This window comes from Oncorhynchus mykiss, chromosome 19 (assembly GCF_057628025.1).
Source record: "Oncorhynchus mykiss isolate SJ-2025 chromosome 19, ASM5762802v1, whole genome shotgun sequence".
In the NCBI taxonomy this organism is placed as follows: domain Eukaryota; kingdom Metazoa; phylum Chordata; class Actinopteri; order Salmoniformes; family Salmonidae; genus Oncorhynchus; species Oncorhynchus mykiss.
This window is the reverse complement of record NC_143040.1, coordinates 51,292,387-51,364,475: the sequence shown is the minus strand read 5'-3', so window position 1 is coordinate 51,364,475 and position 72,089 is coordinate 51,292,387. Positions and strand designations below refer to the sequence as shown.

Genomic DNA, 72,089 nt, shown 5'->3' with positions numbered 1-72,089 from the left:
CACCACTACTTTCACTTTTTGTTTTAAGTTTCACCGTAATAAAGATGTGGAACTTCAATCACGCTGCGCCTTGGTCCGCTCATTACGAAGATCGTGACATAGATCTAGGATATCACTCCCAATCCATTATGAGCTATTGATTAACAGAATAAACCCCTTCAATTCCCTTATTACATTTGCAGAGATTTCATTAATCCACAGTGCAGAGCTGAGGGATCCGATGTTGAGCTCTTTTCTTTGGCAGTGAGAGGTCCCTGTGAGGTTCCTGCATCATCAGCCTGCTGTTATGTACAACTGAGCCATATTCTCTGTAAATGCAGAACATCTCAGATCAATATTACAAATCATGAACTCCTTCAGACAGCCTCAGCAAGTCTGAGAGAAACAGGGAGAGAGAGAGAGAGAGAATCACAAGCACAAGTTGTGGTGAGTGTTGACATCTCATCACTGTCTGTGCAACCTGCTGTCACTATGCCAAGAGAGAACCTGGGGTTGATTAAAGCTAAGCACGGGCTGTGTTTGACACTCCCTGCAGAGAGAGAGAGTGACAGGCTGGCTTGGGGCACGAGTATGTGTTTTGGGGGCAGTCAGAGTCTTGGGAAGTGGTGAGGGGTGATATGCTGGGGACAGGGTGAGTGGATGGCACTGAAAAGACACAAGCCACAGCCCGCACACCACCCACCTCCTCGAACTCTTCCACGAGGAGTGTGTGAGAGAGTGAAAATAAGTAGTGCTAATCAGGAGAAAATTAACAGAGCAGTACCCCTGGGCATCGTGGGAACAGGAGAGGGTTTAGGCCAAGTCAAGCAGAGTCAATGTGCCACACATGTTGAATGGTACATATGGCCACCTACCATATCACACTGTCAGCCCATTTATTTATCAATTCACTGACCTGGATTGTATCCAGGGACGCATAGACAAAGATAATACAATAAAGAACTTCACAATTCAAGTTGCATAGACAAGGCAGAAGTCCAATAAAATAATGAATGGTGTGATGAAGTAATAGAAAATCGAAATCAACCAAAACTGGTTTAGAAGTTGGGGTGTGAAAAGCATAATAAGGCTTTAGAAAGGTGTAGTGTAGGGATGTCTGATAGATATCTCCGTAATTGATTGGTTATGTGTGTCATCATCATAACCGGATATGACTAATCTAGCAATGAGGACTAGCAGATAGTTGCTCGGTGGACTGCATGTTAATTGTCTGATTTAAGATTTCTTAAACATATCTAAACTGGATAATTTACTGTCTGGTCTCCATCAGGACAGCTAGAGATGTTACATTCAGGCAACAGACAAAGCAATAAAGGGTATGCCGCCACTGTGCTTGCTGTCCCCAAAGTTCAACTCACAATTAGAGCTCACAATCAGCCAATACCTTTGTACATTATACATAAGTGTCATTTTCTCTCCCACACAGTGTCTATCCTAGGCTAGGGTTCCGTTCATGCTGGTGGAGGGGGTCACGATGGAACTGAGCCAACAAGGCCTGAGGGAGCACGCTTATGATGTCCGAGCCTCAGAGGAGCCAGGCTGCTCTATCTGAGGGACTCCAGCCTAATCTCCAGGATCAGGGGAATTTTCCCATTGAGATGAAAAGCAGATGTGTGTGTGTGTCTCTCTCCCTCTCTTTCCCTCTCTCTTTCCTCGTAGCTGAACCTACTCTATCCTACTCCAACCCCCCTCCGTCCCCCCAGGCCCCAGGAGGGACATGGGAGGAACATGAGCACCATGGGAAGGCTGGTTGTCCCCAGGCCCCGCCACATGACGGAGGAGCATTTCTGTGGGAGGCATGGACCTTTTAGGTAGCTGTGAGCGCGTGGAGCCGGGCCAAGAGCTCCCTGCTTTCTCAAGGAAAACGCAAACAAAGCTGTTATACTAAACGTCATGTTTCGCACATTCCCACTTAAGATGAATAAACTCTGGCTGGCTCTAGGTAGACAGGGTCTCCTAAATGCATCCTAGACTTATTCTCTTTCCAGTGTTGATCTAGCACGAGAACTTTGACCTCTGGTGGGATGAAGATGTATGGAGATCAGAGGGCTAGTGGCTTGGCCGCTGCCGTACCAGTCCCCTCACCCCCAACTCCCCATCCCCAGGGCCTGTACCACCACCACCCACTTCTAGAGTCTGTGCCCCTCCTCCTGCACCTGCAGCCCCCCTGGGTCACGCCCCCTGCTCCCCTAGAGTCCAGCCCTGGCTCCGGCCCCTGTGTGACTCAGCAGTGACATGCATAGCCTGGCTCACAGCGTAAACAGACAGAGACAGGGCTGCTGTGGAGTCGTCCTCTGTGCAGTGGTCACAGGGTGTTCAACCAGGGTTTGTAAACAGAGCTGGAGGAGGAACAGAATATCCCTGTGGAGTACAGACTCACAGACAGACAGAGAGATAGAAGTGATGGAGGGAACGTTGAGGGATGAGATACATGCCTATGATCATAGCTGCTTAATCTCCAAAATGCCATGTGTAGTTAGGATAAGGAGTTTCCCTTATGAAAATACTGCTCACAGATTACATGGGATTGTTTGCGGTAGTGTTCTGTATACGCAAAATTAAGTAGTAATCTCTTTTCCAATGATTCAGTTGTACCCTATCATTACCAAAACAACATTTTATATATAAGGAACCGTTAGTTCACATAGAACCATTACAAAAAAACTGCTGAAATGGTTTTCACAGGATGAGCTTAAGTTTCATGTGAAACCATATTTTACCATCTATTCAATTTAGAGCTCACATGTTAACACCATCTTCTCACGTGAGGAGAATAACTTTACACCTAATGTGAATTTAGCATTTTTCACATGTGAAAATCAGACATGCAGTTTCACCAACTTTCACATGTGAAAAACATTCACGTGTAAGAACACTGGTTTTCACATATGATTGTTTTTCACAATCAAATTAGTAGTTTTACATGTGAATAACTTTCACATGTGAATATCTAACTCTTGTAGAATTGCATTTTTTTTTTTTTACATATGTAAGAAACATTCACGTGAAAATCGACCTTTCACATGTGGAATTGCAAGTTCACGTGGGGGGTGAAATAGTGTTATTCTCCTCACATGTAAAAAGGTGGTGTTAACATTTTGCACTAGCAATGTTTACACATGTGGAATTGCAAATTATGGAATTCCATTCTGTAACAAGGTAACTTAGCCTACCTGAGTATAATAATTCAAGTGCGTTCATTAAAAATAATGATTTCCTATTTCTGAAATGTCCTCCATGTACAGTAGTCCTCCATGGCGTTTCATTGATATACATGTATACTTAGCCATACCACTAGGGGAAGAGATTCAAAGTGTTACTGCTGCAGGCCTCTTTTCTTCGTACGTTTGTCTTTGACTGTTGGAAGAAGCCCAGTGAAAAGAACAGAGAAGCTAGCACTCCGTGCCTCCTTATTCTTTTTTCTGGTTTACATGGTGTTGAGTTGTCTGGTAATTTTTATGTATCATTTCATTGCTTTGAACAAGTGAGATTTTCCCATTTACATAAGTGTAGCTAAGCTAAGTAACTAGCTAGCTCACTTTTGTATGCAAGTCAATAGGAACAAGATGGCGTTTCCATTATAAACTCAGGAAAAAAAAGAAACGTCCCTTTTTCAGGACCCTGTCTTTCAAAGATAATTTGTAAAAATCCAAATAACTTCACAGATCTTCATTGTAAAGGGTTTAAACACTGTTTCCCATGCTCGTTCAATGAACCATAAACAATTAATGAACATGCACCTGTGGAACGGTCGTTAAGACACTAACAGCTTACAGATGGTAGGCAGTTAAGGTCACAGTTATGAAAACTTAGGACACTAAAGTGGCCTTTCTGCTGACTCTGAAAAATACCAAAAGAAAGATGCCCAGGGTCCCTGCTCATCTGTGTGAACGTGCCTTAGGCATGCTGCAAGGAGGCATGAGGACTGGAGATGAGGCCAGGGCAATAAATTGCAATGTCCGTACTGTGAGACGCCTATGACAGCGCTACAGGGAGACAGGACGGACAGCTGATCGTCCTCGCAGTGGCAGACCATGTGTAACAACACCTGCACAGGATCTCTACATCCGAACATCACACCTGCGGGACAGGTACAAGATGGCAACAACAACTGCCCGAGTTACACCAGGAATGCACAATCCCTCATCAGTGCTCAGACTGTCCGCAATAGGCTGAGAAAGGCTGGACTGAGGGCTTGTAGGCCTGTTGTAAGGCAGGTCCTCACCAGACATCACCGACAACAACGTCGCCTATGGGCACAAACCCACCGTCGCTGGACCAGACAGGACTGGCAAAAAGTGCTCTTTACTAACGAGTTGCGGTTTTGTCTCACCAGGGCTGATGGTTGGATTCGCGTTTATCGTCGAAGGAATGAGCGTTACACCGAGGCCTGTACTCTGGAGTGGGATCGATTTGGAGGTGGAGGGTCCGTCATGGTCTAGGGCGGTGTGTCACAGCATCATCGGACTGAGCTTGTTGTCATTGCAGGCAATCTCAACGCTGTGCGTTACAGGGAAGACATCCTCCTCCCTCATGTGGTACCTTTCCTGCAGGCTCATCCTGACATGACCCTCCAGCATGACAATGCCACCAGCTATACTGCTCGTTCTGTGCGTGATTTCCTGCAAGACAGGAATGTCAGTGTTCTGCTATGGCCAGCGAAGAGCCCGGATCTCAATCCTATTGAGCACGTCTGGGACCTGTTGGATCGGAGGGTGAGGGCTAGGGCCATTCCCCCCAGACATTTCCAGGAACTTGCAGGTGTCTTGGTAGAAGATTGGGGTAACATCTCACAGCAAGTACTGGCAAATCTTATGCAGTCCATGAGGAGGAGATGCACTGCAGTACTTAATGCAGCTGGTGGCCACACCAGATACTGACTGTTACTTTTGATTTTGACCCCCCTTTGTTCATGGACACATTATTTCATTTCTTTTAGTCACATGTCTGTGGAACTTTTTTCAGTTTATGTCTCAGTTGTTGAATCTTTCTATGTTCATACAAATGTTTACACATGTTAAGTTTGCTGAAAATAAACGCAGTTGACAGTGAGAGGACATTTCTTTTTTTGCTGAGTTTAGATATTTTGGCTCTTAAATGGTTTTACTTTTATAAACGAGGGCTCGTATTAAGTGCATTTACATGTCTACATACGACCCATGCTAATCATATGTACTGTATTTTAGAAGGTTATAAAACATTTAAAAAATGGTATGTAATGGTCGCATGCTAATTGCTAACCGCTAGCAAGCTTAGTGCGATAGCTAACCTGCCACTTCATCCTAGCTAGCTATGTTATTAGCTTTTTCTGTTGCTAACTGTCTGTTGGTTTTTGTTACGTTTCATACTCAGGCCTAAAAATTCATTTTAATGTATTTGAAAATGTGTGAATGTGTTTGCTATTGGAATGAATGTAAACACATACTTTTATAGAAAGAGATGGTTTATAATTAGGGCTGTCTGAGTTAATCAGTTAACTTTAATTGACTTTTTGTAATTTTAGTGCATAACAATTGCACACGTGTCTGACACTTTCATGTGTTTTTCTCATTTTTTTTCACATGATTCTTTCACATGACATTTTTCATGCAGTTTTTTTGTAAGGCAAGGCACAGTGAAAGAGGTCAGAGGGTATTGGCCAGCTCAGTTAGTTTATATGGCCAGAGTTCTCACTGGCGCATCAGGAAACAGATCAAACATCTGGCCTACATCTGTGCAACCACCCAACTTTAGGAAGCTCGAGAATGTACTGTAATCCCTGGCCACGTTCACTGTCGGAACAAGTGGAACATCAGGGAAGTCATATTTATTTCAATTCCAGACAATCAGGACAGGATTGAAAGTATTTAAAATAAATTTAAAATATCTAATTACATATTGACTAACATTCTATAGCAGATTATTTGACAAATGAAAAGTTAATAAATTAATCTGTTATCCAACAGGTCATAACTTAATCCACTGTTGGTGTGAAATATTGATGGTGAGAATTAAACCAAATACACTCAACACTCCAAGTAATGTTGGCCAACTTCCTCTGCTCACTGGCCCCTCTATCCAGTTGGCATTTCCATGTAAAAGGACCCATGAGCAGCAACATGTGAAGTTCATAGGAACACATCAAATTGGGTGTCAAATAAAAGCTAAGAGTCTATATGTTTGGGAAATGAGGGCATCAACCATTTTCCATCTTTAAAATTAAGCATAAATAAAAACTTTAATTTCTGGATAAACAGATGGAAAAGGGGTCTTAGAAAAGATCTACCAGAAAAAGTCTTAAACGGTATCAGAAATACATCAACACACAATAACGTTGATGTAAAGACACCTGTCAACTAATTTCAACACTTATATTTACACTGAACAAAATATAAACGCAACATGCACCAATGTCAAAGATTTCACTGAGTTACAGTTCATAAAAGGAAATCAGTCAATTCAAGTAAATTCATTAGGCCCAAATCTATGGATTTCACATGACTGGGAAAAGGAACTCCTCATGTTTCAAGCAGACCACCATAGTCCCTGTGCCCACGAATGCCAAGGTAACCTGCCTAAATGATTACCGCCTGATAGCACTTACATCTGTAGATGTCACACCTTGATCTGGTTCACCTGTTTCCACCCCCTCCAGATGTAGCTTATTATCCCCGGTATATATATCCCTGTGTTTCCTCTCTGTGCCAGTTCGTCTTGTTTGCCAAGTCAACCAGTATTTTTCCTTGCTCCTATTTTTCCCAGTCTCTGTTTCTAGTGCTCCTGGTTTCGACCCTTGCCTGTCCTGACTCCGTACCCACCTGCCTGACCACTCTGCCTGTTCTGACCAACAGCCTTCCTATCCCCTTGTACTGTTTTGGACTCAGATCTGGTTTCTGACCCTTGCTGGCCTGACCTCGAGACTGCCTATCGTCTGGTACTGTTTGGACTCTGACCTGGTTTATGAACTCACCCCTGTCCCTGACCTGTCTTTGCATACTCCCTTTGTTATAATAAATATCGGAGCTCTACCATCTGCCTCCTGTGTCTGCATTTGGGTCTCGCCTTGTGCCCTTATAGTAGCCATGAAATGCTTTGAAAGGCTGGCCATGGCTCACATCAACACCATCATTCCCAGAAACACTGGACACACTCCAATCCGCATACCACCCCAACAGATTAACAGATGACACAATTTCTAATGCACTTCACACTGCCCTTTCCCACCTGGACAAGAGAAACACCTATGTGAGAATGCTGTTCATTGACTACAGCTCAGCGTTCAACACCTTAGTTCCCTCCAAGCTCATCATTAAGCTAAGGACCCTGGGACTGAACACCTCCCTCCGCAACTGGATCCTGGATTTCCTGACGGGCCGCCCCCAGGTGGTGAGGGTAGGCAACAACACATCTGCCACGCTGACCCTCAACAGGGGTAGCATTCTCACGTAGGTGTTCCTTTTATCCAGGTGGGAAAGGGCAGTGTGGAGTGCGATTGAGATTGCGTCATCTGTGTATATGTTGGGGAGGTAAGCAAATTGGAGTGTGTCTAGGGCAGGTATTTTCCACACTGGGGTAAGTGCAATGCCGGCGGAGGTATGCCAAATTAAATGTGTCATTTTAAAACAGTACATTTATATTTTCCAACGGGTTAAACATTTGGATGAGATTTTTTCTCTCGTCTGAGTAGCCTCGTTTCACTGCCAGAAATAAAATTAAACCATCTAGTGTTCAGTGAAATCACAACACAATGTCAAATACAGGTAGCCTAGTCAAATAATTAACCATTACTCTCTCGCAGGAAACCTTCACTCTTGTGTAGTCATTTAGAAACGAAACATGCCAATTTAAAAAATAAGCCACAGGAGTTTGTTGAGTGAGAATAAAGAGGACTTTTGAGTAGTAAGACATGTATAAAAGCAACAGATACCATTAACAAGACGGGGCTAGAAGCGTCTTATATGGTGAGCTACCAAGTGGCTAGGACAGGCAAGCCCCAAACTATTGTAGAGGACTTAATTCTTCCTGCTGCCGCGGATGTAGCTGGGACAATGCTGGGGGGAAAGGCCCAAAAAACTATACAGACAATGTCTTTATCAAACAACATTGTTTCACGACGCATCAGTGACATGGCAGGAGATGTTTTGAAACAATTACTGCATCGCATACAAGCCAGTGAATTATATGCGTTACAGCTGGATGAGTCAACAGACATGGCGGGCCTGGCACAGCTCCTGGTATATGTCCGTTACATTTATGGGGGGTCTATTAAGGAAGACATCATCTTCTGCAAACCATTGGAAACCAGGACAACATGAGAGTATATTTTTTTAAAGTACTGAACAGCTTAGTGACATCAAATGGACTTTGGTGGTCAAGATGTGTTGGTATCTGTACTGATGGTGCAAAAGCCATGACAGGGAGACATAGTGGAGTGGTAACGTACATGCAAGCAGTTGCTCCCGACACCACTTGGGTACACTGCAGCATCCACCGAGAGGCTCTTGCCGCAAAGGGAATGCCTGACAGCTTGAAAGATGTTTTGGACACTACAGTGAAAATGGTTAACTTTGTTAAAGCAAGGCCGCTGAACTCTTGTGTATTTTCTGCATTATGCAATGATATGGACAGCGACCACGGCTTTTACAACATACAGAAGTGCACTGGTTATCAAGGGGCAAAGTATTGACACGTTTTTTGTATTGAGAGACGAGCTTAAAGTTTTCTTTACTGACCATATTTTCACTTGTCTAACCGTTTGCATGATGACGAGTTTCTCACACAACTGGCCTATCTGGGTGATGTTTTTTCTCGCCTGAATGATCTGAGTCTAGGATTACAGGGACTCTCCGCAGCTATATTCAATGTGCGGGACAAAATTGAGGCTATGATTAAGAAGTTGGATCTCTTTTCTGTCTGCATTAACAAGGACATTAGACAGGTCTTTCCATCATTGTAGGATTTTTGTGTGTGCAAATTTACTCAAGCTTGTGGACAATGTCAAATATGATATAGCGAAGCACCTGAGTGAGCTGGGTGCGCAATTACCCAGGTACTTTCCCGAAACGGATGACACAAACAACTGGATTCGTTATCCCTTTCATGCCCTGCCTCCAGTCCACTTACCAATATCTGAACAAGATAGCCTCATCAAAATTGCAACAAGCGGTTCTGTGAAAATGTTATTTAATCAGAAGCCAATGCCAGATTTCGGGATAGGGCTGCGCTCAGAGTTTGTTGCCTTGGCAAATCGCGCTGTTAAGACACTGATGCCCTTTGCAACCACATACCTATGTGAGAGTGTATTCTCGGCCCTGACTAGCATGAAAACTAAATACAGGCACAGACTGTGTTGAAAATGATTTGAGACTCTGTAACGTCTGCTTCCAACTCACACTCTCAAACACGTAGATCCCCTGAACGCAGCTCACTTTCCAGCCCACTTTCCAGCTCACACTCTCAAACACATAGATCCCACGAATGCAGCTCACTCTCCAGATCCCAATCACATTAATTCTGATCACCTGTTCACAATCCTGTATGTCATCATCACACACTATTTAGTTCAGTTCTTTGCATCCTTTCATTGTGAGGTATTGTTTGTTTTGTGACACACTTATATTCGGAGCTCTGTTTTTCCCGTAATTTAATCCTCCCGTGTATGATAGTTTTGGCCTACCTCACTAATGACGCCTTTTGCTTATTCCCTGCCTGTACTTTAGCCTATCGGATTAGCTGTTATCAACCTATTGCCTGATCTCCCGGACGACGTTACTAGCCTTTTCCCTGCCTGTACTGTTTCCCTTTTGGACCCCCTGTGTATGACCTTCTGCCTGCCCCTGGACACAGCTACTTGCCTCCTCCTGTGGTCCTTTAAAATAAACACCTACTGCACCCTACACTTGATACCAGCTCTCTGTCTCCCATTGTGTTCATTGCAGACTCTTTCTAATACAACCCTACATTGCAGATTTATGTGCATCCTTTCAAGCACACCCTTCTCATTAACCTGTGGTTAAATTGTATTCACAATTTTCTATGAACAAATAATGTACATTTTATATGTAAGATGGCTAAATACAGAGCAAAATGATTTATTATTACTATTTTATTATTTGTATCCTGGTCCAATAAGAGCTCTTTGTCACAACCCGGCTTGTGGGAAGTTACAAACTCATTCTTAAATGCATCGTATAGTGTATGTGGCAGGCTTAAAATGATGGCAAAAAACAACATTTGAGAGTGCTCTGAACCTAGTGCCATAGGAGGTACGCAGCTGGAGGTTGAATGTTTAAAGGGGTACGGGACTATAACAAGTTTGGGAACCACTAGTCTAGGGTATCCTAGACGCTGTTGATGTGAGCCATGACCAGCCTTTCAAAGCACTTCATGGCTAACGACGTGAGCACTACGGCGCGGTAATCATTTAGGCAGGTTACCTTCGCTTCCTTGGGCACAGGGACTATGATGGTCTGCTTGAACCATGTAGGTATTACAGACTCGGTCAAGGAGAGGTTGAAAATGTCAGTGAAGACACTTGCCAGTTGGTCCGCGCATGCTTTGAGTACACCCCCGCGGCCCCCCGGCTTTGTGAATGTTGACCTGTTTACAGGTCTTGCTCACATTGGCTACTGAGAGCGTTGTCACATAGTCATCCGGATCAGCTGGTGCTCTAGTGCATGCTTCAGTGTTGCTTGCCTCGTAGTGAGCATAAAGGCATTTAGCTCGTCTGGTAGGCTTGCGTCACTGGGCAGCTCACGTCTGGGTTTCCCTTTGTAGTTCGTAATAGTTTTCATGCCCTGCCACATAGGAAGAGTGTCAGAGCCGGTTTAGTAGGATCTTAATCCTGTACTGACGCTTTGCTTCTTTGATGGTTCGTCTGAGGGCATAGTGGGATTTCTTATAAGCATATGGATTAGTGTCGCGCTCCTTGAAAGCGGCAGCTCTAGCCTTTAGCTTGATGTGGATTTTGCCTGTTATCTATGACTTCTGGTTGGGATATGTACGTACGGTCACTGTGGGGACGACGTCGTCGATGCACTTATTGATGAAGCCGATGACTGAGGTGGTATACTCCTCAATGCCATTGGACGAATCCCAGAACATATTCCAGTCTGTGCTAGCAAAACTGCCTTGTAGCGTAGCATCCGCGTCATCTGACCACTTCCTTATTGAGCGAGTCACTGGTATTTCCTGCTTTAGTTTTGGCTTGTAAGCAGGAATCAGGAGGATATAATTATGGTCAGATTTGCCAAATGGATGTCTTGGGAGAGCTTTGTATGCATTTCTGTGTGTGGAGTAAAGTTGGTCTTGAGTTTTTTTCCCCTCTGGTTGCACATGTGACATGCTAGTAAAAATTTGGTAAAACTGATTTAAGTTTGCCTGCATTAAAGTCCCCGGCCATTAGGTGCGCCGCTTCTGGATGAGCATTTTCTTGTTTGCTATATGGCCTTATAGCGTTGTTTGATTGCGGTCTTAGTGCCAGCATCGGTCTGTGGTGGTAAATAGACGGCTACGAATAATACAAATGAGAACTCTCTTGGTAGATAGTGTGGTCTACAGCTTATTATAAGGTACTCTACCTCAGGCGAGCAATACCTCGAGACATCTTTAATATTAGACGTTGCGCACCAGCTGTTATTGACAAAAACACACTGTAGTCTACTGTACTCCACTCTACTGTACTGAACTCTACCCTACTCTGCTCTGCTGTATTGTACTGCACTGTACTCTGCTGTGCTCTGCTGTTCTGTGCTGTGATGTCCAAACTTGTGAAACATGAGCAGAATGAGATTCATATCCATAATTATGCATTTCTGTGTAGTACAGATCATGGACCCATGATATAATTATGTTACCGTAACGGGGTGTAAATCCACTTCACTTACTGTAGTTTAATAACCAAAATAGGTGCCATGTCATAGCTGACACCCCAGTATTTCTGCAGACATCTTTGAATCTTAATTTGGAGCAGATATTCAAAAGTGTTCGGAAATGTGGACGCACAAAAACCTGAAGGACATTTGACCATAATTCCCTTTCCAAAGTTTGCATCTGCACAGTTCTGTGACATTTTTTAAAGGTAGTCCTTGTGCATAGAGTTGTATGGTTCTTTAAACTTTGAAATCAATGTTGTTTGTTTGGCACACATTTAAAAGTGATGTCAAAGCCTAATTACTTTACCGTGGAATTGCCCCGGTGCTACACCTTCCCCTCAGAGCAGTAGCTCCAAACGGGACGGGTGGAGCGGGGATAAACCCCACGTCATGGTTGAGAGTTACTGAGGATTCCCATCCAAAGCCTTGCAGTGTGTTAATAAGACTGTGTTGACACTGAGTCGCTCTGTGTTTAGGCAGAGTTGAATGGTTGGGATTAAGGAGAGGCTGGTGGTGTTTTGACAGTCTTGTTAGATGCTTCCCCTCCGCCCCCTCTCCTCCTCCAATCTGATTTCATAGTGGTGCCGATGAGATGAGGGTTTGAAGGCACAAGCCCAGTTATGCCAGCCTGCAGGAAGTGCTCAAGTGCTTTCATGTCAACATAACTGGCCCAGTCGAAATGGCACAATCCATTACAGAGCAGAGCTGTGATTAAATAGGGGCCTGACAGAAGCTTCACAACGTCCACTTCATCAAAGCTCCTGACCTGCATGTATGAATTATGGCCCTTTAGCAGCAAAGAGGCCTAGATTACATTGGATCATATTAAACATTAAGGAACAGGTTGCGAAAATCACATGGCGGTGCTTAGGAACAGGTCTGGGGAGCTAATAGAGAATAAGATAACTTTGTGTACAAACATCACATTTAAGCAAGGTAATTAGCAATTAAACCAACCGTGAAAGAACAAGCTGCAAAACAAGGATAATAATTTAATTCACTGTAATATCAGAAAAATAACAATGCATCCACTGTTCCAAAATGATGAAGGTTAATTGACCCTGCTGCTTGCTGCGAGAAAGTGCATTTAAGTCATCTGAAACCTACACCTAATGACTATTACCACATCTCATCATCTCAATTAGCTTTGCTTACGTCAAACCACTTCAGATACTTATAGGCAGTGTACACTGTACATCTTTACCAAAGCTTCCCATGGTAACAATCTCCATCTCCCCACCACTGATTGCTGGGTACAGTAGTTAAGTATAATTCCGTGTAGTGTAGTAGCCTCCACACCAGGAGCATGCAGCAGATGGAGAATGTCAGGGCCAGCCTGCAGTGTCCATGAGGACCATGTTAATGGGGCCTTAATCACCTTTACAGATGGGTCATAGAGGGACTTCCTCTGGGCTAAACTCCACTCCAGCCTGTGGGCTCAGCACAAATGGTGGCAGAGCACAGCTCTGGGAGAATCTACTACTGTACAGTATATACTGTATCTATTGTTTGTGTAGTAGTACTGTAAAAAAAAATGTATTTACATTTAAACAGGGTAGCAGGACAGATTGTACTATTAGTGCCATTCTTACTGGGGAAACATGGTGTTTTCTGTTTTTATGTCCATACAGAGACATCAGGTGGGATCATAGGAGAGGCACTTCTCTCATGTCCTTAGTTCCTTACATGTGATGTTATATCTCCAGGGAACAAAAGAGGGACACTAGACAGAACTCATCCATCATCGGGACATGTTTTAGAACAAGACAAATGCCACTCTAATCTAATGTTCAGCTGGCCAACAATCTGGGTCTTCCCGGGCCCAGGGTCACTCCTCTACACCTGGCTGTAAAGGAGCCCTAGTCTACTGGTACCTGTACAGTCAGGACAGCTCTAGATGGAAGGATTAGTCATAGGGGATGAATGGGGTATTTATGGGAAACAGTGACAGCATGGTCATAACACACTGACACATATATGTGGGATGGCCCTGGAGGGGACTTAATGGGCCATGATTTGGAATTCAACTCCAAGGATCCCAACTAAGGAGCTTCTCCTTTATGTGGAGGGGCGGCAGGACGAGGGATTTAAGTGGTCCCACATCTGTCCCTTTCAGGGTACAGTACAGTAAGAAAAACAACAATACCTCCTCCTCTTCCTCCTCCTCCAGTGTGTCTGAATGGCAGAGGGGGTGTACAGTACTGTATTCCCAAAGTGAGTCTGATGCTCTTGGCCCTCTCTGTCGTGACTATGTCCACTTCCAACCCAGAGATAACCCAATAGGTTTATGACACTGTAACGGCTGAGGGGGAAGGCTGTCCCAGCGGACCCCCTGTCCCGCTCCTCGCCTCCCTTCTGAACATCGCAATCTAATAGATAAGACATGACAAATGAATTCTGGCAAGTGCATTTGCACACTCACGTGACACATTCTCAGGGAATCACCAATTACGCTGGTGCGTCCCCAGCCTCCCCATCCCACTGGTGCCTCTTATCAATGTGGGAGAAGGCACAAGAGGAAATGCCTCCTTAACTGGAGGAGCCTGCACACTGCTGTTTGTGTTGTCGTGCTCCCTCTCAGTCCACAGTGACAGAGGATGATTGGGGGGGTAGATGATGTCTCGGGAACTATTAGGCAGTGTGCCTGGTGGCCCTCCCCTCAAGGATCTGCATAGTGGAGTCCGATTACAGATTACAGAGCTCTGGGAAGCAACAGGATCCTGCTAAGGGTACATAACATGGAAGCAACAGGATCCTGCTAAGGGTACATAACATGGAAGCAACAGGATCCTGCTAAGGATACATAACATGGAAGCAACAGGATCCTGCTAAGGGTACATAACATGGAAGCAACAGGATCCTGCTATGGGTACATAACATGGAAGCAACAGGATCCTGCTAAGGGTACATAACATGGAAGCAACAGGATCCTGCTAAATGTACATAACATGGAAGCAACAGGATCCTGCTAAGGGTACATAGTAACATGGAAACAACAGGATCCTGCTAAGCACATGATCATGGGATTGACAGGCCCTTTTACTCAGGGCAGGAAATGCACATCTGCAGATGTTCAACAGCTGGGACATATCACAAACTCTGCCATGGGAACTACATTATAAAATACACTATACTGTCTGTCTATATACAGTACTCTACTATATCCACTATTTCATATACTTTAGTCATAGAGATGAATTATTTAATGAAGTGGACTAATACATTAAACAGATACAAATAAATATAGATCTAGTATACAATAGTGATTTTCTTTTAGTTTACACACTTGGTAATTGTTTTATTAATTGCATTTGAATTCATCTGAATAGGAGTTTGATTGAATAGGGCTTCATAACTTTTTGGTCTAATAATATGCCAATTTGAGCAATGCTGAAAAAAGGTTTGTGAAAATTAGACGAAAGCTGAGGGAAGTGGAGAAGAGGAAGAGATGAGAGCACTACATAATTACACAGATGCAGAGAGATAGTAATTGGCATACTACACTCATTGTCCTGTTCAAAGTAGATGGTATCAGAAATAATATGAATACAAGCCAAAGGGAAGTCCCATAAGGAAAGAGAAAACAGTGAAAAAGCTCAAATAAAGATGGACATTCCCATGGACAGACTAAATGATGTTATGCAATTCCGGGATTTTACTGGCAGTTCACTAGCCGTCACTCACAGCAACAAGCTATCTCCCATTAATGCAAATGCATTTAAAGAGTCTCCTGGCATCTACAAACTCTGTTGGATCCTATAAGGAGAGCATGTCAGTAAAGGGAAACTTTATTGGATGAAAATGACTTGTAAAATGTTCATTAAACTGTCTCAATCAAAACTTGTTGGCATATCCTACGGTATAGATCAAAGCGTTGATAAACTATACTTCATATACGGTGAAATGCATTAACAGTGCTAAGTTGTGCAACTCACACAACTTTCACTCTTAGCATGAAACAAAATACCTTTCATGGCTGATAACAGGAAACAACAACATTAAAGCAAAAAACACTCTGAGATTGTGTTCTATCTCTGTGCAACATGATTAGCACCTGCTATCATGTCTGCTGACATGGACCAGGGGTTCTCATGGTCATTGGAGTCTGACTGGGTTCCTGGACGCTGTGCACGCTATGAATCTCAGAGACAATCTGAATCTGTTTTTATTTGTTTTGGCTTCCAATGTTATAGTCTAATGCTTCTGCCTGTGGCCAGTTAGTAAGTACTTGTTTAGCTGGCTCTACAGTACAATACTATTGGACCGATTCTGTAGATTCACCGAGGTTTGTCTTAACTCTGACAAATCTAAAAAGAAAGGTGTGTAAGAATCTTGGTCACAGTCACTATTACCTATTGGATTGAGATTTGTTCAAATCATATTGTTTGTTGCATGACTGATACTTATCCAAAAGAGTAAGGGGAACAGCAGTTGCTGCAGGTGGGCAGGCCTGAGGTGAAGATTATAGGGGTCATTGACAACTAGTGTCCACCTCAGCTCCTATATGACCCCTGACACTTTCTATTCAGATAACTGATCAGGTTAGAAGAGGTCTAATGCTGAAAGCCACAGTCTAAAAGGCCCTGTGATGACAGACAGTCACATTGAGTACCCAAGAAAAGGATTTCAATCCGTACAATGTAAACCATTTAAAAATACATTTAAGTTCACCATCCCTTAAGTGAACACCAAAATATGTTTCAACAGACTCTACTGATTGTAATCTTAATGTTAAGTTTTATGTTTTAGATAGAGAGACGAGAGGAGTTTCTAATATTATCCACTTCTTCATCACATTTCAAAAACATTTTCGAAAAAGATCTTGAGATAGAAACCATCCTTAAAGTCAAGCATAACTTTCAAGCACATAAACCACGGCTGGTCTGTACAACAAACGTTGTGTTTACTTTGGCAGACTGCTGCAGTATGCAAACCTGTTTCTGGCAAAGCTGGAGAAAAAAAATGTATGGAGTTCAATGGGAGTAAGACCCAAACTACAATAATTTGTTCCCACTGTTGAAGCCAGTTCAAGGCTAGCAGTGCATCAAGTTGCTACTGTTTCCACCATGCTGTTTGCAGTTTACACCATCCTAAGATACTTCCAAGCCATTGTATTCAGTCATAAAATAGTTTTTTAGAATCCATCTAACAAGCTGTGAGCAAGCGTTTAGAGTAGAGAGTGCAGGATCAGCACTTCCCAGTGCCAGCATTGAAATGGCCATTTACACTTTTTGACATGTTGAATGTCATACTACAGTACGTGTAGAGGATATCGGAGTTGGCCATCTCCAGACCACGACCCATTTCTGTATATTACTGAAATATCCCAATGGGAGCTAAACAGAGGTAAATTAAACCTGTAGTTATGCTTAGTACAATCTATCCCCAAATGTTCACAATTCATAAACTAACAAGCCATTTCATTTTTTCCCCCAACTTGTACTGCATGTATGCTTCATACCATTAGAACTGATATTGATCATTCAGTACAGATTAGTCTGTCCAGTAAGGCCAAGTAATTGCCGTTGAAGTGACTTTATCTATGACAGATGTGAGCTTTGAGAAAGCTGACAAAGGGGTTGTGTTCTGCAAACTACTAGCGATTTCCAGAAAACGATTGGGCAATATTAGAATTGTATCAGACTCATAGTTCAGTTCCCAGTCAGTCATCATTGGGTAATTCTTTCACATAATGAAGTTAGTTTTTCATAAGATGCCAATGAGATAACATTTGGCAAGGTCTAGCTTGGCCTGTTCTGACAGCACAGGGAGTAACAACAACCAGTGTTCAACATGTGCGTCTGCACTGACATTGATCATATACCAGCAGGTCATGGAATACTGGAGGATACTCAGATGCTTTGTGGAGAAGCCAATAATAAACATAAGGTTAACAGTATGATTGTAATCATCAGGCATGGATTGAGTGAGTCATGATATTCATTTCTTGTTGCATCTTGAGACAAAATGGGAAAGATCGAATTGCACGATTGAAATAACTTCCAAAGAACTATGAGGAAAATCCATGGACATTTAGGTCAAACTAGCCATCTTTAGCTACAGTGAAACTGTGTCATAAGTGCATGATGGTTTTTGCGACTGCACTTGAAGAAACTTTCAAATTAATTTACATTTTCCGAATTGATTGACCTTCAAGTCTTAAAGTAATGGACTGTCATTTCTCTTTGCTTATTTGAGCTGTTCTTGCCATAATATGAACTTGGTCTTTAACCAAATAGGGCTCTCTCCTGTATACCACCCCTACCTTGTCACAACACAACTGATTGGCTCAAACGCATTAAGAAGGAAAGAATTTCCACAAATTAACTTTTAACAAGGCACACCTGTTAATTATCTCTCTCTAGATATACAGTGCTGTGAAAAAGTATTTGCCCCCTTCCTGATTTAAATTTTTTTGCACATTTGTCACACTTAAATGTTTGAGATCATCAAACAAATGTTCATATTACACAAAGATAACCCAAGTAAACACAAAATGCAGTTTTTAAGTGATAATTGTGTTTACTAAGGGAAAAAGGCTATCCGAACCTTCATGGCCCTATGTGAAAAAGTAATTGATCCCCCTTGTTAAATCATGAATTTGCTGTGGTTAATCACATTTTTTGGAAAGCTGAGTTCAATTTCACTAGCCACACCCAGGCCTGATTACTGCCAGACCTGTTGAATCAAGAAATCCCTTAAATAGAACCTGTCTGACAAAGTGAAGTAGGCCAAAAGATCTCAAAAAGCAAGACATCATGCCGCGATCTAAAGAAATTCAGGAACAGATGAGAAACAAAGTAATTGACATCTATCAGCCTGGAAAGGGTTACAAGCCATTTCTAAAGCTTTGGGACTCCAGCGAAACACGGTGAGAGCCATTATCCACAAATGGAGATAATTTGGAACAGTGGTGAACCATCCCAGGAGTGGCCGGCCTACCAAAATTACCCCAAGAGTGCAGCAATGACTCATCCAAGAGGTCACAAAAGAACCCACAACAACATCTAAAGAACTGCAGGCCTCACTTGCCTCAGTTAAGGTCAGTGTTCATGACTCAACCATAAGAAAGAGACTGGGCAAAAATGGCATCCATGGCAGAGTTCCGAAGCGAAATCCACTGCTGACCAAAAATAACATAAAGGCTCGTCTCACTTTTGGAAAAAAAACAACTTGATGATCCCCAAGACTTTTGGGAAAATATTCTGTAGACTGACAAGACAAAAGTTGAACTTTTTGGAAGGTGTGCGTCCCGTTACAACTGGTGTGGAAGTCACACAAGCATTTCAGAAAAAGAACATCATACAAACAGTCAAATATAGTAGTGGTCTGGGGCTGCTTTGCAGCTTCAGGACCTGGACGATTTGCTGTGATTGATGGAACCATGAAATTTGCTCTCTACCCAAAAATCCTGAAGGAGAATGTCCGGCCATCATTTCGTGACCTCAAGCTGAAGTGCATTTGGGTTCTGCAGCAGGACAATGATCCAAAACACACCAGCAAGTCCATGGCTTAAAAAAATAAATTAAGGTTTTTGAGTGGCCTAGTCAAAGTGTTTTTATTTAAATTCTGGTGCCACTCTGCACACACAAGCTTGTTCGCTTGCTAGCTTGCTCTGATCCAACATTAAGCCAACTCTCAGAAGTTGAAAGACATTCAAAGTTCCATCATAGAGGCTGCTCCTCCATAGGTATATTTATGTGGGCCTAATTCAGATAATACACTTCATAACAAGATGCCCAGCACTTCAAGCCAAGCCTCCTCCTCCACTCTCTCTCATTCTCTCCCCACCCTTCAAAATATCTGTTACATTGGACAGGCAAGTGTCGGACACGAAATGTATGTAAACAACTATAGTTTGCTCGCTCCATAGCAAGCTGCTCTAGCCGCACTGATTTTTCAAGTAATTTAATGTCGAGCTAAATGTAAAAAAAAAATGATTTTAGAAGTTTAAAAAGGAACATAAACTAACATTATTTTTGGGAGTTTAACTTAGGAAGTTAAAGCTTGGTCGCAAATGGGTCTTCCAAATGGACAATGACCCCAAGCATACTTCCAAAGTTGTGGCAAAATGGCTTAAGAACAACAAAGTCAAGGTATTGGAGTGGCCATCACAAAGCCCTGACCACAATCCTATAGAAAATCTGTGGGCAGAACTGAAGAAGCATGTGCGAGCAAGGCCTACAAGCCTGACTCAGTTACACCAGCTCTGTCAGGAGGAATGGACCAAAATCCACCCAACTTATTGTGGGAAGCTTGTGGAACGCCGCACACAACTTTTGACCCAAGTTAAACAATTTGAAGGCAATGCTACCAAATACTAATTGAGTGTATTTAAACTTCTGACCCACTGGGAATGTGATTAAAGAAATAGAAGCTGAAATAAAACAATCTCTCTACTATTGTTCTGATATTTCACATTCTTAAAATAAAGTTGTGATCCTAACTGACGTTGGACATGGAATTTTTACTAGGATTAAATGTCAGGAATTGTGAAAAACTGTGTTGTATTTGGCTAAGGTGTATGTAAACTTCCGACTTCAACTGTATAAACAGTGTTTTCGGAAAATATTCAGACACCATTACTTTTTGCACATTTTGTTACATTACAGCCTTATTCTAAAATGTATTCAATCGTTTACCCCCCTCATCAATCTACACACTATACCCCATAATAACAAAGCAAAAATATGTTTTATTTATTTTTTGCTAATTTCTGAACAGAAAACTGAATATTACATTTACATAACTATTCAGACCCTTTACTCAGTACTTTGTTGAAGCATCTTTGGCAGCGATTACAGCCTCAAGTCTTCTTGGGTTTGACGCTACAAGCTTAACACACCTGTATTTGGGGAGTTTTCTCTCTGCATTTGGGGAGTTTCTTCTCTGTAGGTTTTTAAAAAACATTTTAATACATTTGTGACTCACCCCCTGAATTTGGTTTTATGTAGCAAAATTTGAATCTCTGTTTTTTACATTGAATAAAAGTAGACTCAAGAGCTACAAAATGGTATATCATACACAGCATTTTTGAGGAACAACGGGAAAGTAATTCTGCTTTGAAAGTTGATATATTTGTAAATTCACTTTTGAGAAAAGGGCCTTTGAATGTTTTGGTACCTACTCCTTTGTATACATCCATTCAGCATTGTTCACACCCTCTTAAGCCATCCCCACCCATCTCTTTAAGGATTCACATGATGTCATGTGCTAAAGACTAAAAGTGGTAGTAGCCTACAATAAGGAAAAATTCCAGGTAAACAGAGTGTCCAGATAGAAATATTAGATGACGCTTACCCTGATACACTTGTCTAAATTGACGGGTCGTGTGAAAGAAATGCTAGAACCCCCAGCCACACCCAGTGGTGGAAAAAGCACTAAATTGTCATACTTGAATAAAAGTATAAATCATTTCAAATTCCTTATATTGAACCAGGTGGCACAATTGTATTTAAAAAAATATATATCATATTGATGGATAGCCAGAGGCACAATGTATTTAAGTATCAAAAGTAAAAATATAAACCATTTCAACCTCTTTATATTAAGCAAACCAGACAGCAAAATTGAATGATTTTTTATTGATGGATAGCCAGTGGCACACTCCAACATAATTTACAAACGAAGCATGTGTGTTTAGTGAGTCTGCCAGATCAAAGACAGTATGGATGACCAGGGATGTTCTCTTGATAAGTGTTTGAATTGGACAATTTTCCTGTCAACATGTAACAAGTACTTTTGGGCGTCAAGGAAAATGGATGGAGTAAAAAGTACATTATTTTCTTTACAAAATGTAGTAAAGTAAAAGTTGCCAAAAATATAAATAGTAATGTACAGATAGCACAAAAAAAACTACTTAATTAGTACTTTAGGGTATTTTTACTTAAGTACTTTACACCACTGCCCAAATGCCTTCACACCAGTACATTAGCATACTTTATGTACTGTTACACATGCACTTATCACATAGTATACCATACATAAGTTAAGGGCATGCCTGAGTTGAAACCTGAGTGAGGTGCACATGTACAGTATATAAAACAGATGCATGCGCCATATATTTAAGTGGTGGACACGTGATACGAACACATGATATTGTTGTGTTATGTCACAAAATCATGTTACGACCACACATCAATATTCATTTTATATATCAAATATTTTGCTAAGTCTTGCTGAGTGGATGGTCTCTACAGAACGTGTAAATGGTACAGCCAAAGCCAAATGGTTACTTGCATAGTAGTAATATCAGAAATAGATAGTGTCAATATAAATAAAATATACAGTATGGACAAGAACAACATCAATAACAATAGTGATAGACGAGGTTGTTATATGCACACAATCAGGGGTAAAGTGGCTGAGCAGCAGGATAAAGAAAAATATCAGCAACATATGGCGTGAGTGTTAGGAGAGAGTCATGTGAATAGAGGCACTGCTGATGACTGGTCCGTCCAAACCATGCATGAACAGGGGAATATTCGGAGAACCTGTTTCTGTCCTACCCTTGACTTTAGTGTAGAGCATGTGATGTCTATAGCCTCTTCGTCGCACAACTCCCTGATCTTGTCAAAAATATTGTCTAGCTGTGTCCAGTCCAGGTGGTGCTTTTACAGGCAGACCATCTATGGGAGGAAGGATGTCAGCGTTGCGCAGCAGCTGAAACCTGGTCCCGACAGTCCGAACGCTCCAACAACACCAGGCTCCAGAGCATCGAAGCTGTAAAACAGAGAATGACAAAAAAAATCAGAAGACATTACAACCCTGCACAACATCAAGTCACCTCCCAAGTTTAGATAAGAGTAACCTCATGCAAATACATTTTATTTACCTGATGGGCTGGCACTGCTTGATCTGTGGCAGAGGCCTGAAGTAGGGAGTCAGGTGTTGTTGCCAGCCATGGCTTTCCACCAGCACCGTACCATCCTCCAGTCCAACCAGCTGTGGGATGTTGACCCGTCACAGTGCTGTCCTTCACAACCCCAGCAATCTCTAACAAAGTGTACACTCTGGTCTTTCTGAAGCGCTGCTTGATGAGGCCGAAGCAAAGTCAGGGGCAAACTTGGTGTGGCCTGTGATCAGGAAGTGAAGGTCCAGACTGTGGTGGAGCTTGTGCATGGTCCACCAGGCAAAATACCAGAGCACAAACTTGTTCTTGTTTTGGCCACTGCAGTTATTACAATTCAGGTCAGCAGTGTTTTACCAACTCCGTAGTTGGTGAAGAAACGGTGCATGTAGTTGATGGCTGCGCTGCTGCCTTCTTTTGCTTGGGCCAGCTCTCTTTTGATGACTGTATGACTTGTGGATTAGTCAGGCGTGTTCTACTGATTTAATGCTGAAAGACAAATTCCAGATACAAATATTTTAGCATTATTATACAATAGATGCGAAACGGCATTCTGATAACATCACTACACACAGTTCATAAAGGTAATACTAGCTACTGTAGCTAGCCAGCCATCTAACGTCAGCTGGCTAGCTAACAGCAAGCTTTAACTAGCAATACAAACCGATTGTCAGCTAACATTAGGCTGTAACTAGCAATGCGAAATGGCATTCTGAGAAAACATCACTAACGTTACACACACTTAAATTAATGTTAGCTAGCGAGCTAAAAAAGTAACTATAATCCCAATCCATAGAATAACGTTACTAGCAATACAAACCGATTGTCATAGCAAGCTATAGTTAACCAAAAAAGGTATGTTCATTGTTCAATGGCTGGATGGCTAACAGCAAGCTTTAGCTTGCAATGAAAACCATTTTCAGACAAAATTAGAAACGTATAATATCTGAATCTGTAGCTAGATTTTTACCTGTATACATTAATGAAAGCTTAATGGCAGACTGCAACCCCTTTTATAAGACACCCTGTGTTGTTTCTGTTTAGTTTACACAGCTTATTTGGTCCGTTGTGTTCCACTGATTTCAAAACGTGTTATGAAATGAGAGAGTCAGCATTTTGCATGGCACGATCCTTGTCCAGAAAGTTGTCAATCACACCTTTTCCCCATGACCTTTGTCGATAACAGCTGATAAATTCATGCCAGCAATGTTATTGAGAACAGTAACAACATATTTGCAGTTCTCCATAGCTAACATAATATCTTTCTAAAAAACTGCAGTAGAAAGGAGTATTAACGCATTACAAGCAGCTCATTTTAAAGACAAAAGACGCAACACCGCAGACCAATCCAAACTCATCTCTCATCATGTCCCGCCCACTCATCATCTCAGCCAATCTTGGCTAGCGGGAAGGTTGCCGACCTTTTCTGTGGCTAAACCAACTAGGCTCGTAATTTAATAATTGTATTGATATTTACAGATGATATACACGTTTGATATTAAGGTACATGAAAGTTCACATGTTCGAGAAGGCAATTCTGCCAAAAAAACACATTTTGATAAAAATATTATTTTTACATTCAAAAGGCTCTCCTGTGAAGTCGTGACTTGGGACATACGCCTAGTTTCCTGAATCGGGTCACATTTGCAAAAAAAAAGAAAACGGTTTTCTCTTTGTCATTATAGGGTATTGTGTGTGTAGATTGGTAAGACAAAATGTTTTATTTAATCCATTTTAGAATAACGCTGTAATATAACAAAATGTGGAAAAAGTCAAGAGGTCTGAAAACTTTCCAAATGCACTGTACACATTTTTGCATATTCATATATATATATTTTTTTACAGAAATAACTTATTATATAATTATATAAGTATACTTTCCGAAATGCACTGTATAAATCATTGGGTGGAAGCGGACTGGAAGCTTTAAAGTTGTGTAACCTCAGAAGGCTGGTGGGAGTTTTTTTGAGCCCCAGCCGCTGTGACCCGCCATGACGTCATACATACCCAACACACAAACACCTGCTTAGACATAGGAACTAACTAGGCAATGTAGAGTACGAAGCCTTATACAGAGTATTTCCTGTCTAGACATGCTTCCTTTTCAATTGTTCATCTTGTTTCAGTTGTTCAAGGTGGAAACCGTAACATGTTTCAATGCACAGTATGAAATTGTATGACTTGATGTAATCAGCTGTATAATAAAGCTGTGATTTACTATCCTTGCTTGGAACTGGTTTCAACATGATTATTATGTGGTTGCAAAGGAACACCATTATTGATTTCACACGTTTTCCAAGGGATTTACCCTTTCAGCCTACTGTGCCCATTTGTAGTGGCAGGGCCGGAACTGGAGTCGGAGGCCTGGGATGCCTGTCCAACCTGAATATAGTCTGAACACTGCCTGAATTCAACATGACCAGAGTTGTTTGCACTTCCCAACTCCATGGCAACCCTGTGGAAATAGGGGGATAACCGTTCTGCAATCTGGCCTGGTGAGGCAGCTGGGCTTGCCCACTGACTTGGGTGCCTTACACACACTCCAAGAGTGTTTGGTTAATGCTTCCATGGCTCTTGAGGAAAGGTCTTTGTGGGAAAGAATAGGCTTTTGGGGATTATTGAGAGCATACACAGATTTAAAGCTAACCTCACAATTTAATCCTACTGGAACACTCTCTACGAATATTGCAGCTCATCCCTTAACTCCTCAAGTCCATCAATCTATTTGTGTTTTGCAGCTCTATCTACATTGCAATTTACTATAATTGTTAAACTGTCTACACAGTTCTTAAAAGAGTGGTAGTATGATGATTGCAGACTAAGGTACGAACACATGGCCTTGTAAGAAATTGCTGTCTCACTAACACCAGCTTAAGAAAATAAGCGACAAGGCCCGTCTATCCCTGAGTTTGACATGCCCATCTCCATAGACACAATTGTGTCCCCTAGTGCATTTACTGTGTATTACCTCAATAAACAAATACCTCTGTCCTCTACTGTCTTGTTCATGCGTTTATTAAATAGGTCTAACTTGTTTGTTGAAATATTTGATGAAGTAAAGAGATATCTGCACCTGTAAATAAGAAAATACTGTAGATCATATGGATAAATGCAAAGACCTAATCTAACCGCAGTTTGTACTGCACAAATACTGAGATGATGAATGAGAATGATCCTTGTTAAATGTAGTGAGGTTACATTTGTTCTGGGAAGATAATCAGACTAATCTAATTCCCTACAACCTGAGAGTGATTCAGTGTTCTGGAGAGACCATATGGAATTGTCATTCCACTGGATTCTGTGAACTGTTTCTTTCCAGGAGGACATTCACAAGAAACACACCTCCCAATAGAGAACACATCAAGATACATTTTCAAGCATATAATGTTCTGTCAGCCCAAGTTAGGGGTGTGGTGGAAACTGGTTTATCCATTCAATTTGTATGATCTGGAGACAGCATAACCTGTTATATGAAATAAAGAAAACTCAATTCAAAAGGTCTCACAAGGGAAATGTTTTTTTGTTCCTCTGCAGTCAGCAAACCATATATCAGGCACCCTATTATATATGTCAGAATATAAGATCCTTTTCACCATTTTTGCAATAGTGATGCCACTTTGGTGGAATTTCTCTGTAAAAAAAATGTAATGTTTTCTTGTGTAAGGTAATGTTTCAGTTAAGTGATGTTAGTGCATAATATTATTGGTGTAAATGAATGCCATTAAGAGGAACAACACATTAGCAAGAAGCATCAATATTCTCTGATGATCCTTATGAACCACTAAGCACCATTCCCAACAGAGTATGCATCCTGATGAACTGCTCATTTCTGGGACAAGTGCACAAAATACAATGTAAACTTTCAGTGTTTATCAAACAATCCCAAAGTTAATATCTATTTGTACAGCATTTGCTTGTGGAGGAAATCATCTTAATTTAATGATTTCCTCTGTGAGAACAAACTGTTGTAATTGTCCACATTGTGTTGTATACTGGTTGAACACAGGGTGGCAGTCTAGTCATATCCCTAAAATGGATGTCAATAGGCAATGAAAAGAATGCAAAATATATACTACTGTATACTCTCTCTCTATATATACTATACTACAATTAAGACTTAAAATGTGAAATATACTATAGCCTAAGACAGAATGCATTTCTGTCAGATACAGGAGGCTGATGAGGGCACAGTAACAGTTCAGCTCACTCAGACCAACAAAAACAATCAGATCTTGTTGTCTGGGGCAGCGGCATTGTTGAGAGTGGTTCTGTTATAGAAGAAGCCACCTCCAGCTCATGAAACTCATGTTCCTCCCATAAATAGCCCAGAGTCAGTCTGAGGCTCCCTGGGGAGTACCTTGTCTATCTCTGTACTGGAGTAGACAGAGAACAGCCCAACTCCATCCAGACCTCAACAGCAGCAGAGCCCGCTTTTATTTACCTCCACAGAGGTAATCCATCCTATCAGCGCTAATACACCATAATACAGATTCCTTAGCAAATGAATGAATAACACAAAGAGGCTGATGCCATGGACAAGTTGTGTCATGTGTTAAGGTCTGGAAAGCAGTGCATACTGTGTTGAGTTACAGCTCGATCAATGTCCACTAACTCATACTGCGGCCCAGAAGAGATATTATGAATGATCCATCAATAATCCTATCTAGCTGCCAATACCAGGCAGGACTGGTCAGTTGTTGGCCACAGAGGAAATTATCTGGGCCATTTCCACTCTAGGTAACACCCTTGGGGTCGGGAGGCATTTATCAGAAGGTATTGATTCCCTGTTAAGTTGTCCCTGGGTAGACAGTGATCATGGGAGAGAGCTCAGCCTTTTGCCTTAAGCGTCAGCATGGACAAATTGGTTTAATTAGGCTTGCCCTCTTTGGAGGATAGAGGGGCATTGTGGGTTATATACAAGCATAAGTTGTGTCGTTTGTGGTAAGTCGGATCAATATGTGAAACAGGGGAACTGTCAGACTGAGGTGGAGGGTCAGCGTGGTGCTGCAAGCAAGGGTAGGGAGATGGCTGACAGGTTTCTTCAATGGAGTGCTTAGCAGTCATCCTCCGTATTAGTGGATAAATACCAAGCACAAGACAGATTTGGTCTTTGATCATGGGCTGTTAATGATTACACAAGTAAGATATAAGCTTAGAGAATTATAACCCATGGAAATCTCCACAAGTGTTAGGGAATCCCAATAGGGATGTAGTATAACAGCGGCCAGTATGGCAATCTTGAAGATGAGGACTCATGGACCTGGACAGTCTTTGAGGAGTCGAGGGCTCAGTGCTCGGTTCCATTATAAAGACATGAGGCCATACCACACTATGACCTTTTTATTACACAACAACACAGACATTACTTTCTCAGTGACACATGACCGTGGCTTCATTGTGGTCACTTTGAACAGCAGGCCAGAGGAGAGTCATCAAAGCCAATGTAGAAACCTTCCCTCTATGTGTTTTATCTACCATGTGACGTTAACTGTTCTCCCTCTAGTTGCATGATAACAAATGGCTGCTATTGGCATGTTATGTAGACACCATTTAATGAGTGGTCAAGTAGGAGATACTCATGACAACACTTATTCACTTGATCAGGCATTCTACATGCGTGAGGAAATGGGCCAACCATAAATACCCAGAGTTTAATGAGAATGTCGAGCCAGTAGAGGAGGACTGTGAAAGGCTGATTTAAAGCGACATTAGTCCTGACCTGGGAGGGCAACGTGCTCGGCCAACCATCTCCATACTGCTCTGGGCACCAGCTAGGGGAGAAATCCTAGCTCTAAGATTGCCAATCTCCCAAATCATTATTCTCATTAAGGACAAATGACAGCGGCTTTTACAGAGGGCTCCTTTGAGGCTTCCCAAATCCCTCCCCTGATCTCTCACTCTCTGGTGACCTCGACCTTGAATCACCAGAGTGAGTGTGTCATGCCCTGGCCATAGAGAGACTTTTTATTCTCTATTTTGGTTAGGCCAGGGTGTGACTAGGGTGGGCATTCTATGTTCTTTTTTCTATATTTTTGTATTTCTTTGTTTTTGGCCGGTTCTCAATCAGGGACAGCTGTCTGTCGTTGTCTCTGATTGAGAACCATACTTAGGTAGCTCTTGCCCACATGAGTTTTGTGGGTACTTGTTTTCTGTCTCTGTGTCTACACCAGACAGAACTGTTTCGTTTTCGTTCTCTTGTTATTTTGTGGTCAGTTTAAATAAATTATTAACATGGACACGTACCACGCTGCATATTGGTCCGATCCTTTTTATTCCTCATCCGAAGAGGAAGACAATCGTTACAGAGTGTTGCCTTTCCTACCATCAGGGTTCAGTGGGTTTTGGTTGATTTCCCTTCCATAGATCCCCTTTAATGACCCGTGGGGAGAGTGTCTGTAGGCTGCGGGGTCAATGTTGGGCTCAGAAATCTTGCGTGGGAGTAGAGTAGAGACACCTGCCACTATACTGACTCCACAGTAGTGTAGGCCTATATCATAATGCTGGTGTATTTCAGGGAGAAAACTGCAGCCTAACCAGAAACCTCCAAAATGACTGTACACAGATAATAGAACTGGTGGGTTGTCTGTGGATACTGCATAGTAGATTGAGTTTTCGCAGCACTGCAGTAGTAAGGTGGGTTTGATTAAGTGGCAGAACTCCCATGGGACTTGCTCATAAAATGTGTGTTGAGAGAAGACACTTGAAAGAATTCTATAGCTTTAACATGTAGCCTATCCATCCACCTCTATTTTATCTCGGAGCTGAGAGAGGTCAATGAGAAAAGGTGGTTCTATGAATTTCATCTTGTACATGTAGGTCTCAGTTTTTACAGTGAAGATTAATGGTGGAGGTGGTCAGTGAAGAATGGCTCGATCATTCTGTGCTTTTCTTTTTGGCCCTTTGCCTACATTTTACTCTCACTTTACTCCTGCTTTCTTCAAAGAGAAACAGCTCAAAGAATTTTCTCCTTTTATTGTATCACTCCTCTTATTTACCCTCCTTATCCTTGTCTTCATTTAAGCTGGGAGAGTTATGTAAATCAATGCAGGCTTATCTCTCACAGCTACTTTGGAGATTTTTGTTGTTGTGCCAAATGTGACTGTTTTAGATTGTATTAGAAGAATGGGATCAGAATCAATAAGCAGCAGACAAAAAGTAGTAACTGAGTGGCACTGGTTATTGACCTTTTTACGATATGGTGCTTTTAAAAGGAGTATTGAGGCAGCTTTACAGTTAGCTATAAACTGTATTTATTTTTATTTTGGTCGTATCTTCGGAGGGGGAACTGCAGCCAACAATCTCTTACCAACTTGATCACTATCTATGCATGGACAACTTGTCTGATTTCCTGAAATAGCTAATTATTCACTTGTTTATTTGTGTGAGATGGCAAGTTACCCTGGTCTGTATCCCCTAAAACTGGTTTGAAGAGATAAGATGAGTATGAGGAGACAGGCAGGCACCGCAGTAACACAGTAGTATCCAGGCTGAACTGCATGTCTCTGAGAATGGCACATAACATCCAGATAAGGAAACTAGATCATGATTGCTCTATACTATAATGCATTAACTGTATGTAAATGAATTAAGACACTAATTGGTGTAATTAAAATGTCATTATCCATCTGTAACACCTGGAGGAAAGTGCATTCCCATCCCGTCATACACTGTAAATAAAACATTGCTTCTTTTCCTCACTGTTATTGACATGGTTGTGCAGTGTTACTTGTCAGGCTACTCTGCTGCAATCATGTTAACATGGATGACCACATTTAGCCACTCTGGAGACCTTGACCACCATAGGAATTTCATGGGAAAGTGAGCACTTGGCTCTTTCTATGAACGAGGCAGAAGACCAGTTTAGATGGTACTTGAGCGTGGCACCAAGGCTGATGCCACGTGGGTTCCATATTAACATGTGGTGGCAATGTGGTGGAATGAGAGACGACACCATCAACACCATAGACTTACTAGAGTACTTGTCTCTGTAGTGAGTAGTGTATTGATCTAACTGTCTTTCACTAAAAGTGTGATCAAATGTATGAAACCAAACCGGGGCGGAACTTAGCATGTTAGAGAAGCTCAGCGCTGTACATCCTCTATTTTAAAATGCGGTCTGGTTACTATGTTTTATTCATATAGAGACTGGCTTAGGCCTACTTACAGCAGAGTGAGTAGAAGACTAATTCGGCAATGGCCTTTTCTAGAGGCAAAACCAACCATTAAAAGTCAATGGTAAGGAAAAATAAATGTCATGGGCCGACTAGTCCACAACAAGACCACGCTACCGAAACAGCTGACTGCACTGTATGTTTGTGTTTGCAGATCAAAACAACAAAGAAAGGTCTTCATCAAAGGACATCTAGAGCCATGACTACATGGAACTCTATTCCACATCAGGTAACTGGGGGTGGCAGGTAGCCTAGTGGTTAGAGTGTTGGGCCAGTAACCGGAAAGGTTGCTAGATTGAATCCCTAAGCTGACAAGGTAAAAATCATCATCACAATGCATCATTGTTTTATGATGTGTGTAAGAATGGCCCTAAGTGGAAAAATATTAGAGCCTCAAAGATTACTCTGGGGAACAATTCAGTGAGCAAAACATGTTAATGCTCAGACTGCAATCACCATTGCTTCTGTATTAGATTTTTTATCACACACAACTAATTGGGTCAATAAGTCTTCTATAGCTGCCTACCATCCAGCCCAGTATGTACTGACTCTATGCTATATGGTTCCTGCCCCTCCTCCACTCAGTCTAATTAAAGCTATACATTGCTACAGTGGCATGCTGATCAAAGACATCAAACATTTAGCAGCCTTTTAAACCTGACCTTTTAGCAGGCCAACACGGTAGGCAGCCACCGCTGGCCTTGCTATATTCTAATGAGAAAACCTCTTCTACAACAGACCTCTTTCTCCAGCACCACGGCACATCAATGTTATCTTTAGTGCACATTGAATATTTATAAGGGAAAGAGGCTGGGAGCGCCGTCACTGATCTGTAAGGTGACTTGTGGTGTCTTTGCAGTGGGTGCTGGTGCAGTGCCAACCCAAGTCACATGGTACATGATGTCTCATAAAAGTTACCTTTATTATTTTTAGGGGAAGGATTATGTTTCATTCTTAATAGCTGTACCTATTAGCTTTGGATTTCTCTGGAGTATTTCATGAACATTAGAATCATTATCGGAATATATAGATGTGTCAATCTACACAAACGTCAGGTAGCCTAGTAATTAAGAACATTGGGCCAGTAACCAAAAGGTTGCGGGTTCAAATCCCTGAGCCAGCTAGGTGAAAACTCTGACGATGTGGCCCTGAGCAAGGCACTTAACCCTAATTACTCCTGTAAGTCGAATGCAATTATACAACAGGTTTGACTGCCCCATCAAATCCAGCCTAGTACTGAAGCTAAAATCAGAAGCTTAACAGCCTAATTGGTCTATATATAGGCATTTGCTGTTCAACTGCCTGAAAAACATGTTACTGATAATAAGCATCAACAAACACTGCTGGCATGTAATCTTCTCCAGACTCATGTGGCCACCTCATTAGAAAAGAGTGGAGGATATAGGGTCAGAATGCTAATGACTTCCATTGATCGTAAAACACTCACAGAATTCACCTTCTTACAACTGGAAGAGGAGAGGAGGGGAGGAGCGGAGAGGAAAAAAGAAGAGGACAAACTAATAAGACCAGACCCCAAGTGGGTTAGCTGTGCCAGTGAACCAAATTGTTAACCACAGTCATCTTTACAGAGACAAGACTGAGAATGGTTTGTATACTGAGCAGGAGGATGTGGAAGTGTCATTGGAACAGTATGCATCTTCATCCCTACATCCTCATGTTCTCCTCATTACTGAGGGGATGTCACATCACAGAATAAATAAATGATAGCATAATATTCTCTATGTCGATATTATGGATGACTGAGGCAAGAAATTATTTAGAGGTTACATTTATTTTCTATTGGATGATTCCAAACCAGTTGACTGTAATGTGACTTCTGGATTCTAATAAATTAATAGATAAACATCCGATCCGCCAGACAGACACAAGCTGTCTGCGATCATGCATACTGACTCGACTGATTGCTCATTGCTGACGACACGTGCTCGGAAGGCTTCATTGGAGACTAAAATGTACATCATACTTGCTAGCTTCCTCTCCAAAAAGCCATTAGAAAACAATCAGCCATCCCTCTAAATTGAATCCTCCTCTGTACTATACAGCAGGTGACTCAGGGAATATCAATGAGAAAGGCCTCCCAGGCTACTCATATGCCAGAGACATACATCACCAAACTGCTGGGTAAAATGGCAAACAATCTGTAGAAACTTACTGGGCACAGATGTCAATTCAACGTCCATTCCGCATTGGCTCAACATCATTTCATTAAAAAGACATGGAAACAACGTTGATTCAACCAGTGTGTGCCCAGTGGGAAACCACTAAGCCCTGAGCTTCAAAAGCAACAGACGGGGGGACATTAAATATTGATGGGTAGAAATAAATAAACAGGCTAAGGACAACCAGAAGGACACTACATAAAATGGAGTCGTAGGTGTAAACCAAACGTGTTCAGATCACAAAAATATGATCTCTTCAGGATTTTGACATTCCAGAATTAAGGTTTCTAAATTCTGCCTGCTCCTCACATAAAGCCCACACTCACCACATGCCTACAACTTAGAGACACTAACTTTTTTGACACTTTAGTTTGTGGAGACCAGACTCATGTGGCCAATAATAAAATCACAGAAACAAATCTCAAGGCTTTGCCTTTGGGGGAAAACACTTCTGGGCTCTGGCATTTCTATGTCGCTGCAGCTATAAAGCTATCATATCCCTGCCGGGTAGGGGAGAGATAACTGTTCTGGAGACAAAACAACCAGAGACAATAGAACATGAGGTGGAGATTGGTTTAGTAAGTAAGAGAAGGAGAGGAAACACTGCTGGCATCCAGGGGCATCGCCACAACTCAGCGGGTGTCTGCACAACAATGCCAACAGGGGTGCAAATTCTCCATACTCCAGAAATCAATTTCACACAAAGTGCTGAGGACTTGGACAGAGGCGTATCGGAAACACATTGAAATACTGCAGCTTGTGTTATTGGATTTGGAGCCCAATAGTCAGCCCTTTGGGCAATATCCACAAACTGGGGGGGATCCAGTCAAGAGTAGCTTCCCTTCCTTCCCTCGTCAGCCATGGAACCTCTGGCTCTCCCTCTGCCAGCAGGGGAAAAGAGATTGTTATGGGATTTACTTCAGATTTAAAGTTCTGTCCTCAAATTTGGATACAAACTTTTTGGGTTGCTTATAGTACCCATACTGGAGAGTATGACAACTATCTCTGTGTCTACTCTGTTGTAAACTGCCTGCAGTAAAAACATTTCCGAAAGCTGTGAACCAATATGTATGGACACAGACCTGTTACACTCTCACTCACTCTCCAAGATTCATGCATGTTTCATTGAAAACAATAAATAGAAACATCACCCAAGGGTACTTAAGTATTGAAGTACAGCATACTGTGGAAAACTAGTGAGCCTACAAGGAGCACTGAATGGATTCTACAAATGCAGTGCCTTGGAGGGAAAGGGGCATTATTGTTGATTTGTGACAGGATGAAGGTTGTAGTAAGGGTATTAGGCCTACATTATGAGAAGGTATTTTAAATGAACCTACAGAGATTTAATATACATCTTAATTCCTTCTTCCCATAAAGACTCATCTTTCTCATACACTGTATGTTGCCGAGTGACTTAATGTGATGTATTGGTTTGGCAATCATATATTTTATAAAAGCTGACAAGGTTAGGGTTAGGTTTAAAATCAGATTTCAAGAAGAGAAATTGTAGAAATAGGCGGGGTTTAGACATAATTATGACAGTGACTGTGGTAACTAATGATTACCATAATCACATCAAATCAATTCAAATGTTATTGGTTGCATACACATATTTAGCAGATGTTATTGTGGGTGTAGCGAAATGCTTGTGTTCTTATCTCCAATAGTGCAGTAACATCTAGCAATACACAACAACACACATCAATCTAAAAGTAAAATAATGGAATAAAAAAATATATAAATATTATGACAAGCAATGTCAGAGTCCGGAGTATAAATATATATATATACATTTATTTATATGTATATATATATATATATATATATATATATATATTTATACACAGTTGAAGTCGGAAGTTTGCATACACTTAGGTTGGAGCCATTGAAACTAGTTTTTCAACCACTCCATAAATATCTTGCTAACAAACTATAGTTTTGGCAAGTCGGTTAGGTCATCTACTTTGTGCATGACACAAGTAATTTTTCCAACAATTGTTTACAGACAGATTATTTCACTTAATTCCCTGTATCACTATTCCAGTGGGTCAGAAGTTTACATACACTAAGTTGACTGTGCATTTAAACAGCTTGGAAAATTCCAGAAAATGATGTCATGGCTTTAGAAGCTTCTGATAGGCTAATTTGAGGTGTACCTGTGGATGTATTTCAAGGCCTACCTTCAAACTCAGTGCCTCTTTGCTTGACATCATGGGAAAATCAAAAGAAATCCGCCAAGACCTCAGAAAAACAATTGTAGACCTCCACAAGTCTGGTTCATCCTTGGGAGCAATTTCCAAATGCCTGAAGGTACCACGTTCATCTGTACAAACAATAGTACGCAAGTATATACACCATGGGACCACGCAGCCGTCATACCACTCAGGAATGAGACGCGTTCTGTCTCCCAGAGATTAACGTACTTTGGTGCGAAAAATGCAAATCAATCCCAGAACAACAGCAAAGGACCTTGTGAAGATGCTGGAGGAAACAGGTACAAAAGTATCATAACCTGAAACCTGAAAGGCCGCTCAGCAAGGAAGAAGCCACTGCTCCAAAACCACCATAAAAAATCCAGACTACGGTTTGCAACTGCACATGGGGACAAAGATCATTCCTTTTGGAGAAATGTCCACTGGTCTGATGAAACAAAAATAGAAATGTTTGGCTACAATGACCATTGTTTTGTTTGGAGGAAAAAGGGGGAGGCTTGGAAGCCGAAGAACACCATCCCAACCGTGAAGCACGGGGGTGGTGGCATCATCATGTTGTGGGGGTGCTTTGCTGCAGAAGGGACTGGTGCACTTCACAAAATAGAGGAAGGAAAATTATGTAATATATTGAAGCAACATCTCAAGACATCAGTCAGGAAGTTAAAGCTTGGTCGCAAATGGGTCTTCCAAATGGACAATGACACCCAAGCTTACTTCCAAAGTTGTGGAAAAATGTCTTAAGGATAACAAAGTCAAGGTATTGGAGTGGTCATCACAAAGCCCTGACCACCATCCTATAGAAAATATGTGGGCAGAACTGAAAAAGCATGTGCGAGCAAGGAGGCCTACAAACCTGACTCAGTTACACCAGCTCTGTCAGGAGGAATGGGCCAAAATTCACCCAACTTATTGTGGGAAGCTTGTGGAAGGCTACCCGAAACATTTGACCCAAGTTAAACAATGCAAAGGCAATGGAACCAAAGAGTAATTGAGTGTATGTAAACTTCTGACCCACTGGGAATGTGATGAAAGAAATAAAAGCTGAAATAAATCGTTCTCTACTATTATTCTGACATTTCACATTCTTAAAATAAAGTGATCAAAATCAAATGTATTTATATAGCCCTTCGTACATCAGCTGATATCTCAAAGTGCTGTACAGAAACCCAGCCTAAAACCCCAAACAGCAAGCAATGCAGGTGTAGAAGCACGGTGGCTAGGAAAAACTCCCTAGAAAGGCCAAAACCTAGGAAGAAACCTAGAGAGGAACCAGGCTTTGTGGGGTGGCCAGTCCTCTTCTGGCTGTTCCGGGTGGAGATTATAACAGAACATGGCCAAGATGTTCAAATGTTCATAAATGACCAGCATGGTCGAATAATAGTAAGGCAGAACAGTTGAAACTGGAGCAGCAGCACGGTCAGGTGGACTGGGGACAGCAAGAAGTCATCATGTCAGGTAGTCCTGGGGCATGGTCCTAGGGCTCAGGTCAGTTGAAACTGGAGCAGCAGCACGGCCAGGTGGACTGGGGACAGCAAGGAGTCATCATGTCAGGTAGTCCTGGGGCATGGTCCTAGGGCTCAGGTCAGTTGAAACTGGAGCAGCAGCACGGCCAGGTGGACTGGGGACAGCACGGAGTCATCATGTCAGGTAGTCCTGGGGCATGGTCCTAGGGCTCAGGTCCTCCGAGAGAGAGAAAGAAAGAGAGAAATGATGATCCTAACTGACCTAAAACAGGGAATTTTTACTAGGATTAAATGTCAGGAATTGTGAAAAACAGAGTTTAAATGTATTTGGCTAAGGTGTATGTAAACTTCCGACTTCAACTGTACATAGGCGACAGAGGCCATTATCAGCAACCATCACTCCTGTGTTCCAATGGCACATTGTGTTTGCTAATCCAAGTTTATCATTTTAAAAGGCTAATTGATCATTCGCTACAGGTCAAGCATTTCGCTACACTCGCATTAACATCTGCTAACCATGTGTATGTGACAAGTAAAATTTGATTTGATTTGATTTGAAAACCTTTTTACAATTATGTTAGCACAGCTGAAAACTGTTGTTCTTATTAAAGAATCAATAAAACTGGCCTTCTTTAGACTAGTTGAGTATCTGGATTTGTGGGTTCGATTAAAGGCTCAAAATGGCCAGAAACAAAGCTCTTTCTTCTGAAACTTGTCAGGCTATTCCATGCCAGAAAATTGCCAAGAAACTGAAGATCTGGTAAAATGCTGTGTACTTTTCCCTTCACAGAACAGCGTAAATTGGCTATAACCAGAATAGAAAGAGAAGTGGGAGGCCCCGGTGCACAACTGAGCAAAAGGACAAGTACATAAGAATGTCTAGTTTGAGAAACAGACGCCTCAACTGGCAGCTTCATTAAATAGTACCTGCAAAACACCAGTCTCAACGTCAACAGTGAAGAGACCAGGATGCTGGTCTCCTAGGCAGAGTTCCTCTGTCCAGTGTCTGTGTTCTTTTGCCCACCTTAATCTTTTATTTTTATTGGCCAGTCGGAGATATGGCTTTTTCTTTGCAACTCTGCATAGAAGGCCAGCATCCCGGTGTCGCCTCTTCACTGTTGACGTGACAAGAGTTCAATGTCTATATATATATATAGGGCAGAAGCCTCTTAGGTGCAGGGTTGAGAAACCGGGTGGTAACCGGCTAGTGAAAGTGACTAAAGTTCAGGGCGGGGTACTGGGTGGATGCCGGCTAGTGGTGGCTATTTAACAGTCTGATGGCCTTGATATAGAAGCTGTTTTTCAGTCTCTCGGTCCTAGCTTTAATATACCTGTACTCACCTCACCTTCAGGATGATAGCGGGGTGAATAGGCCGTGGTTCGGGTGGCTGAGGTCCTTGATCAAACTAGGGCATAATAAACTTCCGGCTACTGTCTTTCGATTGTAAAAGAGATACTGAGGGCCAATCCCAAATCAACCACTATACCCTATGCCAGGGGTACTTAAGTATTATTTGAGAAGCAGTAATAAACGCCCAGCTCTCAGTCCATGCGATCCCAAACTTTACACATCCCTCTTTTTAGCTGAGATGAAATGTTTTTGTTTTAAAGCTAATTTCCTGCAATTCTACACATGTTGCCATGTATTATTTGTGTTAATATGATACCAGTGGTCGAAGTCTGACCTAGCTCCCCCAATTCAACAAAAGAAAGACCTGTGGTCCGTATTGACCCCGTTCTGGGTCCGGCCCTATGCGGAGATCTGAAAGGATTTGATTGCTATAACCAATATGGTGAAACTTACACAAAGCCTATCAAAGGGCAAGGTGGAGCTATTACCATGTCGATTGGACCCAGAGGTTTCATACCATAGGGGGTACGTGCCCCCTCATATTTTGGGGGGTAATTCAATAAACATATATTTATACTGTATTTTAAATATATCATTTTTTTTAAATTACATTTTCGAATGTTAAATTAATTACTTAACTTATTTTTTAAAGCCACCTTTTGACTATAATTATTTATAAAAATAGGTATTTTGCGGAGGTGGCACAATGACTGGACCAGGCAAAGAGTACCCCCCCCCACCCCCCCACCCCCACCCCCCACAAAAACCTCACCCAGCCAAACAAGCTGAAATTTCAGGCAGTCTTTTCAAACAGCTCTTACAGTAATAGTGCATTATCATTTTCACAATATTATTCCAACCTCATAGTGTGGAAGTATACATAAAATAAAATCATGTTTTTGACTGCACTGCCCTTTAAAGAATCATTGTGCATCATTAATTCTAATGACAATTGAACAGGTAAAGAGGTATGCTTAGACGCAGAAAAAAATATATTTTTTTTACATAGAATTAGGCATTATGATTATATGGCTCTTGATTGCAGGAAAAAGCTGTTTCCCCTCCATCCTCATGTACTTCGTGCCCCCTCTAAAATAATAGGTGCATGACACCCCTGATTGCACCTGTCATACCCTCTCAGATCTCCACACGTGCATAGGCCCCAAGTTTAAGGTTTAGGTCCATTAGTAATTGGGCCCGAGACTACTAAAACTGAATTTAGATGCGATAGTGACACGCCCCCTGGTATACGATGTCTGTCACGCTCCCCAAATTCAATAACCTCCGCGCCTTGCGAACAGTGTGGTGCAATGTGAATGCCCTTCCATAGCTGTTAGTTGATGCCTTTGATACTATATTTCGCATGGTGAGCGCGGAACACACGAAACATTCCCTTCTGACTGCGCGTTTGGATTTATGATGATCAGTACCGAGGGTGCTGAAGGTGGAGGAGACCAGCCCTGCTTTCGGCTGGAACCTTTGAACGCGCACCTATCAGGCAAAGCGGGTGAAACCCACCTTCTCTATGGGGACACGGACGCCACCTCTAAAGTGACCGCCAACGGTGTGCAAGACATTGAGGATAGAATTTTGCGGATCACTGGTTATTACGGCTATTATCCGGGCTACTCCAGTCACAGAAGTAAGTCTTGAAAATAGAAAACAGTAAAATAAGTCAACTAATAAAGTAGAAGTCAACTAAACGTAAGCGTAAAACTGAAGGCCTTTGTCAATTTCACACTATTGCTCCTCGTCATCCAGGTAGAGACAATGGCACGGGTAGTAGCCTATATTGTATGTGACCAGCATATTACAGAGGGGGGAGCTTTGCTTTCCCATATGAAATGAATGTTAACCATTTATACGGTGTTGCAGGAATAGGCTTAAACATGATATTCACTCACAAAATATAGTGATTGTTGGGGCATGTGATTTTCTATTGTTTATTCGACTGATATCTACTGGGTTTTTTCAACAAATTCTGTCAATCACTGATTATTGTGTAATGTCAGAAGAGGGCTTTTTAATTAAAAAATATATATATTCTATACCTGAGAGCTAGAGGAATTGGTGCTGTATAGCCTACAATTCAATTTGTTTGTGGAATGAGCCATAATGGAACCACATTCTAAGGTGACATGTGCCTGAAACAGCTGCTGCTATGGAGACGAAGTAATAGGTTCCTCTTCACATCCTTATTGACTTTTGGTCTGAGACACAAACAATGAACAGCAGTAGACATCCAGACGGACAGGCACAGACAGACAGGCACAGACAGACAGACAGGCACAGACAGACAGACAGGCACAGACAGACAGGCACAGACAGACAGGCACAGACAGACAGGCACAGACAGACAGGCACAGACAGACAAGCAGGCAGTCAGACAGACAGATGCAATACCATAATGTGACATGACATCTATGCAAATGACATAAATGCAAACCATTGTTCCTCTTACCATGACTGTAAATCATTTGAACTGTAGTGTTTTTATGATCATGAAGAGGAGACAACATACACTCTATTAGATGTTAGATGCATATTGAATTGTTTGTTGCTGGTCATGTTAATAGTTTTGCAGCTATTAAAATAATCAATATTTTACAGTAGACAGATACCCTTCTCACATGCAACTCTCCCTCCCATGCTTCTATTACTCTGATTCTGCAGGACTTTATATTTTACTGTCTGTGAAATGACAGAAACACAATGATCAAAAATAAATCCCACCACTGTGCATTGTACATGCATTGCAGCATACATTGGATATAATAATCATTGGGCTGCTTGCCACCTCAGTGCTAGAAGAAGCTGCAATGCGATCTGCCTGGGCTACCATTGATTGGATTTATTTTGATTTGCAATAAATGTATGATTGCTGTGGTGAAATCATGGGTTGAGATGAAATGAGATTGATTATACGGGTTGTTCACAGGGAACTCTATTTAAGCAATAACTATCAAATCAAAATCAAATCAAAATGTACTGTATAGAAGAAACATAGCAGAGCATTTGACCGGTTTATAGTGAAAATGATGTATTTCATATACAAAACTAAATCTAATGAGATCAAGGCCAGTATTCTGTAAGATGCTATACTGGTCAGAAATCCTGTAGGCTATAATTGTGCCGTTCATTTTACTATACAGTATGTGGGGCCAATGTAAGGAAGACTTATACTGTTGTTGAAGACATCAGAGAAAAATATCACTGATTCAGTGTCCATGAGCCTGTTGTGATTCATACTCAGAAATACCCTAGCTGAACTGAAATATCCTGACTGAATTGAATTTGACTTGTCACGGACAAGCTTCGTAGCATTTCCAAGCTTTTATATAAAAGCTCATCTAAAAATGAATTACTTGCAAAGTTACTCAGACCTAAAGAACAATGGAAGTCAGTCACACACATTATCACTCTGGGTGAATAACAAGTCTTCACCAGGCTTTAGTGCATCAACCAAATTCAATCAAATTTTTACATCAGCAGATGTCACAAAGTGATTATACAGAAATGTTCTAGTGCATCATGAATCAGGTTTCCAGGCAAAAGGGGAAATCACTTTCAGCAGAGCAAGAGAATGTCTGAATTGATATTATTTTCTTTCATAGTGTTAAAGGCTCAATGCAGTCAAAAAATTAGATTTTCCCATGTTTTATATATATTTCCACACTATGAAGTTGATGTCTGAGGATTGCCTGACACTTATTTGTGAGTTGGTTTTTGTTTAGATTTTGAAATTAGAATTAAATGTCTCTTGAAATGTTGCATATCATTTAAAAGAAGACTGCTGTTGGGTTGAAGCAAAAATAGCACAGATCTAGAACATTAGTTTGATCTTGCCAACGCCATTGGGTAATTCTATTTTTTGCCATTTTCTGTTGGCGTTTTGCTATTTTTGCCATCTGCAGTGAGTTAAAATATGCCTCCAAGGAGGATCATGGACTACATTTTCAGAGAGGGTCTTGAATAAAGTTCACACAGTGTTTGTGATAACTTGTTAGGTAGTGATGTGACAAAAAATGTAAATGTTGTGCTCACATTAAGTGATAAAATAACTTTGAAATGGCAAAACTGACTTGAGTGTTGCTTTGAAATTGTACAAAATATATCTCCCCGTCTCTTACCCCAGCACCAGTCCTCGGAACAATTCTGGGGACTCCTCATAGGCCCTGCTCAGCCAAGTTGCAACTTCAGTGTCCCTTGAACAAACATTAGTTTCATTTATTATAATTTGTGGTGTATAGTATCGTGCCTGTGAAGTGCTGAGATGTCCTGTTCAGTGGTCCAGAGGAACTGGCTGGGCTGGCACACCACTGGGCAGACTGGCAGAGGCGAGAGGAAGTGAAATGACAGGCCCTGGCAACGCCACTCAGCACCGAGCCAGGCAGGCAGCTCACATTAACATTGACATTAGAATAAGAACTCTCCTTGGAAACTAGTATGACAAGGCACACTATGATACCTATGGCTCTAAAAGTCTCCCCAGACACACAGACAATCACATTCATGTTTTAATTGAATCATTTAAGATTTCACTTAGACATGTAGGCCTATGTCTGCAATCACTTTCCCACTGAAGCCTCACTCTTTCGGCGTGCTATTTTTAACTAGTGTCTAATTGGATGTGGGCTTTCTCTTGAACCACCATAGAGAACACAGTTAGCCCGTAGCTCTCTTGAGAATGGGTAAAAACCTGTACAAAGTAATGGGGGAAATATTTATTCAAAATAGGTTAAGGACTTTTTTGCCAAAGTAGCAAACACACAAACAGGAGAGGCAAATTAACATCACACAAGTATCTAGGTGCTTAGGGTAGGTAATTAAAGGTAACTCGGCATACACTGAATATTCTTTAAAGTGAGTTTGATCTCATTCTCAGTGTTGTTGAGACTTTAGCAACAGTATGGCACAGAATATTCAACTGATGGTTAGAAATGCACAGCTATTTACCACCTTGAATGTGCATCTGCAACCCATCTGTTAAGACTAGATCTCTACTCCACTAATGGGTTGACTGTTAGAGGTGGTGGTTACCATGTGTTGCCCTTATCACCGCTGGCCAGCCTGTTCCTTAGCTCACTCCAAACAGCAGCATAGTACCTGTTCAGTACAGCCAGTCCCTCCAACAGAGAGAGATGTATGTACCTGAGTGTACAAAACATTATAAACACTGCTCTTTCCATGACATAGACTGACCAGGGGAATCCAGGGGAAAGCTATGATCCCTTATTAAATCCACTTCAACCAATGTAAATGAAGGGGAGGAGACAGGTTAAAGAATCATTTTTAAGCCTTGAGACAATTGAGAAATGGATTGTGTATGTGTGCCATTCAAAGGGTGAATGGGGAAGACAACACATTTAAGTGCCTTTGAACGGGGTATGGTAGTAGGTGCCAGGCTCACCGGTTTGTGTCAAGAACTGCAACACTGCTGGGTTTTTAACTCTCAACAGTTTCCCATGTGTATCAAGAATGGTCCACCACCCAAAGGACATCCAGCAAACTTGACACAACTGTGGGAAGCATTGGAATCCCTGTGGAACGCTTTCAACACCTTGTAGAGTCCATGCTCTCAACGAATTGAGGCTGTTCTGAGGGCAAAATATTTAAATACATGTCATTTTGTCCCATTTAATTGAAATACTGTAGCCTTACATTAATTCCTATGGAGGACTGCTTCTTCTGAGGAGTGAAACTATAGGCTGACCGGTGGCGTCAAAGCCACTCATTGGCCAATACATAGCGATCCAGGGTTTATATACATCATTGGCCAATACATAGCGATCCAGGATTTATATACATCATTGGCCAATACATAGCGATCCAGGGTTTATATACATCATTGGCCAATACATAGCGATCCAGGGTTTATATACATCATTGGCCAATACATAGCGATCCAGGATTTATATACATCATTGGCCAATACATAGCGATCCAGGGTTTATATACATCATTGGCCAATACATAGCGATCCAGGGTTTATATACATCATTGGCCAATACATAGCGATCCAGGGTTTATATACAGTGCCTTGCGAAAGTATTCGGCCCCCTTGAACTTTGCGACCTTTTGCCACATTTCAGGCTTCAAATATAAAGATATAAAACTGTATTTTTTTGTGAAGAATCAACAACAAGTGGGATACAATCATGAAGTGGAACGACATTTATTGGATATTTCAAACTTTTTTAACAAATCAAAAACTGAAAAATTGGCCGTGCAAAATTATTCAGCCCCCTTAAGTTAATACTTTGTAGCGCCACCTTTTGCTGCGATTACAGCTGTAAGTTGCTTGGGGTATGTCTCTATCAGTTTTGCACATCGAGAGACTGACATTTTTTCCCATTCCTCCTTGTAAAACAGCTCGAGCTCAGTGAGGTTGGATGGAGAGCATTTGTGAACAGCAGTTTTCAGTTCTTTCCACAGATTCTCGATTGGATTCAGGTCTGGACTTTGACTTGGCCATTCTAACACCTGGATATGTTTATTTTTGAACCATTCCATTGTAGATTTTGCTTTATGTTTTGGATCATTGTCTTGTTGGATGACAAATCTCCGTCCCAGTCTCAGGTCTTTTGCAGACTCCATCAGGTTTTCTTCCAGACTGGTCCTGTATTTGGCTCCATCCATCTTCCCATCAATTTTAACCATCTTCCCTGTCCCTGCTGAAGAAAAGCAGGCCCAAACCATGATGCTGCCACCACCATGTTTGACAGTGGGTATGGTGTGTTCAGGGTGATGAGCTGTGTTGCTTTTACGCCAAACATAACGTTTTGCATTGTTGCCAAAAAGTTCAATTTTGGTTTCATCTGACCAGAGCACCTTCTTCCACATGTTTGGTGCGTCTCCCAGGTTGCTTGTGGCAAACTTTAACCAACACTTTTTATGGATATCTTTAAGAAATGTCTTTCTTCTTGCCACTCTTCCATAAAGGCCAGATTTGTGCAATATATGACTGATTGTTGTCCTATGGACAGAGTCTCCCACCTCAACTGTAGATCTCTGCAGTTCATCCAGAGTGATCATGGGCCTCTTGGCTGCATCTCTGATCAGTCTGCTCCTTGTATGAGCTGAAAGTTTAGAGGGACGGCCAGGTCTTGGTAGATTTGCAGTGGTCTGATACTCCTTCCATTTCAATATTATCGCTTGCACAGTGCTCCTTGGGATGTTTAAAGCTTGGGAAATCTTTTTGCATCCAAATCCGGCTTTAAACTTCTTCACAACAGTATCTCGGACCTGCCTGGTGTGTTCCTTGTTCTTCATGATGCTCTCTGCGCTTTTAACGGACCTCTGAGACTATCACAGTGCAGGTGCATTTATACGGAGACTTGATTACACACAGTTGGATTGTATTTATCATCATTAGTCATTTAGGTCAACATTGGATCATTCAGAGATACTCACTGAACTTCTGGAGAGAGTTTGCTGCACTGAAAGTAAAGGGGCTGAATAATTTTGCACGGCCAATTTTTCAGTTTTTGATTTGTTAAAAAAGTTTGAAATATCCAATAAATGTCGTTCCACTTCATGATTGTGTCCCACTTGTTGTTGATTCTTCACAAAAAAATACAGTTTTATATCTTTATGTTTGAAGCCTGAAATGTGGCAAAAGGTCGCAAAGTTCAAGGGGGCCGAATACTTTCGCAAGGCACTGTACATCATTGGCCTCCTAGTGCCCTCTTGTGGTCTATTAGGCTATCTAAACCTCAGTATGAAGTCTTCTTCTGTCCTCCAAAGGAATGATAACAGGAAAAAGGGGAGCCGTGACTAGAGGTCTACTAAGCCTAATTACTACCAGCATGTATAAGACAACATGGATAGCTCCTTAAATCACCCCTATGCGGAAATCCATTATATAAAAAATCTAGTCAAATCACATTTTATTTGTAACATGCTTACTTGTGAAATGCTTACTTACAAGCCCTTAACCAACAATGCAGTTTTAAGAAATATACATGTTAAGTAAAAAAATAGATAGGTAAAAAATAAGAAATAAAAGTAATAAATAATTAAAAAGCAGCAGTAAAATAACAGTAGCGAGGCTACATACAGGTACAGGTACCAGTACAGAGTCAATGTGACCAGGTCTCTGACCACTGGTTAGTCGAGGTCATTGAGGTAATATGTACATGTAGGTACAGTTAAATTGACTATGCATAGATGATAAACAGAGAATAGCAGCAGCGTAAAATGGGGGGGGGGGGGGGGGGGGGGGGGGGATTGCAAATAGTCTCGGTAGCAATTTGATTAGATGTTCTGGAGTCTTATGACTTGGGGGTAGAAGCTGTTTAGAAGCCTTTGGACCTAGACTTTGCTCTCCAATACCGCTTGCCATGTGGTAGCAGAGACAACAGTCTATGACTGGGGTGGCTAGAGTCTTTTTGACCATTTTTAGGGCCTTCCTCTGACACCACCTGGTATAGAGGTCCTGGATGGCAGGAAGCTTGACCCCAGTGATGTACTGGGCCGTACTCACTACGCTCTGTAGTGCCTTGCGGTCGGAGGCCAAGCAGTTGCCGTACCAGGCAGTGATGCAACCAGTCAGAATGTTCTCGATGGTACAGCTGTAGAACTTTTGGGGGATCTGAGGACCCATGCCAAATCTTTTCAGTGTCCTGAGGGGGAATAGGTTTTGTTGTGCCCTCTTCATGACTGTGTTGGTGTGCTTGGACCATGTTAGTTTGTTGGTGATGTAGACACCAAGGAACTTGAAGCTCCCAACCTGCTCCACTACAGCCCTGTCGATGAGAATGGGGGCGTGCTCGGTCCTCCTTTTTCTGTAGTCCACACTAATCTCCTTTCTCTTGATCACGTTGAGGTAGAAGTTGTTGTCCTGGCACCACACGGCCAGGTCTCTGACCCCCTCCCTATAGGCTGTCTCATCGTTGTCGGTGATCAGGCCTACCACTGTTGTGTCATCAGCAAACTTAATGATGCCTGGCCATGCAGTCATGAGTGAACAGGGAGTACAGGAGGTGACTGAGCTGTAGTCAATGAATAGCATTCTCACATAGGTGTTCCTTTTGTCCAGGTGGGAAAGAGCAGTGTGGAGTGCAATAGAGATTGCATCATCTGTGGATCAGTTGGGGCGGTATGCAAATTGGAGTGGGTCTAGGGTTTCTGGGATAATGGTGTTGTTGTGAGCCATGACCAGCCTTTCAAAGCACATCATGGCTACAGACGTGAGTGCTACGGGTCGGTAGTCATTTAGGCAGGTTACCTTAGTGTTCTTGGGCACGGGGACTATGGTGGTCTGCTTGAAACATGTCGGTATTACAGACTGTCAGGGACAGGTTGAAAATGTCAGTGAATACACTTGCCAGTTGGTCAGCTCATGCTCAGAGTACATGTCCTGGTAATCCGTCTGGCCCTGCGGCCTTGTGAATGCTGACCTGTTTAAAGATCTTACTCACATCGGCTGCGGAGAGCGTGATCACACAGTCGTCCGGAACAATTGATGCTCTCGTGCGCATGTTTCAATGTTACTTGCATCGAAGCGAGAATACAAGTAATTTAGCTTGTCTGGTAGGCTCGTGTCACTGGGAAGCTCTCGGGTGTGCTTCCCTTTGTAGTCTGTCATAGTTTGCAAGCCCTGCCACATAAGACGAGCGTCGGAGCTGGTATAGTACGATTCAATCTTAGTCCTGTATTGACGCTTTGCCTGTTTGATGGTTTATCAGAGGGCACAGCGGGATTTCTTATAAGCTTCCGGGAAGGTGGCAGCTCTACCCTTTAGCTAAGTGTGGATGTTGCCTGTAATCGATGGCTTCTGGTTGGGGTCTGTACATACTGTCACTGTGGGGACTATGTCATTGATGCACTTATTAATGAAGCCAATGACTGATGTGGTGTACTCCTCAATGCCATCGGAAGAATCCCGGAACATATTCCAGTCTGTGCTAGCAAAACAGTCCTGTAGTTTAGCATCTGCTTCATCTGACCACTTTTTTATAGACCGAGTCACTGGTGCTTCCTGCTTTAATTTTTGCTTGTAAGCAGTAATCAGGAGGATAGAATTATGATCAGATTTCCCAAATGGAGGGCGAGGGAGAGCTTTGTATGTGTCTCTGTGTGGACTAAAGCTGGTCTAGAGTTTTTTTTCCCCCCTCTGGTTGCACATTTAACATGCTGGTAGAAATGAGGTAAATGGTTCTATGTCAATGGTTCTCATGCAGAGTGACTTGCACAGCCTCAGTGACCCTAGAGTAACCACTGAATGCACATAACATGGGTATATGTATGGCATATGTTGCTCTAGATGACCAGAGTTATATTTATACACAGTAGACGCTAACATCATACACAAAAATGTTGGTAATGTTCTCAACTGATGCTCCTACTCTGCCACTCTCCCTAATGCCCACTAGATGTCTCCCTCTTAAAACTAGAGTCATCTTCGATTATAACCATGGGCAATGGTTTTAATCATTCATCTTAACTTCACAACTTCACACCATGTTGTATAGCCCTGGAATAATTCAATATGCTTAAGAAAAATATAGATGCAAAATGTATCCTTTGTAATAATAATATGGGTTAGTCAGAAATCTATTTCACTACCGCCTACTCTAATACATTATTTCAGTGTCTCTCTGTCCTCTCTCTCCTGTCTGTCCTCTCTCACCTCTCTGTCTTTTTTCCCTGTTCCTGCTCATCTCTGAGACGTACTGATTAACAGAGAGATGCATAAAGGCAAAGGGCTGTACGGTGGCAGAGGAACACGGGCTAATCTGAATGACAAAGGGCCTGAATGAGGCGACTGCGTCAGTGTTTCAGGCCAGAGCACACCGGAGCACCACCGTTGCTATGGACGAGTGCATGGTTTATTTTAGAATCTGTGCCCTGGTCCAAGATGCGACACAAGCATTGTGTTGTCTATGGTAAACTCTGGTCAGGGGTCTCTGGGGTTGTGATGAGAGGCTAGGGGGATATGGTTGGTCGGCAGTGAGGTGGAGTGTCGGCAGTGAAGTGTGGTCGGCAGTGAAGGTCGGTGAAGGTCGGCAGTGAAGTGTGTCATTGGGACATAGAGTGAGAGGGCTTGTCCCAGTCCTTATGGGCATCCCATCCCAGCACTATGAATGAGGGATAGGGGGATAATAACCTTTTCAGCCTTTCATGATCTAGATGTACCTGAGTTTGGTCTCCATACAACATCCATGCTCTATGTCATTATCTGTGCCCTATGTCAATATCGGTGCCATATGTCATTATCCATGCTCTGTCAATATCTGTGCTCTATGTCAATATCCGTGCCCTATTTCAATCCCCTAAGCTCTCAGTGATTAGCATCCTTGGGCCAAATGTGCTGACTAGCTGCCTTTCTTCTCCCTCCCTGTCTAGCTCCTGTCTCCACTGTGGTTAGGCAGGGCTATTTTTAAGTTTAGTGCCCCCTCCCCCCCTCCTAGCCCCTGCCTCAGGGAAGGGAACCATACAAGCACAAGGTGCAGCCAGAGCCAGCTCTCCAGACAGTCTCCACTGCCTTGCCCTGCCCCACTCATTTTCAGAATTTGAGTAACAGTGAAGCACTGTGATCTGCCATGCTCTGTAGCTTTGCCAGGATTCTGACTGAGAATTGGAGAGGAGAGACAGGAGAGTGGGAAGGGGGGGGGGGGGGGGGGGGTCTGAGTGACATCGATATAGTGACAGAGAGAGGTTGGAGTACACATGATTGCAAAAAGGCAGTGACAGCTGGTTTCCTGTTAACTGTAATCAGGGCTACCCAATAGGACGGTGCTGCAGCCCAGGTTCACTGTACTGTTGTTCATATCTCTGGTGAAATACTGCTGTCACTCCCTTGCGGGGGGTGCTGATAGAATTTGTTGTATTTAGGTCCACTCATACAGGAGTAATAAAGGCCCAGTGCGCTTCTTTTGTGAGAGAAAAAAAAAAGATGTACGTATATATTTATCAAGGGGTGCTGCATCTCCCTCAGCACCCTTACTTCCCACGGCTATGTTCCCTGGCCCGGCTTGCCTGAGATTAATTTTTCTGGTGTGAGAGTAAGCAGGGTGGGGGATATACTAAGATTATATTACAGGGAGCTGGACCTCTGCTCTGTGTCTCACCGCATTGATGCTGTTGTATGCTATTGATGTATAGGCTGACAGGATGCCGAGGCCCATTAGAACCTTTGATTGTGAAAACCGCAGACAGAGGCAGGATGACCGGGAGCGAGGGCACTGTGAGATGAGAACTCTTGACCACACTCCCATGGGCCAGCTAGCACATAATGTTCTGAGAATCATATGTTTCTTAGAGTTTGGTGAGAGCGTGGTTGTCCTATGGTTATTTTGCATACAACCTTCCCACAACTTTCTGAGAATGGTGCTTCATAGTTGCTTGGCTTTGGAGCATTTTCAGCACATTTAAGGAACTTGACAAAAAAGCGTTATTTTCTTTGTATTACGCCTAACAGTTCAAACATGGTTACATTTGCTTTCAATTTTAGTAATGTTCTAGGAACATTACCTAACTGGTTTGACATTGGGAATGTTCTCAAATAGTTCAGAGAATGTTAAGAAACAGCTTTCTTCTGTGGGAATTTCAGTACTTCAAGGATAAAGTTTCCTACAGGTTTCCACATGGTTCTATTTAAAGTCATGTTAAATGTGATGTACATGTTCAGAAAACATGTACGTTCCGTTTTCGGGAAAACTCTCTCTATCCTCTATCTTGTTAAGTGTGTTCAGATGTGTTGGTAGCACCCACTAATTGGCCACACCTGATCTTAATGAGTGCTTGTTTCTTTTGAAATGGGGTCTGTTTGAATAGAAAAAATGAACATCTATGCATGCATAATAAAAACCTAAAACCTATGTTCCCAAGGGACACAATGTGCTAGCTGGTTATGCCCTGAGCTCACCCCTCTGCTGGGGCCTCTTTGCTGACATCATGGGAAAATCAAAAGAAATCAGCCAAGACCTCAGAAAAACAATTCTAGACCTCCACAAGTCTTGTTCATCCTTGGGAGCAATTTCCAATCGCCTGAAGGGAGCACGCTCATCTCTACAACCAATAGTACGCAAGTATAAACACTATGGGACCACACAGCCGTCATACCGCTCAGGAAGGAGATGCGTTCAGGCTCCTAGAGATTCATGTATTTTGGTGCGAAAAGTGCAAATCAATCCAAGAATAACCGCAAAGGACCTTGTGAAGATGATGGAGAAAACAGGTACAAAAGTATCTATATCCACAGTAAAACAAGTCCTATATCGACATAACCTGAAAGGCCGCTCAGCAAGGGAGAAGCCACTGCTCCAAAACCGCCATAAAAAAGCCAGACTACGGTTTGAAACTGCACATGGGGACAAAGATCGTACCTTTTGGAGAAATTCCACTGGTCTGATGAAACAAAAATATAACTGTTTGGCCATAATGATCATCGTTATGTTTGGAGGAAAAAGGGAGATGCTTGCAAGCTGAAGAACACCATCCCAACCGTGAAGCGCGGGGGTGGCAGCATCATGTTGTGGGGGTGCTTTGCTGCAGGAGGGGCTGGTGCACTTCACAAAATAGATGGCTTCATGAGGAAGGAAAATTATGTGGATATATTGACACAACATCTCAAGACATCAGTCAGGAAGTTAAAGCTTGGTCTCAAATGGGTCTTCCAAATGGACAATGACCCCAAGCTTACTTCCAAAGTTGTGGCAAAATGGCTTAAGGACAACAAAGTCAAGGTATTGGAGTGGTCATCACAAAGCCCTGACCTCCATCCTTTTGAAAATATGTGGGCAGAACTGAAAAAGCGTGTGCGAGCAAGGAGGCCTACATAGCTGACTCAGTTACACCAGCTCTGTCAGGAGGAATGGGCCAAAATTCACCCAACTTATTGTGGGACGCTTGTGGAAGGCTACCCAAAACATTTGGCCCAAGTTAAACAATTTAAAGGCAATGCTACTAAATACTAATTGAGTGCATGTAAACTTCTGACCCACTGGGAATGTGATGAAAGAAATAAAAGCTGAAATAAATCATTCTCTCTACTATTATTCTGACATTTCACATTCTTAAAATATAGTGATGATCCTAACTGACCTATAAGACAGGGAATTTTTACTAGGATTAAATGTCAGGAATTGTGAAAAACTGAGTTTAAATGTATTTGGCTAAGGTGTATGTAAACTTCCGACGTCAACTCTACATTTGATGTCTGGTCCATGCTCTCTCCAGCCCCCTTTCTGCTGGCATGACAGAGCACCATGAAGTGGGCTGGATGTGTGGGTGTTGGAGAGAGCATGTGCAGACAGGCTTGATTCTCTTTCTCATCCAGACTCTATGAGCTCCTACTGCATTAGGACTCCATGTCGTGAGGTGTAATGGGTAGTTAGGGGTGGTGTGGGACTTAGGTAAGTCCCTTCCCTGTCTCAGTTCAATTCATTTGTGTTGCAATGGCACAGGCAACAGGACAGGACCACTATAAATAATATAAGACTGAATGAGTAGTGAAGTAGGGGAGAAGTGCCAGCAGAGGAGAGAGAGAGAGAGCGCGAGGGGACAGCAGCTAACACAGCATAATTAGCTGGGGCTGCTTGGTTACCTTCCAAACAAAGCAGCTGATTTGCGGATCAAACGAAGAGGAGGGGAATGCAAGGGAGGAGGAGGGAGAACGAAAGGAAAGCGATGAAGGGAGTGATTGCGCGGTGCCACACACTTGAATCTCAGTCTCCCTTGGAGACAGTGCATGACAGTGCAACAGTAGTCTCCACTCCACAGCACTTCTACTGAGCTCCAGCACTGTCCAGAGAGAAAGAGAGACAGCATCTGAGTAAGAGACAGTGAGGGGGTTAGCTCAACTGATTGAGAACGAGGGAGAAATAAATAAATAAGGAGATATAAACATCAATAGACATTTAGATAGAAGAGACTGATAGAGAGCCGTCTGTGGAGGAGCCAGGAGCCTGGGAATGCAGAGGGATTGCAGGAGGAGCTGCTGAGTGTAGCAGCAGTCCAGGCAGGCAGACAGACACACACACATCCCAGGGAGGGACTGTTGGCTCTGCCTCTAGTGGAGGATGAAGAAGCACTCGGCCAGAGTGGCTCCTCTCAGCTCCTACAGCTCCCAGGTCCTCACCTGCCCCATCTCCGAAGGTAAAGACTCCAGACTGGGGGTAGGGGACGGGGGAGTAGGGATGGAGTCTGGCCCTAAGCGCCATGTCTGGGACGTGTGTGTACGTTTGTGTGTTTTGCGTATGTGTGCGTATCTGTGTGTCTAAGATGGGCAGCATTGGAAACTCTTCTATAAGAGCAGGGATATGAGTGGAGAGATTACCAGATCTTTGTGCATTGTTAATGCTTATGGCTAAACAGCTATGGCAGGTTTGCTGTTTTCCCATATTAATGTCTGTGTATAGGCTTTGGTGTAATGTGGTCATTACATTGTTCATTAAAATCAACCCCAAAGGGCAGAATATGAGGTTGAGAAAGAAAGAGAAAGGGGGGGGGGGGGATAGTTAAGGTAGCTAAAACAAATTTGGATGTGTCCAGTCTTAGTATAATTTTATGCTCTGGGCTTTCTATGATTATGTAAAGAGCACATTATGTGCCCTCTACAGAATAGTGTATACTAGGCTCCTCATTAAGTCTATGAAATGTCACAAGGGCTAGACTAAAATGTTCTTCATTATCTTGTGATTATTCAAGATCATACACAATCAGATGAATGCTTATATTACAAATCAACTGTTATGATTATTTAAATACTTTCACTTGAATGACTGTATTACATAACTATGAGAAACATTCATGCCTTTGCTCTTCCCCGTTCTTTGAGAGGGGATACAGAATGTATCGACAGGGACTCTTAGATCACAGCATATGTTTAGTTGTGTTCAAGTTGTACTTGGTGCCTTACTGCTGATGTTTCCATGCCCAAACAGGCTGATGGTTTGGCTGTTCTCACATCTGTTCCTTCTTACTTACTTGTCTTGCATGTGTTTAGTTTTGAGAGGGACATGGGTACCAAGTCCTTTAAATGGTACAGTTCTCTCCACAGCCATACACCGTCCCGTCTCTAAGGCTTTAAGGTCCATATCCATTGTCTTTCTATCTATTTTGCAGAGATTAACTAAATATACTCTTAATATTAATCCTCAATTAAACCATGTATTTTATTCTCACCTGGTATGGACTAGATGCATTGCCTGACCTCTGTATACCCCTGCAGGCCATATAGGAACATTAATGTGAACTACTAGTCATGTATTATATTCAGCACTGGTTTGTCCATCACTGTCTCCACCACCCTTCCTCTGTCATGGATTGGAATGTGAGGTCCACGCAGGGGCACTGCGTCACGTTGTCAGCATATCCTGTATATCTTCTCTTAATGGGAGTTTGTATTTCACACCTTTTCCTATGAGTCATCTCAAATCATAGCTTGGGGCTTAATACAGTACAACTGTATATAGGTAGCTACTAGGTAAAGGCCTAATAAGCAGCAGTGCGTAGAGATATTCCTGTCCTTTGCAAGACCTCAGCCATATGACGCTCTCAGATGTCCGAACTACAGTGTTTGAGATACCTTAGTTTTTGTTATGCTATTATTTGCTGTGCCATACTGTATTGTAGTCTAACGTTTTATAGCACCATCAGCAGGAAATGTTGCAGTCTGTTACAGGAGCTCAAATGTAGCGAATAATTCAGTATTAATGAGGTGGAATGTGGAATGATAGTTTTGTTTTAATATCCACATCCTGGCAATGGATCAGAGCGTGGTGCTTTTGCCTGGGGAAACAGGATGCTAACAAGCCTACAATTTGTCACTCTCTGCACCCAGCACCCACGACAGTACTGTACAGTGAATTATGTCCTGTCAGTATGGGCATGGTCTTTGAATGGTCAATGGGAAGAGGACAAGAAAATGCAGCTTAGCGTACAATATCTACATCCTATGATGTTACTTCTGCTTTTAAACCATGCAATTCTTGATTGTCTCCCTTTCTCCACTTAAGGTCTATCTGTCTGTCCCCATCTGGGACAAAGTGCGATAAAACACGTCATCAATCTTTAGTTTTAAGGCATACTAATTGATTTTAAAAAAGTTTTTTTTTTAAGTTTTTCATTTCATGGATGTATTGGAGATGACATTTTCATCCAATATAAAACTCTGCACTGTACGCCTTGTTCCCAAGCCAAATTGCCAGAGTTCCAAATGCCAGTGAAAGTTGTCACAGTAACCTCAGTGTGACAGAGATACAGTTTCCCTATCAAAATCCTTTTAAATAAATAAGTCAAACAACATAGACTGGAACTGATTTTCATGCACTGTCTGTCTTCATATTGTGTGGAACTGATTATCATGCACTGTCTGTCTTCATATTGTGTGGAACTGATTATCATGCACTGTCTGTCTTCATATTGTGTGGAACTGATTATCATGCATTGTCTGTCTTCATAATGTGTGGAACTGATTATCATGCACTGTCTGTCTTCATAATGTGTGGAACTGATTATCATGCACTGTCTGTCTTCATATTGTGTGGAACTGATTATCATGCACTGTCTGTCTTCATATTGTGTGGAACTGATTATCATGCACTGTCTGTCTTCATAATGTGTGGAACTGATTATCATGCACTGTCTGTCTTCATATTGTGTGGAACTGATTATCATGCACTGTCTGTCTTCATATTGTGTGGAACTGATTATCATGCACTGTCTGTCTTCATAATGTGTGGAACTGATTATCATGCACTGTCTGTCTTCATAATGTGTGGAACTGATTCTCATGCACTGTCTGTCTTCATAATTTGTGGAACTGATTCTCATGCACTGTCTGTCTTCATAATGTGTGTTTGGCCAGCATTATCTTTTCCTTCCTATGGAAAGGCACTTCGGAGAGATGCAATGCTCACCTAATATAATGTAGGAACTGTAGGTGTATGAATGCTTTTCAATGCTGTTACTGTTAGGTTTGTCATCATGAAGTTTCTGCCAACACCTTAGCGTGGGTACTGAATAGCAGCATTATTATAAGTTTGGGTCAGAGAGCATGAAGTGTCTTGGGTATCAAGGATATTATCATTCTGGATGTGCTGCTGAAGTCTTTTCTCTTACTTCTAAGGCGTTCAAGTTTTACAGAACCCAGCACACACACTCTTAAGCATCTATGACATTTTAAGCCAGCAATTAATGTTACCCTTGTTCTCTTTCAATCAAATGGATTTGAAAGAGTTCCATCTCATACATATTCCATTACACTCTGCTTTCTGTTTTAGAGAACCTAGGGGGAAGAGTCAAGGTATGAATCTTAGTGCCACTTTTATAGTTTTGATTAGATTTTTTTTTTGGGGGGGGGGGGGGGGAGACTGCTCTGAACCAACAGTTTGTTTTCTCTCTGGGAGCAGGGGGTCGATGCCTAGTGGTGCACGTTAGGGGGTTTATTGGATAACTTTGAGGCACTGATTGTACTCATATTGCTTTGAGCACTGATAATGCTCCTCCTCAGAGAGCGAGAGAGGCTGCTGCTTCCTGCTCTATTGTAATGTAATGTCTATAGCCATGGTGGAAATGGCTGGGCTGAGCCCATAGTGCTGAACCAGCAAGCTGAAAGCGAGCAGCAAACACCCAGCACATGTCATATTTTATTCCTGCCCTGGTGTAAATTGATCATGCTCTGGAGGGTTATATAACGGATCTTAGCTCTCTCCGGAAACACCCTCACATCATCTCAGTGACACACACACACACACTACAGCAAGTAAGCAATGACCCATAAGGCATTCAGTCCCACAATCCATTAATGCATTCAATATAATTCCTTACATTTCTGTTCTCAATTCCTGGTTGTCTGTTGTAGTGGGTGTGATGTGTGTGCTCACAGTTAGATTTAGGGTTCTCCTTGCTCCCAGTCTCCCTGCGCACACTGCACCAGTCCAAAAACCACTCAGTTTGCACTGAAGCCACTGAACACATAAATGCACACTCAGAGCTTTGCTAATCTATTCTCTTTACAGTCGCAAGCAAAAACAAAAAGGCCAGTCTGCTAACCTTTTAACAATGTTTTCTTGCGGTTGTAAAGATGTCAGCAGTCTGCCGTAGTTGCCCTGCTATGTCCACAAGGGAAAGTCCTAGTGGAAGATCTTGCTCAGTGCTGTAAAGGTGTTTTTGAAAAGTCTCATTCCTCAATAGTCAGACCTCTTGTAATCCTGTAGTTTCTTTAGAGAGGTGGATGGATGTCACGTGATTGGGCTGACACATACATATTGTGGATAGTTGTTTTGGGGCATCAGGTTTCTGTACGCATATGACTACATGACTATGTTAGGACTGTATCCACATGACTTCATGGTGCTATTTCTGACATCGGCAACCAGCAACCACTATGCTAAGGTTATTCAATCTGGGGGATTTACTGCTCACTAAGGATGAATGATCAATTCTTGCTTACTTACCTCAGCGAGGCAGCCAGGATAGTGTCAAAGAATGGAGCATGGAACCCATTGAGAACAATGGAACAATCCACTTTAAATGTATTTGTGAAAACTATCCCACATCACCTGTATTCTGAAGTGTTTTATTGTGAAAACTGAACATTCAAATTGATTGTCTGTTGATGGAAAGAGGGTCAACCACTGCTGAATTACACAATTGCATGTCATTAATCTCTCATGCCAATGGCTACTCAAGTGGTACACATGTACTAGTTGTGTACTGTCATCAACAACCACAAACTGTCCATGGTTCTAAAGCCATTCAACTGTTGTTGGTGCTGAAGCCAGTTCCACTGTCCGTTGTACTGAAGCCAGTTCCACTGTCCGTGGTGCTGAAGTGTTTACTCTTCAGACACACCTACGCCCATAGGTGTAACCCTATTCCCTACATAGTTCAACAGCATGTGCTTTCCCCCCACAGGAGAGGAGGGTTCTGAGTCTCGTGCAGACACCCCAGGCAGCGAGGCCAGTGGAGAGGGGACATCGTACCAGACGTGTGCTAACACAGTGCTGAAGGTGCTGGGGGGCCTCCTATTGGTCCTATGTGTGTCCTCCTCCTGGGTGGGCACCACTCAGCTGGTCCAGCTCACCTTCAAGTCCTTCTCCTGCCCCTTCTTCGTCTCCTGGTTCAGCACCAACTGGAACATCCTCCTCTTCCCTCTCTACTACGGAGGCCATGTGGTCACCACCCGGGACAAGCAAACGCCTATACAGAAATTCAGGTGATTTCTTATGACAGTGGGGAAGGGATAATACATGTATTTCTCTTTGAGAAGCCATATGCTCCATAGACTATATGGAGTGTATTGAATCAGTGGTGACACCCGGAAGTGTTTACCGGAGCTACAGTAGTTATCAGATTTGTACGATGTTGTTTGTTCAGTATTCAGTGGCTTTAATCTCCTCCAGTGCTCAGTGAGACGCTGTTTATATGACACATCCCTCCTCTAATTACCATTGGCACTCAGGCGTGTGAATGGGAATATTGACCGCAACCAGGAGAAATGGCCATTGTAGTAATGGTGATGTCTGCATATTTCAATGAAGCGTTGCCTCTCAGCCGGAAAAACTAACAAAAATGATCAAATTTACCCGAACAGTTTTGACTTCCATCCAAAGTTTTTGGATTCCCACTCTTACATTTCCTCATGGGAATAGACCTAGAACTAATTCCTTTGATAAGTGCTCTTACCAAAAACAACAATTTTGAGAAGTAAATAGCCTCTCCCATTCCTTTATCCCTCATTTCCTTTCTGTAATTCTATTCGTCAGAGAATGCAGCAGGCTTTTCGGGGAAGATGGGATGACACTCAAGCTGTTCCTGAAGAGGACAGCCCCCTTCTCCATCCTGTGGACCCTGACTAACTACCTGTACCTGCTGGCCCTGAGGAAGCTGACTGCCACTGACGTCTCAGCCCTCTACTGCTGCCACAAGGCCTTCGTCTTCCTGCTGTCATGGATCGTCCTGAAGGACCGCTTCATGGGTGTACGGGTCAGTACTCTACCACTACTATTACTTCCTTGGGCTTGGTCACACAGCTATCTAACAAATCATACAGGGGAGTGGGACAGTAGGCACAAGTATTAAGGTTGATTGGTTTACTTCCCTCATCCCTACCTGCAGATTGTGGCAGCCATAATGGCCATCACAGGCATTGTCATGATGGCATACGCAGATGGTTTCCATGGGGACTCCATCATAGGTGTGGCCTTGGCTGTGGGCTCTGCCTCCACATCGGCTCTCTACAAGGTTTGTTTAATAAGCATGTGTCTGTTTACTGAAATACTTAGTATTCTCAATTAGTTTTACAAAAAGTGCCATCAGTATAACATACCTGGACATTGTTTCCTCTGCTGCAGGTGCTGTTTAAGATGTTCCTGGGCAGTGCCAGCCTGGGTGAGGTGGCTCACTTCCTCTCCACCATGGGTGTCTTCAATCTCATCTTCATCTCCTTCATCCCCCTCATCCTCTACTTCACCAAAGTGGAGCACTGGGGCTCTCTGTCCTCACTGCCCTGGGGATACCTGTGTGGCCTGGCTGGGCTCTGGCTTGGTGAGTGGACACAACTATGGGACACACACACGTGTACAGGAAAGATATTTTGGTTAACATTCTCATTTCTCTTCCAGTGTTCAATATCCTGGTTAATGTTGGTGTGGTGCTTACCTACCCCATCCTCATCTCTATAGGGACACTGCTCAGTGTGCCCGGCAATGCAGGTATGTGTCTGTGTGTGTGTGTGTGCGTGTGTACGTGCATCCGTGTGTGGGTGAAGTAAAGTTTAAACTGACATTGACTTTTGTTAATAAACAGACTGGCTCTTTTCTTCATCTTTATAATGTGGAAATGTTCAATGTCTGTATCATCTCTGAAATCTGTGTTTAGGCCTATTTATTCTAGTGCATGCAGAGGTATTGTATCCAGAGGTCAGCACTTTAGGCCCCCACAGCAAACAGATTACACAGCAAGTCTGACTCTCTCACCTCGGAAACCCAATCATCAATGTGCCTTCACACAGACGCAGCAACTATCCCTCACTAAGGTGGATTAGGTTTCTAAGGCAACAATAAATGCCTGCAGACTAGTTATTTTCCTCAACCACAGAGGCCTGTATGAAGGTCAGTGGGTTACGACAGCTATGCGGGGCAGGGGTCTACACTCTTAGAAAAAAGGTTTCTGTGGCTGTCCCCATAGGAGAACCCTTTTTTGTTCCAGGTAGAACCCTTTTTGGTTTCAGGTAAAACTATTTTGGGTTCCATTTAGAACCCTCTGTGGAAAGGGTTCTACATGGAACCCAAAAGAGTTCTATCTACAACTGATCCTACAGGGACAGCTGAAGAACCCTGTTTGGTTCTAGATAGCACATTGTTTTCTAAGACTGTAGGCCAATAGAGCAGAGAGGAAACGTTTGCAATCTTGTGCTTATTGTAAGCCGCATTGTTAGCTACTTTTATCTCCCCCTGCAGTTCAGTTTGTCCTCCCACCTGTGTCCTGTGGTTTGTTACTTTATGTAATTAATCAGAACATCTTCTTCTCGCTCTCTCTTCTTATACCTCACTTCTACTTAATTAATCAAAACATCTCTCTCTCTGTACCCCCTACCTCCTTCCCCTCCTTTCCTCCCTCTCCCCCCCCCCCCTCTCCCATCTCCCCCCTCTCCCTCCCATTCGTAGCGGTAGATGTGTTGAAACATGAGGTTATCTTCAGTGTGGTGCGTCTGGCTGCCACCTGCATCATCTGCCTGGGCTTCCTGCTGCTGCTGCTTCCTGAGGAGTGGGACTCCGTCACTCTGCGCTTCCTCGCCGCCTTCGCAGACAAGAAGTCTGAGGAGCATGGCGAGGAGCTGACCGAGTCCAGCATCCACACGCGCAGCCGCAGCCGAGCCAATGGCACAGTCTCAATCCCTATGGCATGATCCCATGATCCTCCACTGCCCCGTCCCATCACCAACCCCCATTCTCACACGTTTCTACATGTCCCATCTGGGAAGCGTGGCGAGATGACTCTGGTGCTGACTTACAGACCAGGAAGTCCAAAATCAGGAGAACAGGATGTGTAACTCTCACTGAGAGAAACTATCACAGTTCTGTCACTTTCCCCAGGAACTACTGGGGAGTGAAAATAGAACATTTACTGCTGAGTTTGGTGAGCAGAAAGTTGGAAAGTGTTATTTACTTTCTTGAATTCCTTGCCACGCCCAGTTTTGCCCGTCACATGCCCCTAGACCAGTGTTTCTCAACTTTGGTCCTCCAATACCCCCACAGTACATATTTTTGTTGTGACCCCGGACAAGCACATCTAATCATCTAGCACTTGCCAAATTGTATCAGTTGTTTTTATCCGAGGCTACAACAAAAATATGTGCTGTTGGGGGCACTGAAGGACCGGAGTTGGGAAACACTAGCCTAGACCACGTAAGCTCAACCTTGAACCTGCTACACGGACTGTATTCTGTGAATATAAATATGGAATGGGCCAGTTTGGCTCAATCTTATATGTATTTATTGAATTTACTCAGAGGTGTATCAGTATAGTATTTACATTTTACTTCTTATATAGAATTATGTACAGGAATGGGTTGGGAAATACAGTTCCTTTAGAAAGTGTTTTTTTCCCACATTTCGTGTTGCACCCTGATTATAATTACATTTAGATGTTTTTGTCACGAGCCTACACACAATACTCCATAATGTCAAAGTGGAATTATGTTTTTTTATTTTTTTAAATCTACAAATGAATTGAAAATGAAAAGCTGAAATGTCTTGAGTCAATAAGTATTCAACCCCTTTGTTATGGCAAACCTAAATAAGTTCAGGAGTAAAAGTGTGCTTAAACAAGTCACAAAATAAGTTGCATGGTCTCACTCTTTGTGCAATAATAGTGTTTAACATTATTTTTTTAAAGACTACCTAATATCTGTACCTCACACATACAATTATCTGTAAGTTCCCTCTGTCGAGCACTGAATTTCAAACACAGATTCAACCACAAAGACCAGGGAGGCTTTCCAATTGCTCGAAAAGAAGGTAGATGGGTGAATATCCCTGTGATAATGAAGTTATTCATTAGACTTTGGATGGTGTATCAATACACCCAGCCACTATAAAGATACAGATGTCCTTCCTAACTCAGTTGTCAGAGAGGAAGGAAACAGCTTAGGGATTTCATCATGAGGCCAATAGTGACTTTAAAACCGTTACAAAGTTTAATGGCCGTGATAGGAGAAAACTGAGGAAGGATCAAAAATGTTTTAGTTACTCCACAATACTAATCTAATTGACAGAGTTAAAATAATATAAATATTCCAAAACATGCATCCTGTTTGCAACAGGGCACTAAAGTAATACTGCAAAAGCATGTGTCAAAGCAATTCACTTTTTGTCCTGAATACAACGTGTTATGTTTGGGGCAAATCCAATGCAACACACAACTGACTACCACGCTCCATATTTTCAAGTGGTGGCTGCATCATGTTATGGGTATGCTTGCAATTGTTAAGGACTGGGGAGTTTTCCAGGATAAAAAGTAAATGGAATTGAGCAAAGCACAGGAGAATCCTAGAGGAAAACCTGAATCAGTCTGCTTTTCACCAGACACTGGGAGATGAATTCACCTTTCAGCAGGACAATGACCTAAACACAAGGCCAAATCTACACTGCACTTGATTACCAAGAAGACAGTTCCTGAGTGGTCGAGTTACAGTTTTCACTAAAATCTACTTGGAAATCTATGACAAGACATGAAAATGGTTGTCAAGCAATGATCAATAACCAATTTGACAGAACTTGAAGAATTTTGAGAAGAATAATGGGTGTGGAAAGCTCTTAGAGACTTACCCAGAAAGACTCACAGCTGTAATCACTTCCAAATATGCTTCTACAAAGTATTGCCTCAGGGCTGTAAATACTTCTGTAAATAAGATATTTCTGTATTTCATTTTCAATACATTTTCAAACATTTCTAAAAAAATAGGTTTTCACTTTGTCATTATGGGGTATTGTGTGTAGATGGGTGAGAGAAAACATATATTTAATGCATTTTGAATTCAGGCTGAAACACAACAAAATGTGGAACAAGTCAAGGGGTATGAATACTTTCTGAGGGCACTGTATCCGCTTAATGTACAGGCTCTTTTTCTTTTTTAATAAAATATTATAAAAAGACCAATAGCTTCTTGTTATTGGTGCCTATCAGCTCAGATTGTCTTATAAACTCCTAAGCACATCAAAACATGAAAATGATTGAGATGGCTATAAATTGATATTTCAGATATCAATTGCCAGAGAAGTCGATCAGGTTCACATTGGACAGGGGCTCCTGGCAGAGCTTCTGAAGTCTCTCTCTCCATACAGGCACGGCCTTCAGATCCTCCTATCACATCTCTTCTGCACGCGGCACACAGACAGCAGGTTCATGTTTATATGTTTAACTAACTGCTCAGTAGATCTGCTCACAAAGGCCTGAGAATATATTGCCTTCTTCAGATCAACTATACCAGTACTTTTTATTATGAGCTTTAGAAGGCTGTGAACCACACTTAATGCCATCTGTCACAACCAGTAAGGTTTACTGGTTTACTACCAGTCTTCTGCCCTGATTCTTCTGCAGTTTCAAACATATCCAGCGATATGGAGAGTGGGATTCATCCATTCTTAGTAATAATGTATTTAAATGAATTGTGAGGAGATGACAGACTCTCCTGCATGCTCTGTGTGACAGGCTCTCCTGAATGCTCTCCATCTTTCCTCTCTCTGCTCCCCCTGCTCACTTTCATAGATATCTCTGGTAATTACGGGATAAAGGCTTTTATAGCCCAGCAGCAACCTAGCACTGATTCACGTGAAGGTAGCATCTCGCAGGTCCTCCACAACCAGACAGTGACAGAGGAGCAGTAAGAACAGCAGCCTTTCACTGTGATAGAAATACAATGAAACCAATATGAAAGACGGAACAACTTCATCTTAAATTCATTTCAGGGCGCTTGAATTGCTTTATTCCTGGAGACGAAGTGGAGTGTGTTTGTTGGAGCTGTTCTCCTCTGAGGCTGATACACAGAGCTCAGTCCCCAGTCAGTGCTGTGATGGCTGGTGTACTGTCAGTGAGACATGCCCTCTAATGAAGCATTTGCTGAAGTGACAGATTCACAGACACAGACTGTTGTGGCTGCTGCCTCATTAAAGCAAACGAGCGAGAAAAGAGGAGTAGGAGGAATGTAGGGAGGGCTTTAAACCCCTCATCACTGATATATTTACATATCCACACACTGAGACGGGAGAGAAGGAAACATCTCCATGTTATGCAGGTAGTCTGAACTTCCTCATTTTTGGAAAAGTCATGCTCCAACTTTGACCCTTATTTCCTGCTGTGAATGACTTCCTTGTTGAAAACAGAATCCTGGGAAAGTAGAGTGTATGTTGATGAGGCAGCTCTGTCTCTGATTCTCTACCCATGCCTGGGCAGTTTGGAACGGGGAGGGGAGGAGGTATGGGGCTCGAAAAAAGAACAGGGTCTTTCAAGCATTAACTTGGAGTTACAAAGTAACCTGTAGGGAGAGTTTCCATAGAAACACAGCTCATTATAATGAAAAAGTATAAAGACAGGGGGGTTGCACACACCTTCCATGTTAACCACAACTAAAACTGGCTACTGCACTTGTACAGTTGCAACATACAGAGAGGTGGTTTCAGAGGGGAAATGCTCATGTTTCCAATGGGAGGATATGAAGCCCACTTTGATTGATAGCTATAGATGACAAATGGATATCTGAGAGGTATGCCACCACAACGAGCAAATAAAGTTATTATGTAATTAATGGTATCATACTAAAGGGCTATGCTAATTTATCAAGAAAGAAAAGTCAACTACAGTATATCAAGATCCGTAGCAGCCGTGGCGGAGCATGCCACACCACATACAGCCAAGCGAATGAAAGAGCCTGAGCGGAGGACTCTAAAACAAGTGAGATGAGACAAGTTCCTCTGATTTCAACACTAAAGGTAATTTATTAACACACCCAAATTCCTGCTTGGCTGACCAACAGACTAAAAGCAAAAGCCTAGCATAGCATAGCAGCCTGACGGCCATAGCAGAGGACTAGTAGTGGAGTATGGGCTCTACAGGCTCCAGGTCCAGGCTCAGTCAGGTGGCCCCGTGTCACAGTCAGACAGAGGGAGACCTGGACCAGCAGGCCAGTCATCCCACTTCACATTGGACCATCCCTGCCATACCAACCCCACTGGAGCATCAACATGAGCCGCTGGGACATAGGAGGACTACCCAGCTGCCCCCACTGAAACTGGAAAACCCTGCAACCTTCCCACCGCTATCTACAGGTTGGTATACAAGCAGAACATTATTCAAAATGTTGCTGTCATCCTCATGAAGGATGAACTGTATTGTGTGTATATGTGTGCATGTGCGTGTGTGTGTGTAAGTATCATCATATGTATCAAGCAGCCTCCCACAAAGTCAAATCAACATTTGGGGTCCAAGCATCATTCATCCTCAGCCACCACGGAGACTACAGGTCAGAACAGTAAGGTTTCACTAAAATTGTACTACAAACTATTACTAGCATTCTTGTTCAACTGTTACTAAATTCCTATTTTGTTATTTTCCTATCTCTATGTGAGGTAAATTGCATTTCAGTATAGTGTCAATTTTGAATCTGTTTAAATGGCCTTATGCTTCATTTTGATTTGTTCTCTATTGTCACAGGGCAGGGACCGGAGAGATGGGGGTGTCCTCCACTTTTCTACACCCAGCCAGGGGGCACACGGTGGCACCGGCCGCCTGCCGCAGGTGCAGATAGATACTGTAATGGATTAACATGCTTAAGTTACTCAGTTGTTATAAGAGGAAATGTACGTGTGTAGCAAGATAGCACTGTGCTTGGTCTGAGAGAGAGAGAGAGAGAGAGAGAGAGAGCGCTGGGGAGCTGCCAGCCCGGGCCCTTCCTGTTCCAGTGGGCCCGACTGCAGTGCTGGTGGGGTGGGCCACAGCCATGACTGGCCCTCAATGGGATGCTCTTGCAGGGTACGGGGAACAAGAAAATCCCCACGACCATGCAAACACACACAAGCATGTATGTGGACATACACTCATTGGGGTGGCAGGGTAGCCTAGTGGTTAGAGTGTTGGACTAGCAACCGAGAGGTTGCAGGGGTGGCAGGGTAGCCTAGTGGTTAGAGTGATGGACTAGCAACTGTAGAGGTTGCAAGTTCAAATCCCCAAGCTGACATGGTACAAATCTGTCGTTCTGCACCTAAACAGGCAGTTAACCCACTGTTCCTAGGCCGTCATTGAAAATAAGAATTTGTTCTTAACTGACTTGCTTAGTTAAATAAAGGTAAAAAAAAATACAATTATTGCTTAGGGCATGATCTAGAGATCCAATTTTTTTCTAGCGCATATTTTGGGTGAATTATCTGTAACATATCGTTGGTGCATTATGTGTATAACATGGCATTATATTTCAAACAACCATTTGTTGCTGACCCATGAATGGTGTGGTCTTTCTGGCTGTGTGGGTTGGGTTGTGCTGGATAGGGAGGTCTCCTGGAGGCACAGATGGTCCTCAGTCAACAGGCCCAGCAGAGACAGAGAGCCCACCAGAGACAAGTCAGAGAACAGCGGGAGCACGAGAGGATCTTCTATACAGATAATTGTGAGACTGGAGACATTTTGTACCACCCCCACCAACTTGAACATGTTCTAACTGACGCATACAGTCCATAGATAAATGGTGTACTTGTATTATTGTCTTTCTCTCTTGGCCTCTATAGTTGGAGCACCAAGCAGCAAAGGGATACATGGTGGACCGACTTTGAGGAAAACCTTACCTTGGATGCTGGACTGGAAGACAGAGAAACAAGGAGATCCAGTTCCCAAACACTTGAACTCTTTAGGGGATAGTGAGAGGGCTAGTAGGTGGGACATGAGGCCCAGGCCTCTGATAGACTGGCAGAGGTGGGACTTTGGTTGAATCAACGTTGTTCCACATCATTTCAATGAAATTACGTTGAACCATCATGTAATAGACGTTGAATTGACGTCTGTGCCCAGTGGGCTATATCATGTGGAGAGTGTGATTTGGGAACCTGAACGGGACTAGGAGCTGTTTATGAGGTTTAGTAATCTGGACTAAACTGGATCTCCAATCTCATGTTGCAAAATGCTAATTAACTTTTCATGGACAATTTATTTAGAAAAAGCTGAAATTGTATCTAATTTATTTGGTAAAATGTTTGCATTTTACTGTATGATCGCATGGCAAAGTTAAATGTTGGTTTGTTATCAATTACAGTGGCAAGAAAATGTGAATCCTTTGGAATTACCAGGATTTCTGCATAAATTGGTCATAAAATTTGATCTGATCTTTAAAAAATAAACATGTAACCTTTATTTAACTAGGCAAGTCAGTTAAGAACAAATTCTTATTTACAGTGACGGCCTACCGGGAACAGTGTTCAGGGGCAGAACAACAGATTTTTACTTTGTCAGCTCGGAGATTCGATCCAGCAACCTTTCGATTACTGGCCCCATCTAAGTCACAACAATAAACAAACACAGTCTGCTTAAACTAATAATACACAAACAATTATATGTTTTCATGTCTTTATTGAACACAGCGTTAACATTCACAGAGTAGGGTGGGGAAAGTATGTGAACCCTTGGATTTAATAACTGGTTGACCCTCCTTTGGCAGCAATAAACTCAACCAAACATTTTCTGTAGTTGCGGATCAGACCTGCACAACGGTCAGGAGGAATTTTGACCGTTGTGGCTTCTTCCGTGGTGTCCTCCCATGAACACCATTCTTGTTTATTGTTTTACGTATTGTAGACTCGTCAACAGAGATGTTAACATGTTCCAGAGATTTCTGTAAGTAAGTCTTTAGCTGACAGCTCTAATCAACATCTCCAATCTCGTCTCACTGATTGGACTCAAGGTTAACTGACCTTTGACTCCAACTAGCTTTTGGAAAAGTCATTAGCCTAGGGGTTCACATACTTTTTCCAACCTACACTGTGAATGTTTAAATTATGTATTCAATACAGACAAGAAAAATACAATAATTTGTGTGTTATTAGTTTAAACACACTGTGTTTGTCTATTGTTGTGACTAAGATGAAGATCAGATCAAATTTCATAACTAATTTATGCAGAAATCCAGGTAATTCCAAAGAGTTCACATACTTTTTCTTGCCACTGTATGTCATAACCAAAGTCTTTCAGAAAATGTGTCCACCACCAGTGTTAAACGATCACCTGAATGTATTAATAGGATTGTGAATAGCAGCTGGCATCCTTACCATGATAAATATATGTTTTGCTGCTTCTGTGTAGAGCTGTTCTCTCTCACCAGATATTTGATCATTTTGTCACTGTGGTTAAAATAAGTCTCATTGTGGGAACCATTCCGTTTTCCATAACAAATAAATGTGTTTGTGACAGTGCGTCAGTCTCTTATTCCAATATGTTTGAAGGCCCAGCATGGGGCGCCCTCTAGGGATGATAGTGATAATCCAGGTGTGGAAAGGACTAACGTGCGTATTGCAACACCAGTGTAATGTTCACAAGGTGAGAAAGCACATTCAAAAGAATACATTTGTCTTGTGTCATCTTCCGAGAGAGATTGTTTTCTTTTCAATCTTAAATAAGTCTTAGGATTACATGGTATTGAGATTTAAGGGTGGGAGGTAGCCTAGTGGTTTGAGTGTTGGGCCAGTAACTGAAAGGTTGTTGGATCAAATCTCTGTGCTGACAAGGTAAAAATCTGTCATTCTGCCCTTGAATAAAGCAGTTAGCCCACTGTCATTGTAAATAAGAATTTGTTGTTAACTGACTTGCCTAGTTAAAAAATACAATACTCTGCAAGGAACCAAAGTGGCTTTAATCTATTTGTTAGTTTTCAATCTTATTTCATTATTATGATTAATACCTATCACTGGGCAAAAACTGGTTGAATCAACGTTGTTTCCATGTCATTTCAACCAACAAAATCAATGTGATGATGTTGAATCAACGTGGAAAACTGATTGAATTCGCAAAGTCATCAAAATAACAACTTTTAACCTAAATCCAATGACATGGTGATATATATTAATGTTTTCAACCAAATGTAAGTCAAAGCTACACTTTGAACTGATGTCTGTGCCCAGTGGGATGGTATTTTTATATATTTTTTCAAGGACCCAAAGACTCATCAATTTCAATGCTTAATCTTAATGGAAAAAATGTGTTCCCTCAATGGCCATTTGATCAAGCTTCAAAGAGAAATTTCAAAAAATGAATTTTGTTTTGTGAGAAGCACACAGAAGAAGATCTCTTATGTTCCCTAGTTCCCTTCAACATTGAAAAGATCTATTGCACTTCAGGTCTCCTTTTACCATTACAACAGTAAATTGCTTATTGCAACACTCCTCTCCACCTCAATGAAGCCCAGATTGAAGCTCTTAGCAGGACTAGAGAGACAAAGTAGAACTGGCCAGCTACCAAACACCTGGGTCCACTATGTTGAACACACAACAAGAGCAGGGTCAGGTGCATTTCATTCTTGAATTGAGTGAGAGGTGTCCACTTTTCCAATGATTTCTGAAGCACCTCGGCTACAGTATATAGCCCTTATAAAGGGTTTATGATGAAGATTCAGTTTGTGTAGTCTTACTCTCCTTGTGCCATGTTTTCAGTCTTCTAAGAAACAAGGACAGAAGCAAGCTGTTGTTTTGTTTGTAATAGCTCTAGTTTAGTACAGGTCAAGAGCTAGGGTGTGGTCATTTTCTGTTAATTTCCACTGGCCACTATAATGCCACAAGTACTTACAATACACCAAAGAAAACTGTGGTACCTGTCTCATTTTCCTTCTTCCTAATCTTGCTGGCTTTTCTGTGGCTTTGATGTTTCCCCTTATAGGGAGAACATTTCTTCCTGAGACTGGGGGGGAAGAGGTCTCAGAGCCAGAGTCAGAGCCAATGACTACCAAAGCCAGTTTGAGCCTGTAGAGCTCCATTTAAATACTCCATTTAAATAGTACCGTAAGAGCTTCTTGTCCCTCACAAAGCCCAGGTGCTCATACAGTTTCTGGGCTGATAGGTTGGTGATCTTGGTCTCTTGCACCAACTGTTGAAGTCAATAAAATCAAGTAATTTAGTATAGATCTGTACTGAATCTACGTACTGAATACAATGCTGCTATGCAAATTAATAAAATCAAATCAAATCAAAGTGTATTTCTCAAGTGTGCCAAATACAACAGGTATTACAGACCTTACAGTGAAATGCTTAGTTACAGGCTCTAACCAATGGTGCCAAAAAAAAAGGTGTGTATGTAGGTAAGTAAAGAAATAAAACAACAGTAGAAAGACATTTGAAAAAAGAGTGGCAAGGCTATATACAGACACCTGTTTGTCAGGCTTATTGAGGTAGTATGTACATGTAGGTATAAAATCAAATCAAATCAAATGTTATTTGTCACATACACATGGTTAGCAGATGTTAATGCGAGTGTAGCGAAATGCTTGTGCTTCTAGTTCCGACAATGCAGTAATAACCAACAAGTAATCTAGCTAACAATTCCAAAACTACTACCTTATAGACACAAGTGTAAGGGGATAAAGAATATGTACATAAAGATATATGAATGAGTGATGGTACAGAGCGGCATAGGCAAGATACAGTAGATGGTATTGAGCGCAGTATATACATATGAGATGAGTATGTAAACAAAGTGGCATAGTTAAAGTGGCTAGTGATACATGTATTACATAAAGATGCAGTAGATGATATAGAGTACAGTATATACATATACATATGAGATGAATAATGTAGGGTATGTAAACATTATATTAGGTAGCATTGTTTAAAGTGGCTAGTGATATATTTTGCATCATTTCCCATCAATTCCCATTATTAAAGTGGCTGGAGTTGAGTCAGTGTGTTGGCAGCAGCCACTCAATGTTAGTGGTGGCTGTTTAACAGTCTGATGGCCTTGAGATAGAAACTGTTTTTCAGTCTCTCGGTCCCAGCTTTGATGCACCTGTACTGACCTCGCCTTCTGGATGATAGCGGGGTGAACAGGCAGTGGCTCGGGTGGTTGTTGTCCTTGATGATCTTTATGGCCTTCCTGTGACATCAGGTGGTGTAGGTGTCCTGGAGGGCAGGTAGTTTGCCCCCGGTGATGCGTTGTGCAGACCTCACTACCCTCTGGAGAGCCTTACGGTTGTGGGCGGAGCAGTTGCCGTACCAGGTGGTGATACAGCCCGACAGGATGCTCTCGATTGTGCATCTGTAGAAGTTTGTGAGTGCTTTTGGTGACAAGCCGAATTTCTTCAGCCTCCTGAGGTTGAAGAGGCGCTGCTGCGCCTTCTTCACGATGCTGTCTGTGTGGGTGGACCAATTCAGTTTGTCTGTGATGTGTACGCCGAGGAACTTAAAACTTACTACCCTCTCCACTACTGTTCCAACGATGTGGATAGGGGGGTGTTCCCTCTGCTGTTTCCTGAAGTCCACAATCATCTCCTTTGTTTTGTTGACGTTGAGTGTGAGGTTATTTTCCTGACACCACACTCCGAGGGCCCTCACCTCCTCCCTGTAGGCCGTCTCGTCGTTGTTGGTAAGCAAGCCTACCACTGTTGTGTCGTCCGCAAACTTGATGATTGAGTTGGAGGCGTGCGTGGCCACGCAGTCGTGGGTGAACAGGGAGTACAGGAGAGGGCTCAGAACGCACCCTTGTGGGGCCCCAGTGTTGAGGATCAGCGGGGTGGAGATGTTGTTGCCTACCCTCACTCACCAGTCTGCCTGGGAGCAAGACATCCTGGTCCGTGACGGGGCTGGTTTTCTTTTTGTAATCCGTGATTGACTGTAGACCCTGCCACATACCTCTTGTGTCTGAGCCATTGAATTGAGATTCTACTTTGTCTCTATACTGATGCTTAGCTTGTTTGATTGCCTTGCGGAGGGAATAGTTACACTGTTTGTATTCGGTCATGTTTCCGGTCACCTTGCCCTGATTAAAAGCAGTGGTTCGCGCTTTCAGTTTCACGCGAATGCTGCCATCAATCC

At 42.3% G+C, this 72,089-nt stretch overlaps 2 protein-coding genes and 1 long non-coding RNA gene across 6 annotated transcripts; 2 read left to right on the top strand and 1 right to left on the bottom strand.

The window, feature by feature from the left end:
• Positions 1-21,421: 21,421 nt before the first annotated feature.
• LOC110497895 (uncharacterized) lies at positions 21,422-24,090 on the bottom strand. Its single transcript, XR_002469738.3, has 3 exons — positions 23,672-24,090; positions 22,687-23,190; positions 21,422-22,574 (listed from the first exon to the last, which is right to left on the bottom strand). It is a non-coding gene; the product is annotated as an uncharacterized LOC110497895 (long non-coding RNA).
• Positions 24,091-39,352: 15,262 nt separating this feature from the next.
• Positions 39,353-63,189, top strand: LOC110497894 (solute carrier family 35 member F4). 2 transcript variants are annotated; one of them, XM_021574345.3, is made up of 7 exons: positions 39,353-39,724; positions 57,949-58,249; positions 58,800-59,019; positions 59,152-59,277; positions 59,388-59,580; positions 59,658-59,747; positions 60,702-63,189. In XM_021574345.3, the coding sequence occupies exons 1-7, from the start codon at positions 39,499-39,501 to the stop codon at positions 60,941-60,943; spliced, it is 1,398 nt and encodes a 465-aa protein (XP_021430020.2). In that variant the 5' UTR covers positions 39,353-39,498; the 3' UTR covers positions 60,944-63,189. The 2 variants fall into 2 exon arrangements, with proteins under 2 accessions (XP_021430020.2, XP_021430021.2); XM_021574346.3 differs by lacking the exon at positions 39,353-39,724 and adding an exon at positions 52,566-53,184.
• Positions 63,190-64,640: 1,451 nt separating this feature from the next.
• Positions 64,641-67,754, top strand: LOC118941476 (uncharacterized). 3 transcript variants are annotated; one of them, XM_036954849.2, is made up of 5 exons: positions 64,649-65,360; positions 65,485-65,554; positions 65,746-65,829; positions 66,577-66,694; positions 66,813-67,754. In XM_036954849.2, exons 1-5 carry the CDS (start codon positions 65,135-65,137, stop codon positions 66,855-66,857), a joined length of 543 nt encoding a protein of 180 aa, XP_036810744.1. In that variant the 5' UTR covers positions 64,649-65,134; the 3' UTR covers positions 66,858-67,754. The 3 variants fall into 3 exon arrangements, 2 of the variants coding, with proteins under 2 accessions (XP_036810744.1, XP_036810743.1); XM_036954848.2 differs by having other exon boundaries at positions 65,485-65,563; positions 66,813-67,613; XR_005037739.2 differs by lacking the exon at positions 65,485-65,554 and having other exon boundaries at positions 64,641-65,360; positions 66,813-67,613.
• The last annotated feature ends 4,335 nt before the right edge of the window (positions 67,755-72,089 follow it).

Coding starts and splice junctions, on each gene's coding strand:
- LOC110497894 (XM_021574345.3), top strand. CDS start 39,499: ATGATGATCAGTACCGAGGGTGCTGAAGGTGGAGGAGACCAGCCCTGC. Junction 39,725..57,948: donor GGGCTACTCCAGTCACAGAA/GTAAGTCTTGAA, acceptor TTCCCCCCACAG/GAGAGGAGGGTTCTGAGTCT. Junction 59,581..59,657: donor CCTGGCTGGGCTCTGGCTTG/GTGAGTGGACAC, acceptor TTTCTCTTCCAG/TGTTCAATATCCTGGTTAAT.
- LOC118941476 (XM_036954848.2), top strand. CDS start 65,135: ATGGGCTCTACAGGCTCCAGGTCCAGGCTCAGTCAGGTGGCCCCGTGT. Junction 65,361..65,484: donor CTTCCCACCGCTATCTACAG/GTTGGTATACAA, acceptor TGTATCAAGCAG/CCTCCCACAAAGTCAAATCA. Junction 65,830..66,576: donor GCACCGGCCGCCTGCCGCAG/GTGCAGATAGAT, acceptor TGTGCTGGATAG/GGAGGTCTCCTGGAGGCACA.